Raw genomic sequence first — 72,089 nt, 5'->3', positions numbered from 1 at the left:
ATACTCTACAGTTTTGTCTTTTATGAAAGGAACTTGGTTTCCAGGTCTAGAAAAGTTGAGATCATGAACTTCCTGATTCTGTCACTTCCAGAGCCAATAGCAGGTAATCATGAATAGATCCAACCATTTAAAATGCTGACTATTTCCCAGTTTATTACTTATGTTAAAAGCTAACCATGTCTCCATGCATAGTGAAGAATGGAGCTATCAAACTCGGATGTATGATTTTGGTCTATGTCTTAGATGTGCTTGGACAATCACGCAATACATGAAGAATTGTCTCTTTCACTTGTGAGCATTTGTGACAAAACTCAGAAGAGCCCAACATATTTGCTTTCTTCTATGTTGTCATCAGCCTACCATGGATTGTGAGCCATATGAAGGTACACACCACCTCTGGACTTTTTCACTTCTATATAATATTCTACATTTTGTTATTTATTGTCTATTGATTTGTGAGTTTCTTGTATGCTAAGGCAATAGAGAACTCTTTGTTCGATGTTAACTTCTAACTTATAGTATCCTTTTTCCTGCTCAACCTTGGTGGTTTTGTCCTATTTAATTCCTCTATAATATCTTGGTCGAGATATGGTTCCAGCACCCTAGTATTCCGCGCCCTTTGTCATTGACAAAATCCTTAGCCATCCTCCACTCCCACTCTCTTGGGAGTCAGTCATAACTTCCTGAATAAGGTATTTTCACTTTTTAGCGAACGATCTCTCTAGAAGTGTATACTTTTCTCATCACCTAAGATCCAATGATAATAATCTTTCATTCTCATCCACATCCTCTGTAATTTCTTCCAAATAGGTGAGTGTTTAGTGGTGTTGTTCATGGTCTCTAGCTTCTCGATCAGAGCTAGCTTGTCATGGGTAACTATTTGAGTCCACAATATTCTCTTTTCTGTAAATAATCGCCAGAAAATCTTCATCAGGAAGGCTTCATTCATCTCTTGCAGCCTACGGAATCCCAATCCACCTTATTGGTTAGGTTGGCACAACATACTCTACTTAATCAGGTGTACCCTCTTTTGCAATTGTTGTCTCCCTAAACAAAGTTTCTAATTACCTTCTCCACTTCATTGCAAATTCCTTCGGGTATTTTAGTATGTTGTATATCATAATAGGCTAGAGGATTCAACACAGCTTTTGCTAGTATAACTCTCCCTGTAAGCGATAAATATTGGGTTTTTTCAGCCTTCTAATTTTTCTTGCACCTGTTGCAGCACATGCTCAAATTTCTCCTTGCCTCTTTTTTCTCATTGGTAATCGTAGATCCCAAATATTTGTCCAGACTCTGATTCTGCTGAAACTGGCATACTCTTTTTATGGCTTCTCTATCTTCCTCCCTTACATTATTGGAAAAAACTATGATTGTCTTTAAGGTATTTACTTTCAACAAGAGACTACACAAAATTCTTTCATAACTTCCATGACAAGCTGGATCTGCTCCATACTCACTTTTACAAACACTAATAAGTTGTCCAATAAAAAGAGGTGTGAGATGGTTGGTCCCTTTCTTCCCACCTAGATAGTTTATCCATCACAATTACAAAGAGGTATGGTGATGCCGAGTCTCTTTGCCTTAACCCCCATGATGGGGTGAAACTTTCCGTTTTTCCTCCATTCTAAAGTAACTTATAACACAATTAATAATAACTTCTCTTAGCTTATTAGTTACTCAAAATTTCACCACGCATTCATTAAGGAAGAATCATTTTACTTTATCATAAACTTTTTAAAAATCAAATTTGATTACCATGAATCCTTTTTCTCCCTTTCATCTTCCTCATAATGTGCATTATCCTTTTTGCAGTTAATATATTATCATGTATTTTTCTCCTTAGTACGAAACTTGACTACTACAGAGCAATTCTATCTTTAAGGCTTGACTTAATTCTATCCACCACTACCTTAGACAACCCTTTATAGCTCACATTGCAAAGGGATATAGGCATGAATTGGGTGATAAACTTAGGGGTAGGCTGTTTGGGAATAAGGGTGTTATTCATCTTCTTAATATAGCTTGGTTCTTTCTAACATATATCAATCATAGAGGACACATTGGGACATACACAACTTCAACGGTCTTTATAAAAACTCGTTGGGAACCCATCCTCCCCAGGGCTTTAAGCGATCCTATACGAAAACATTCTTGATCTCTTCTCAGCTCGGGGGTAAATCCATACTACTTCTAATCTCTTTGGCCATGGGAGGATAAGGATGAGAGATATTCAAGGAATGTAGGCATACCTCCTCTTCCTTATACAACCTTTTGAAGAAGTTTATGGCATGAAGAGCTATAACCTCCTCTTTTTCCATCCACTCGCCATTGTCATCTTGAAATTTCAAAATTTTGTTCTTCCTCCTTTTTATGATGGTTTTAGTGTGGTAATACCTTGTGTTTTGGTAGCCTTCTACCACCTATCTTTCTCTTAAGTTTTGCATCCATATAACCTTTTCTCTTTCTAGTATGTTCTCCAATTCCTCTTGAAGTTATTTATCCAATCTTTTTGGAAGGGGGTTATGTCCATAAGCCTTCACTTTTTAAATGATCCCTATCCAATTGATAAGCTTACGCTTCTACCTATCAACGTGTTCAAAGAAATCTCTATTCCACTCCTTCAGTCCCTTGGTTAGATTTCTCAGATCTATATTCAAAGGTTCGTCTTTCTTCCAGTTACTCTCTATACACTCTTTAAACTCTGGGTAGAGGTTCCACATTACTTCAAAATAGAAAGATATGTCTCTTCTCTATATAAAATGAGGTTCAAAGGTGATCAGTAAAGGGTGATAGTTTGAATCAGTTCTCATAAGGACATCAACTCTAGCCTCTTCATATCTAGTCATCCACATCATATTAGCCAATGTTCTATCTAGATGTTTAAACACTCTATCCAGCCCCTGCCACTAGGGGTATCTCCAGGTAAATTTACTTCCTACATACCCAAGGTCTGCTAGTCTACATGCATAGATCCACTATTTGAACTTTATACAAGCTCTAGAATCTATCATCCCTCATATTTTCTTTTTAGACATACAAGAAATATTGTTAAAATCTCCTACCACAAGCCATTCTTTGTTCACAGTCGTCACGACCTCAATCATCTCATTCCTAAAACTTCTTCGAAGTCTCTCCTAAGGCTTGCATACATTGCAGTTAGTAACCAGTTACCCTGATTATTGCTCTAAACCTCTAACTGGACAAACTGGGTTTTCAATTGAATGATTCTCATAGTTAAATTAGGATCCTTCTAAAGAATTCATGTGCTCCACTAAAACCAATGACATTCCCTATGTGAAAAAAATCAAAACCAAATCTCCTAATGACATTCAATGCATGTTCACCATTACACCTAGTTTCTTAAAGAATAACAAAATCAGGCTTATAAACTTTGCAAAATTCCTTCAAAGAGCGAGTGAAAGCTTGACTCATTGGTCCCCTACAATTCCAAGAAAATACTATCATAAGGTTAGCATTAGACAAAATAGACCCAAAATTACCACTCCATTACCATCTTATCCCCCTCTAAGGATGTTTTCTCCATTCCTTTCGTAGTTATAGGGTTTTTGTCCAAACCTACCCCATAATCTTCCTTACCTCTTCCTTCGGCCATCGCCTTTTCTATCTCCACTGTCTTTCTTCGCACTTCTTCCTCAAATATTAATGCTGCTTCTAGCATGATCTCTGAGTCTATAGAATGTGGATCCGATGGTTCTGGATCCATCGCAACGGCTAGGGCTGCACATGGATTGGATAATATCCGCGGTATTTATCCACATTTGATCCGCATTTTACGGATATTATCCGATCCGCAGAGTCATTGGATCGGGTCAGATCTAATCCGCACACTGATAGGATTCGATAGCGGATATTGCATTGATATCCGGAGATTCACGGATCCATATAAATAGCATAGTTTCATATTTCAAAAAACCTAACCCAGAAGCCCTTACCCCCCTTAAATGGCACTGCTCTCTCCTCTCTCACATCCCATACTCGTCTCTCTACTTCTTTCAGAGCTCACTACCGACCTCATCAATCACTGTCGTTCACTTCAGTCACCGGCGTCTCCTCTATCGTCGCGTCCCCTCCATCCTATCCTCAGACCACGTCTACTTCCTCGTCTCCTTCATCATGTCGTCATCTTTGTTCTTGTCATTCCTCTTTTCTTCCTTGCCGCCTTGCCTCTTTTTTCGGTCGTTACTCGCTTCTCCTCATCTGTTTGTTAGTGCTGTTAATCACTTAATCATCACTGTTGTTATGCTTCTGTCTCTGTTTGGTCGCTATTCTACTTCTGATCACTGTTCCAGTGCGGATCTGCTTCACTTTTTGCAATTCTACTTCTACTTTGCTTCTGTAGTTCTAGATCTGCTTCTGGTTATTTTTTGTGATTTAAATTCTATTATGGTCTGATTCTGGTTTAATTAGAAACTGTTAACCTTATGGTTCATGTTGTAGTGAAATTATTTTGATTTTTGTTTTGAATTTTTAATTTTTAAGAAAATTTTTTGAGTGGGTATATCCGATATCCGATCCTATCCTATCCACAAATGTGTGGAGCAGATTGGATCGAATCCAAGCCTAAAAAATTTGGATATTGTATCTAGTCTGATCTTATGGGATTAGTGTGGATCGGATCGAGATTTTGCTCATATTCGATCTGATCTGTGTGCAACCCTAGCAACGGCTTGGTCTTCCTCCATAAGGACAGTTTTAGGCACTACTATATCTTTTTTCGTGCTTTGTGGAAAGTTTGGTTGAGGAACATGGCTCATACCTGGGGTGTGGTGGAAGCTATTTATGATATTATTGTTTGTTAAAGGTTTTGAATTTCTAGATTTTGGACTTTGTGGATCATTTTGTTGGGATGGTGTAAGGGTCACGTGTTGTGTTGTGTTCTGGATTGGTCATTATTAGGTTCATTATGGGTCTTAAGAGTATTCTGGATAGGAGCTGATGGATTTGCCAAACTTATTGGGCTTATTGGTCTCACTTGTGGGTTTTTCGATGATTAGGCTGTGATATTGTTATGGCCTGGAAAGTTGCTAGGTGGGGTCGCATTAGTAGGCTTAGTAGGATTTTCTTGGGGTTTTCTTTCTTGATCCTTTTGATTTGCCTTTGGCGGGCAACCTCTGCATCCTTATGATTGGATTCATTAGCATTTACGTCCTTCACAGATAAAACTGTAAACCTCGTATCATCCACGTTCTCTGTATTCTTTTTCCAACTCTTTCCATTCATGCCGTTCACCCCATTACTCCCTGCCGCATCACCTCCTTTTGTTCTCTTGCCACATGACCGTCATTGTATCACCATTCACAATCTAAAGTGATCTTGTGAATTTTCTTTTCCTGATTTACACTCCTTATTTCCATTAATGGCCTCTTTGTCCTTTTGCGCACTTCGTCTTTACTGTTCATCTTCTCCTCCTCTCCCTTGACTGTCCGAGCCCCCTACCGCTGCTTCACCCCCTTTCTCCTTTTCCACCATTGTCTTTGTTAGGAACTTATCCTTCTCATGGCCAACTTGCCACTCTCAAAACAGATGTCATATAACCCTTCATACTCCACTAGGTATTTTACTCCATTGATAGAGTATTTAGAAATAAGAAGTTCTATAAGATCTAGCTCTACACAACCGTGCAAACTTTTCTCTGCATTTATCAACTGTATTAGAGTCTACCTTGAGCGTTCTTCCTACAACATTCCAATCCTTTCCAGCATCTCCTTCTCATAGTACTCAATTGCTAATATGGGGAAGCTTACCCAAGCCGCCACCATATCTATAGTTGCCTCCATGGGATTGAATTTTGGCTTTCAGAACCGGATTGAGAGATAATGGTAAAAAATCTTTCATGGCCCCTCTGCCAGAACGTAATCAAGGTTTTTTTAGGAATAGAACTTGACCATGAAATGCTTTCTTGTTTCCCCCACGTGCTCTCTAGCCTTCTAGTTAGAATTGGTAGAAAAATATTCCTTCCCACCAGCTTAACGATTAAAGCGTGTCTCACCATGGATGTCTAAGGTTCTTCATGGCAGCCTCATTTATCTCTTGTTGTTGCTCTTCCATCCTCCTCCATCTTTTCACTAAAAGTTCTTCTGGTTACTCTTTCATTCACAGCTCCTCCTTCTTCTTCCACCATCTAATCTTCCTTTCCAGCTTTGAGGGATATTATTAGAATATATTAGGATCAATTAATATTTATTAGAATTATTTAATATATCTAAATATTTATTATAAGATATTACATATTTATTATTTTGATTCTCTTAACACATATAAATACCTCTCTATATTGTACCATTCTAACAACTTGAATACACTCAAAACTTTTTTCTATTGTTCTTTCTTACCTTTCTAACAGTTACATTTTCTGAGAAGCCTTGCCCCTCCCCTGCTTTCCTTACCTTCTTAGCTATCTTCATGGGTCCTCTCCAAGCTCACCTTGTGGTTCATGAGAACGGGAGTGTCCTCCACAGACATAGCCACCCCTTGTAACGGTTGATTCGAACTCCCGATACTTGTTTAAGCGGATTAGTGAGTTAACCATTAGACCAATCTAACTTGGTTACCTGGATTTTCTTTTTTTTTTTTTTGGTATAAACCTGGATTTTCTTTTTTAATCATGGAAAGTGCTTCAGTGTTTTTTTGTCTTTTTTGTTCATACATACACACTCACACACTAACCTAGCTACTACTTGTTTCATATTTTTACAAAACATTTTGTTGGAAGCCCAATAAGAAGTTTGGGCTTGTCCCACAATGTTGATCGGCTTCGCTAGAATGGGATGAGGTTCGATGAGGCAGCTGCAGCAGCACCAGATAACGATGAAACGGCATTGAAGGAGCACAACGACGTAAGTTACCAAAACCGTTTTGAAGAAACTATAATCGGGAAGTCAATGCCATAACCGTACTATCTGTAATGGCGACGACGACGACGCTGTTCACCCTCCATCTCTGTCGTTTTGGCCAAAGCTTCTCCAAAAAACTATTCTCTACGTCCCCTTCTTCTGACACTCTTCTGAACCCTCACCACGTCACGTTCCACCACAAATTACGCCGCCCGAACTCCTCCTCCGCCCCCGCTTTCTTCCGGCGCTTCTCAACTGTCGCAGCTGCTTCCACTTCCGGAGGTACATACCACTGTTTCTTCTTCTTTTCCCCCAAATTTCGTGCTTCTTTGGTGTCAGTGTTTTTGAAAATTCGGTGTGTTTGGTTGTTTGAGGAATTTGCAGAGGTGAATTACGATGGAATTGGAACAGCTGATGAAAAATATGATGTGATTGTGGTTGGAGGAGGGCACGCAGGTTGTGAAGCCGCACTTGCCTCTGCGCGTTTGGGTGCAAGAACTCTTCTTCTTACTCTCAACATTGACCGTATTGCCTGGCAGGTTTACTTTCCACTATTAGTATTGTCTTAGCTTCAATCATTAATTAATCTGTAATCAATGTTATAGTTGTTAACATATTCATGTTGCAATGTACTTAATTCAACTGGTACAACTTCGCCTTTTGACTTGCTGTACCTTATGCGTATTGTGTGTATTTGGTTAAGCGCATGGTGTATGATGTGTGCTTCTGTCTCTATGCCAAGATTTGACGAGTTGCTAACTGAGCTGAGTTTGGTGCAGCCTTGCAATCCAGCTGTTGGTGGACCTGCGAAGTCTCAATTGGTTCACGAAGTGGATGCGCTAGGTGGTGAAATAGGGAAGATTGCTGACAGGTAAAGTGTGAGACTTGTGAAAGTTCATTTCTAGTTCTTTACCATACTTTAATTCCCTCGATTTTGTGAATGTAGATTGTCATGATCATTAGATGGTAACTGGCTTTACTTGCCTCATTTCCTTTCTGGGATTCCTTTAGACATTAGCTGCCATTTTTCTTTTGGTTATTTCAGTGAGGGTTGGTCCATTAAGTATTATTATTTATACTGGACAAAGATTAGGTAAAGATTTCCCAACTGTATTGCTATAATATTTACTTATTTAGCATATGATATGATAAGAACCCAATTTTCCAAATCCAAAATCCTGATCTTTTAATAAGATTGTTAAAGTTCTGCATTCCACCATTGTAGGTCATAATGAAAGGATGATAGGACATAATAAAGATAATGAATGGCAATTATAAGTTGCCGAGTCTGCTGGGAAGTTGCAAAATTCTCTTACCTATCTGATTTTGAAGTTATATGAGCTTAGAGGTAAGAGTGTTGACATCTTCATTGCTTTAAATAGGGTGGAGTAGTTTGGGTCCATAAGGAGAGCATTACTCAGTTTGAATCTTGTATTATCTTTGTGCTTTACTTGTAGATCCTTGTGTCATTCTAATAATCTGCTGAAAATTCACAAGATTTTACTTCTTTCTTCAGTGATCACTATTTATAAGATTAGAAGTTAGTAGATATAGTTTGTTTCTTTCACTTCTAGTTGATGCTTCCTTTTTCTGTTTTTTATATATTAGTATATAAGATATTTACTTTTGCTTTATGAGTAACTCTGCTATCTTTTATCTCTCAGTGATGGTTTTATAGTAAATTTCATTTGCATATATTCTAGTTTGAAGAGTTGGCGTTTTCTTCGCTCATACACATATTTGCTTGTGTTCAGATGTTACTTGCAGAAGCGGGTGCTTAATGTATCCAGAGGACCTGCAGTTCGTGCATTACGTGCTCAAACTGATAAAAGGGAATATGCCATGCAAATGAAAAGTGTAGTGGAAAGGTAAGTTCACATCCATATATTTTATTTTCTGTGTAGTGTGTCATTTCCTGTATCCATTTTTCTACACAGCTTTTGCCTGTGTTTAATGACAGTCAATCAGTGGTAGAGCATGAACCAAAGTTTCAAAGGGTTAAAAATTTTAAGTAAAGTTCTAACGTTGGATTTTCCTTTTTCAAAAAATATAATTATCTTAGTTATAATGCTTTAAAAATAAATCTATGCATAGCCAGTTACATATCATTTGAAAATTATAATTATTAGTAGCAACATTTCTCTAGCTCTATCAATCGTCCGTTTTTATAATTTTTATAATCAAGTATGAAGATAACAACAATAATAAGGACAAGACATGTAAGGGTTCTACATGGTGATGCTTTCCAACTCCAGTAGCCAGTTGTGTTTTCTTTTACATGCTCTATGCAAATGCTATTTTTAAGTTACTTCCTAGCTGATTTGTCTTTACTGTATCTTTTGCAGCACACCAAACCTTTCAATCAGAGAGGCTATGGTCACAGATATATTACTTGGGAAAAATGATAATGTGGAAGGTGTTTGTACATTTTTTGGGATGAAATTCTATGCTCCATCTGTTGTTCTCACAACAGGAACTTTTATGAGTGGCAAAATCTGGGTTGGTAGAACTTCCATGCCTGCAGGAAGAGCTGGCGAGTCTGCTTCTCATGGATTAACTGAGAACTTACAGCGTCTTGGTTTTGAAACTGATCGGCTGAAAACCGGAACCCCTGCCCGAGTGGACATTCGTACTGTAGATTTCTCAGGTTTAGAGCCTCAGCATGGAGACAAAGAGGTTTATCCATTTAATCCTATATTTATGTTCATTAGATTGAAGTTTTGGGTCAAATCAAGTGTTTCCTCTGCAATTAAAAAGAAAAAGAAAACCTCAGTTTATGTTCATAATTGGCAGGTCAGCTGGTTTAGTTTTGATCCTGATGTCCATATTGAAAGAGAACAGATGTGCTGCTACCTAACCCGTACTACAGGTAGAACTCACCAGATAATAAGAGATAACTTACATGAAACACCAACTTATGGAGGATGGGTTGAAGCTAAAGGACCAAGATATTGTCCTTCCATTGAAGATAAGGTATGTTTCAACAATACTAGTTGCTAAAAAACAGTTATTAACTTGTTTTCCTTAACCAGTATTATATTTACAGAGTTAGCGATGTTTAAATATGCGTTCCATATTATATTCTGATTTAATATATCGTTCACCTCTAGATTGTAAGGTTCCAAGATAAAGAGTCTCATCAAATATTTCTTGAACCAGAGGGTCGCAGTGTGCCTGAGCTCTATGTGCAGGTAAGATGGATATTTATTTTCTTATTTGTATTCTGAAAGATATTTGAGTAAAATAGTGTGTGGCAAAGATTAATGAATTAAATATTAAACTGATGTAGTTTTGGCAATGGAACAAAAATAAGTTGCAAAAGTAATTATAACAAATGTATTTACCTGGTTTACCACTGTAGGGGATAGTGATGCTTTTGTGTTGTAGTATTCTGGACTGGTGGAAGCATCCCTCTAATGTGTGGGCGTGATCTGAATTTTCTGGTATCCTTGTTTATAATAAATACGACTATTACATGTTTTGAAGCCTTACCAACTGTATAAAACCAACATATGAAAAAGGATGAATATGGGATTCTATTGTCTTGTCTAATAAAACAAGGATGTGTTATGGATTTGAGTTGCAGATTGATGGAAGAACTTTTTCTTTTAACAAAGGATAATGTCTGAAGTTGGATGAGTTGGAAATTACAATTATGTGATTTAGTATATGGTCTTTTGTTGCTTTTTTCTGGTTAGGGAAGTTTTTTGGTGAGGGAGATGATCTTGGTTTATATCCTTTTATTTTGCTGGCATTTCTATTTATAGCAGGGATATTTAGTGCACTGTTTGTCTTTGGAATCTTGGATAAGGCTTTGTTGCTAATGTTGGTTTGTGATTTTTAATTTGCTCTTTTTGAGCATAATGTCTACATGATCGTTATGTTTAAAGCTTTTAGCTTTTTTCATGAGTTGGGCTTTCTAAATTGTGAACTTATAGTAGTCAACTAAACCGTAAAACTTACTTACAATGTTGATATTCATGCAATTAACCTTTCTGTTCTCTTTTATAATAAATCTTTTAGGGGTTCTCAACAGGTTTGCCAGAGAGATTACAACTACCTTTGCTCAGAACTTTGCCTGGACTTGAGAACTGTTCAATGTTGAGGCCTGCATATGCTGTAGAGTATGATTATTTACCTGCTCATCAATGTGCTAGGTCTCTTATGACAAAGAAAATACAAGGATTATTCTTCTCTGGTCAGATAAATGGAACTACTGGCTATGAGGAAGCTGCAGCACAGGTATTCCCTTAAAGTTTACCTGTGCATATATATCTAATGTTTTGTCTTTGTGCTTATTGCAAATTAGGCAAGAGGATTTCGTTAGAATCTTCTTGGCTATTTAGGTTTTTTATGCTAACAATTTACCATCTTCTCACTTTAGGGCATAATTTCTGGCATCAATGCGGCTAGATATGCAGATGGTAAGCAACTCATTGTCCTTGAAAGAGAGAGCAGCTATATAGGAACATTAATTGATGACCTAGTTACCAAGGATCTGCGAGAACCTTATCGCATGTTAACAAGGTACATTAAACATTTCAGCTCATGTACACAAGCATGCTGTTTCATTCAGTCTCTCATTTTTCAACAATTACATTTTATCCCCTTTTATTTTTTTAACAATTACACCTTATTTATTTCATGTTAGCCGCTCAGAGCATCGGTTACTCTTGAGATCTGATAATGCTGATAGCCGTCTCACCCCCTTGGCTCATGAAATTGGGTTGATAGATGATAGACGGTGGAAACTGTACCAGGAGAAACAGGCTCGAATTTCTGAGGAAAAGAAGCGATTGAGAAGTGTCAGAATTTCAGGTTTGTTTCTGCACTCTGTTTCATGGAAATTCACTCTCTGGAAAGCCCTTTCTATATATGGGATTGGCCGAATCTCTTCCCTTGGCAAAAAAACCCGGTGATATTTTCATATAAATAATCAATTCTAATGTTAGTACAAATTTTAGCTCTTCTTTTATTATCAATTCTAATGGCAGTCCCTTACAATCATCATGTCATCAGGGGGAGACTTGGCTGCTGAAGTTTCTCGAGTCTCTGGTCAGCCAGTGAGGGACTCTTCAACATTGGAAAGTCTTCTTAAGAAACCACACATACATTATGGAATTCTTGATGAGCATGGCTTTGGTAACATAGAGTTATCTAGAATAGAGAAAGAATGTGTTGAGATCGATATTAAGTACGAAGGTTTCATCTTGCGTCAGCAAAGCCAGCTTCAACAGGTCTGTGTTTTATCCATATCAATAAGAAAAGTCAGGGCTTCTTTGCTTGTGGTCCTTCACTACGGGAATCATTTGATGCTTGTACATAATGTCAATCTCATGTTGTGTGGATTTACCTGCAGATGGTTACTCAACAACATAGACAACTTCCCGAAGACTTGGATTACCATATGATTACAACGTTATCTATTGAAGCACGTGAAAAGCTTTCCAAGGTTTGTGGCACATATATTTGGACAATATAGCAGTTTGGATAGAACAGAGCAGACTGAAATGCATCTTTGAATCCACAAGTGCAATCCACAAATTTTTCATAATTAAACCAGATATTCATGGGATTATCCGGAAACCGGAAACAAACAATCCATACAGTACTAGTTAATTTGCTATCAAAGATAGTCTGATATTCATCCTACATTGAGAGTTTGACATTATGTATAAGTTATCATTTTTCCCCCATGGTCTCAATAAGTTCTTTCAATGATTTCAGGTTAGGCCGCAAACCATTGGTCAGGCAAGCAGAGTTGGTGGAGTGAGCCCTGCTGACATTACTGCTCTACTAATTGTGCTTGAAGCTAATCGGAGGAAAGCTCAGGAACAAAGCAGGTACAAAATAATGAATGCTATGCGAGCAAAAGCCCTAGAGGAGGAGGTGCCTGAAGTTTCTTGCACCGAAACAGTCAGCTCTTGATCAGTTACCTACCATTCTATCGATTTTAAAATCCTAGATGAATACACAAGGAAAGGAGAAAAAGTAAAAAGAAATTTATTGTTATAAATAAATTTTTGTTGCCTATTTGACAATTTCTCTCCCCCAGTTGATGTAAAATTAAAAATTGTAAGTGCAGAAATAAAGTTATTTATCGTGGGCATAAATCTCTCTTGTTAATAAAATATGATCTTAAAGTAGCCATAAATTGTGGTAAGAAAATTTATAGTAAATTAATAATGCAGAAGAAATATTTGATCTTTATATATCTTAAAACCCCAACAAAAAGATAATATCTTCAAACAAATTAATGATAATTTTGTAATTACTGAGAAATAGTATATTTTTATAGATTAATCTTAGCATACAAGCATTTATCATTTACAAGTGTTACAAGTGCTGAACCTTATTAATACCCTAAACGCGCTCTAATTGTTACGTACAAGTCACGCGTTATATAACAGAATTTAGTTTCAATCAAAATCAATTAACGTGCGAATATTTCTCTTCCAATCTTCAAAAGATTTCGTTACCTTCTTCGAAACTCTTGCCAAGTTTTTTCGTTCTCCTTCTCGTGTTCTCCCCTGGTCTTTTGGATCTTTCTTTCTTCTGCGTTTATCACTTCTTTGTTCTTTGTCATTCACCTGAGTTTTGCGAACTGTAACACTAGCTTCGTTTTATTTCAAATTTCTGGTTTCTGAAATCAAATTTTGAAGTCCTTTTGAAGTTAATGGATGATTCAACCTCAGATTGTCAGCTCAATCACGTTGAAGTGGATTCAATCTCAGATTGTCAGCTCAATCATGGCGAAGTGAATTTTGAATTTGAATCGAACGAAGTTCCTGAGGTTTGATTTAGTTTCAGCTAATTATGATTGTCTAGCTGAATAATTCGTGAACATAGATTGTGAAATTAATGCGTGAACATAATCTGTGAATTGAATCTAATGTATTAGTCTTGATTAATTATCTGTAATTTATAGCAGACGCTCAGGTGTATATCAGAACTTTTTGGGTGTATTTTTAGGGAGGTTTGGGTGTATTCACAGTTTATGGTTTTTCTTATTATTTTTAATTAACTTGTTGTCGTTCGGGTGTATATCAGGAGTCCTTGGGTGTATGTTACTTTGATTGTTATTTTTTTATGAGGTGCAGAAATTCTATAGTATTTTCTTATTTTTAACATGTTGTATTTTGCAGCCCCTCTTTGTTGTTGATGAGCAGCTTGTTCCCAAGGTTGGAATGACTTTTAAAAACCTTGAAGATGCTGCAAAATTTTAACAAGGACTATGCCAAGGCTGTAGGTTTTTCTACAAGAGTTCGGAGCACAAATAAAAAGGGAAACGAAATTAAGAATCAATTGATTACATGTAGCAGAGAGGGAAAATGGAAATTTAAAATATCTCCGACCGAGAAGACAAATCCCACCGCTGGTGTTAATTGTCCTGCAAGAATTTATAAACACACATTAAAGGATGTTAGTGCTTGGATCATTTCGAAGGTCGTGCTGTATCATTCACACCCATGCTGTCCAACTCAAGCAGAGATGCTCAAACAGCACAGGGAACTAAGCATGTCCATTCGTCATACAATAGAGAATAACGAGGAGGCCGATATCAGACCAAGCAAAACATTTCAATCATTCGTTGCCGCAGCTGGGGGTCACCGCGAGTTAAATTTTATTGAAAAGGATGTGAGGAATTACATCACAAGAGAAGTGTGGAATGTTTCGGAACAAGAAGATGCAAAGGAATTCGGAAAATATTTATTGAGAATGAAAGAGAAGAATCATAATTTCTTTTTTGAGCTCGAACTCGAGAACGATCAATCGATTAAGCTTGCTTTTTGGGCCGATGCAAGGAGCAGAGTTGCCTTTGAGTATTTCGGAGATGTTATTTCATTTGACACTACCTCCAATACAAACAGGTAATATGCTGTTATTGTTTATGCTGCTACATTAATTTTGTTCTATGAATCTGCTGCAGAGGTGTATATTGGATGTTACTTGGGTGTATAAATTCATTATATGGGTGTACGTAATGATTTTCATTCTGCAATGTCGTAATTTGTTTCAAGTATAATCTGGTTTGTGGTTCTTTTGTTGGGGTGAATCACCATGGTCAGTCAATACTTCTCGGATGCGCTTTGATGAAAAACGAAGAAATTGAGTCGTTCAAATGGTTATTTCAATGTTGGCTTCGTTGCATGGGGGAAAATGCTCCAAAAGGGTTTCTCACCGATCAATGCGCATCAATGAAAAGGGCTATAGAGGCTTGTATGCCAACAACAATTCACCGTTGGTGTATTTGGCACATCACGAAGAAGATTCTAAGCAAATTAAATGGGTACAAGGGACATGCTGAAATTGAACAAGAATTGAGCCAAGTTGTTTGAAACTCTCATAGTAAAGACTCATTTGATAGGAATTGGAATGATTTTCTGTTGAATTTTGGTCTTGTGGACAACAAGTAGCTGTCAGGTAATGTTGTTTAAAATCTGCAGCAGAGGTGTAAATTGCATGTTTTGTCGGGTGTATTTATAGTCTGTTTTTGGGTATATTATGCAGATCTTTATGAAGACCGTCATATATGGGTTTCAATCTATCTGGATCACCACTTCTGGGCAGGGATGAAAAGCACACAAAGGAGCAAGAGCATGCATTCATTTTTTAACAATTTTATTACCCGAAACAGCTCGCTTATTCAATTTGTCAAACAATACGATAATTGTCTCGGAAGCAGGGAGCAAGCAGAGAGAGAATCAGATGCTGCAGATTGTCATACGGTCATACCGTGTGCAACCAAATCCTCCATTGAAGCTCAGTTTCAAGATGTGTACACTCATCAAAAGTTTAGGGAAGTCCAAGCACAATTTAGAGGAAAGGCAAATTGCATCACTAGATTAACGAATTCCGCTCTAGGCTATTCAGTATACAAAGTTGGAGAACAAGTTTCCAGCTCAATATTCAACAAGTTTTTTGTTACTTACGACTCAGTAGCAGCTGAGGTAAAATGTCAATGCTTATTATTTGGGTCAAGAGGAATATTGTTCCGTCACGCACTAAGTGTGTTAAGCTTTGAACGAGTAAGCCAAGTGTCATCGAGATATATATTGGACCGATGGAGCAAGAAGGTAAAGAGGCGACACACACACATCAAGAGCAGCCACGATGAGCCATTGTTGGAGCCAAGAAGCAAGAGGTTTGACAAATTGGTTTTTTGTTCGCAAAATATTTACAAATTTGCATCAGAATCGGAGGAATTGACTGCCATTCTGCACCGTGCATACGATAAGGTCATGGTTGAGATGGAAGAATTGAAAGCCAAAAAGAAGGGGACATGTTCGTTATCTCACGAAGACGCCAACTTGGAATCCGTTAACGAGCTTCAAAGCCCTCCAAGGATTCGAACAAGGGGACGTCCAAAAAATAGGTTAGGTTCAAAGTTGGACAAACAGATTGCAAATGCCTCAAAGAAGAAGAAAACAAAAGATCTAAACGAGGTAAAAGTGATGTTCTTTAAACTTGTGGTGATTAATTTTAATTTCCTTGTTAATATATTTTGCTAATATTTGAGTTTATTATATCCAGTTAAACCTCTTTCATGCTGCATCAGTGGTGCATCCAAATTCCAGCCAATATCAAGGACGTGTTATGAATTATCAGTTCAGGGAACCAGCAATAGTGGATAGTTTTTTGGGTGTATAGTTACAGAATATGGGTGTAAACCATAGTTTTTCTTGGGTGTATTTCTGAACTTTCTTGTGTTTGACATTTTACATACATATATATATATATAGATTATTGTTTATATATATATATATTTCAAAATCTGCTGTTTATGTTATAAATTATTGTTTGTTTTTTTTATTATGGTATAGGGTTTAGGGTTTAGAGTTTAGGGTTTAAGGGTTTAAGGGTTTATGGGTTTAAGGGTTTAGGGGCTTAGGGTTTAGGGTTTAGGATTTAGGATTTTAGGGGTTTAGGGATAAAGCATTAGGGGATAGAAGTCTGGTGTATATTTAACTTTCCTTGGGTGTAAGATGAGATCTTATGGGTGTAAAAATCAATAATTTGGGTGGTTTAGGGTTTAGGGTTTAGGATTTAGGGTTTAGGATTTAGGGTTTTAGGGTTTAGGATTTTATGGTTTTAGGGTTTAAGGTTTGTGGTTTAGGATTTTAGGGGTTTAGGAATAAAGCATCATGGGATAGAAGTCTGGTGTATATTTAACTTTTTTTGGGTGTAAAATGAGATCTTATGGGTGTAAAAATCAATGATTTGGGTATAGTAGGTTGGGTAGTTTAGGGTTTAGGTTTTAGGGTTTAGTGTTTAGGGTTTAGGGTTTATGTTTTAGGGTTTATGGTTTATGGTTTAGGATTTAGGGATTATGGTTTTAGGGTTTAGGGTTTATGGTTTTAGGGTTTATGGTTTAGGGTTTTAGGTTTTAGGGTTTAGGGTTTAAGGTTTTAGCATTTTAGGGTTTAGGGTTTAGAAGTTTAAGGTTTAGGGGTTTAGGGTTTAGAGTTTTAGGGTTTAGGGTTTAGGGTTTAGGTTTAGTGTTTAGGGTTTATGGTTTAGGGTTTAGGTTTTTTGGGTTTGGGGTTTAGGGTTTTAGGGATAAATCATTAGGGGGATAGATGTTTGGGTGTATAATCAACATTCTTTTGGTGTAAAATGCCAGGTTATGGGTGTATATTTGGTTTGATGTTTTCCTTCAGATTATAGTACCTGTAAATCAGACATTTTGAATACACCAGAAAGAGTTTAATTATGGAAAAAATTTACTTATAATTGGATCAAATTTATTTACAGCATGTGTTCAATTTCTTACAAGAGTATATAACAGTTACATTAATCAGTGTCAATATCATTAGAATTTATCTGACAAAATGGACTCAATAACAATGAGGATGGCCTGGACAGTCTTATTGCATCACTTCTCCTAATGGCTTCAGCTTTGTCTTGATTCATTTCATAGAATAGAATCCGGGAAGCATATTCTACTCTATAGTGGTCCACCTCGTCCTGAAGTTTAAAAGAATTTTTGTTTTAATCAACTATGTTAACTTAGTAAGGTAATATAGAGTTATTTAGTTTTTAAACACAATTACCTGGGTCCAGTTGTCTCACTCATACTTCCCCCTTTTAATGTTTTCGGGTTGAATTATCTCAAGCCACTTCATTACATATATAACACAGTCATAGTTGAAAAACAAGAAATAAATTAGCAAATTACATCTAGAAAATTTTAATTTTCAGATTAAAAGATTTATACCTTATCTTTTGGCCTGAGATGTTAATGTATAGTGAATGAATTGTTTTATCGTCTTTCTTCAAAGGTGCCCCACCACCATATACTCTCATTCTTGAAATTATATGTCCTTTAAAACACAAAACAAATTAGTAATATATGAATAAATTTAATAAAGGAATATAAATAGATGAGCACAAATCTACACCTTATATTGAACAAAAATACACCCAAATATTAAAATACAGAACACAGAATCAACTTACAGCCAATAAATTTATGTTCTTTCTTTCACCGGCTGGACAAGTCGTGTGAAATGGGTCCAGTACAAAAGATTTTTTTTTCTTGTATCAGCCACCCATAACCACCAATGTTGTGAATGGCAAATAGGCGCAAAAATCTGAAGTATGTCCAAATTGATCAGTGTTTAATTTATTTGGCACATAAGTAAAGAATGGTAATAAGAAGTTTAGAAATGAAAACTTACATAAGGATGCGATACTAATTTTTTAAGGTCCAAGAAGGGTATAAACATTGGGTAGTCCTCCACCCCTTCTAGATGATTTGCAATGGCCATATTCTGCAACAATTGTGAAATACCAAATGAATACACCCAAACGTATATAGAAAATACACCGAAATGAATTCAAAAAATACACCCAAATGAATGTAGAAAATACACCCAAACGAATGCAAAAAAAACCCCAAATGAATTCAGAAAATACACCCAAACGAATGTATAAAATACCCCGAAATGAATTCAGAAAATACACCCAAGATTTGTTGAAGTAGAACTTACCACAATATCAGGGGGGAGACAGATATTTCTTCCTGAAACCTTTTAATCTTTTGCTGGTTAAGGATGAGGCACATGGCAGAGACAATCTAGAAATAAAAGCCCAAATCAGTTTTACCTAAATCGAAATTGAAGTTACTTTTCATGATAAAATCATTAATGTTATTCTAATATTACCTCAGCTTCTATATGTGTTTTAGCTTTGAGAGATGTGAAGTGGAGTTTTGACAAAATATATTTATCTTGGGCAATGAGTGTGCACACGTTGTCAAACTCATTAATACTTCCATCTGCGTATGTTTTGACACGTGTGGCCTAGATGTAGCATTTCTCTTTCATATCAGCAGTCATTTCATTTGTCCTCGCAGGAGTTTCAAAATTTTCAAAACTTTGTTCACCACTTTGCTTATGAATAGGTGGAGTTTTACCTTCTGTTTTCACCCCACTGCCTGCAATTTTTTCCACCAGCTCCCGTAACTGCTTTATTAGTTTTGGCGTTTCAGGAGTTTTCGCCCTCTCCCCCTCTTACGTTGTTGTACCCTCTTGCGTTGCCGCCTCTTCTTGGCTTGAATCAGTCAAGCCGAGGATGAATGATGGCATCAAACCTTCTTTAGGAATGTACGATGCTGTTCGTGCCATCATCATAAGTGCAGCAACATCATCTTCTGGGGCTGAATTACTGCGTGATGAGATATAACATACTGTAAGAGTAAGAATAGATGAATGATATTGAAAACAAAATTTTAATCTGCTGAATTTACACTTTAAATGGAGCTGGTGGAAGCGGGGGTGTGCTTTCTTCAGTTGTTGTCGGTGGTTCTGGAGTGCTGCAGGGTTATAGAACAAATACAACCCTAGATTACAGAAAATACAAAAAATACACCCAAACGAATACAGACAACACACCCAAGTGAATACAGAAAATACAGAAAATACAGACAATACACCCAAATAAATACAAAAAATACACCCAAACGAAAACAAAAAATACACCCAAATGAAAACAGAATATACATCCAAACAAAAAATAAATACACCCCAAGATTATTCCTTACTTTTTTGTAGTTTCTTCATTAATTTCTAGCACAAGGGTTGGCTCAATTTCTGGCACAGTGGTTGTTTAGGACAGTGGTAAATAAATTTGAATCGGAACTCTAAACAAGAAGAAAAACAAAAGGTTAACAAAGCTCGCGAAAGTAAAATGGTTATAAGGTTGAAATTTTCTTGAGAAACTCACATTGAAAGCGCTTCGGTTTGTGACTGTGTCTCCACCCGCACAACCATCATGTTCTCTTCAGCTGGCTCGTTGGCTGACTCTTCAGCTAGACTCATCCTGAAATACACCCGAAGCATTCAAAAGAAAGACAGGCTTTGTTTTCTTTTTTTTTTTTTTTGAGAACTTACATAGTTCCAGTTTTGGCTTTTTTTTCTGCCTTTTTTTTCTTGAATAAAACATTAAAGAGCTTTTTTTCTAAAAAAATATGTACAGAATTAGAAGCAGAAGTTAATAAAAGATAAAAGCAACAGGTATTAGAAACAGATATTACATGCTCTCTGCCGGTTTGTTTACACTACTTTGATATGTGTGTCCTTGAGACAAAGGATCATCACTTCCTAAGTTTACATCCAATATTCTAAACATAGAGTAGATATTATTCAGTAAAAAGATCATACTGTTAAAGCAGGATCACAAGATTTTAACAAATAAAGGTTCTTACGTTTCAGACGAGATATAGTGACCTTCTGTCGATCGTAGGTCAGCTTCTTTCTCCCTGGCAAACCAGAAACAATTATTAGCAAAGGAAACACCTTAAAATTGGAAAAATACACCCCAATAAGACATGCCCCTGTGTAGTAAATTTTTTATTGTTTAAGATTTCTTCTAATTCTTGAGTTCCAATTTCAGATCTGACAGTACATGCATAAAAGAACATGTTAACAAATATAATTTTGATGATAAACGGTAATATAGGTTACAAAGTACTCTACCCATGATAGTATTCAGCTTGTTCAGGAGATGAATCCTCAACAACGACCTTTTTCTTTTTTGATTGTGTCCTGGGGGAAAAAACAAGTATGAATCAGAAACAAAAAATAAGATTGATCAGAAAATACTATCTAAAGAATTGCTTACTTTTGGGGTGTTCTCTTAGTCTTTTTCTTTGTTTTTTGCTTCTCTACCGGTGATGATTCTTCGCTTCTGAAAGTTAATAACAGATGCTCTGTTAATACATGAAATTTTGATAATAAACCAAAACGAAAGCAATAATAATTTCAGAACATTACTCATCATTCGATTCAGATTCTGAATAAGAATCCTCTTGAATTGTTGATAAACCACTATTTTATGGTTTAAATTGTGTTTAATTGTGTGATTTTATCATGATCCTTACCCACTTATTCATTAATTTAGCATGCATTTATATTTCCTTCCTGAAATTATTACATGGTTGAAAACTGCTTCCTAGAGACTTTTTAATTATGCATTTTAGTTCTCCTTTATCCCATTCGATGCCGTAATCTGTGTGTTAAGTGTTTCAGGCTTTATAGGGCATGGATGAGTTGGAGAGTGGAAAGGAAGCTAGCAAAAAATGGAAGAAACACAAGAAATTGAGGAGACAACCAGCGAGAAGTGACGCAGCCGCATGGCTCACGCGTTCGCGCGAAAGAGGAGAAATCGCAGTGACGCGGCCGCGTGGCTTATGCGACCGCGCGGAATGGAAAAGCACAAGTGACGCGGAGGCGTGGACGACGCGAACGCATGGCAAGGAAAAACGCGAATGACGCGTCCGCATGGATGACGCGATCGCGTGACGTGCGCGATCTGCATAATCTGCAGAATTCGCTGGTGGCAATTCCGGGCCCTATTTTGACCCAGTTTTCGGCCCAGAACAGTAGATTAGAGCTAGAGAACATGCAGAAACCGGGGATAACAATTCATTCTACACAGTTTTAGTTTTAGATCTAGTTTTTACTCCTCCTCTAGGTTTTTCTCTCTAGATATTGATAGTTCTTAGGATTTTATTTTTCTACCACTTTTTGCATTGAGATATTGAGAAGAGTTATTACCTCATCAAGACTTCATCATTCTAGTTCGTTTTCTTTACTTGGCTTTACTCTTTCATGTCCTTTGCTTTGTTAATTTTACCATTGGAATATTTTTAGGATTATTTAATACAAGGATTACTTTTATTTTTAATTGATTATTTTTTATTTTTATTTACAATGTCTTTCCTTAATTCCTTTTCATATGTTATGAATTTTACATTCACAATGAGCGAGTAGTTCCCTAACTTGATGGGGAGTTGATTGAAAGGAACCCTTGAGTTGGAAGGCTTGAAAGAAAGATTATAATTGGGTTATTGTTGGCTTGCCCTCTAGTCACTAACACCAACCCCTTTTAATTAAGTGGGTTGCAACTTGTGAACGGGCATAGCATCCCAACTTGTTTGACTTTCCCTTACCTAGTAAGAGATAACTAAACAGGATAACCTTCAATTATCAATTAATCTAGAGAGTAATCCAACAACAGCGGGGCTTCCAACTAACCAACTCCCAGTCAAGGCTTTTATTTACATTATTCAAATTCTCCAATTTTATTTCCTGTTTACTCAACTCAAACCTTTTTGAAAACATCTGATTAATAAAATAGCACGCTTTTCTGCAACTCGTTGGGAGACGACCTGGGATTCATACTCCCAGTATTTTAATTTTAAATTCCTGTGACACCTTTCTAAGTGGACTTCTGGTGAGTTAAGAACTATACTTGCAACGTATATATTTTAATAATTTTTAATTCACCAATTTCTGCCGCATCAATTGTCTTTCTTTTTTTGCACTCCATTCTGGAAGGCAAACAATCATTATTTAAAAATATACTAAAAGGGACAAAATACACCCAAATGAAGACACAAAATACACCCAAATGAATGCACAAAATACACCCAGCTGAATAAACAAAATATACCCAACTATGTTACTTACTTTTTGGCTTTTCAGGTGGGTTGTTTCCTTGTTTGATCCTCTGAGTCTTCTTCAGTCTCAGACTCAGAGGTAGAATGGTCTTCACTTTCAGTTGTTTCACTCTCAGATGATGATGATGAACTTGCCTTCCCTTTTTTGTTTTTTTGGTTTTTTCTTTTTTTTTCTTCTTTCTTTATTTGTTTTATTTTCTCCTTTGTTTCCGCCATCTTTATAATTCCCTAAAATATTAGAAATGTTAGTCAACAGCATTCAGGTAAATAAAATACACCCAAGATATTTTGTTCACTTACCATATGTTCCTCCATTTCTGCCCTCATTCTTTCAACCAACTGCTCTCTAGTCCAGTTGGCAATCCAGGGTTCTGGAGGTCTTTCTTCCCCCTTCTTGTCTTTATTTTTTGATAGATGGAAGTAAGCTATCATAAGGGAAAACATGCAGTCGTCAATTGTCTTTTTCTTTTTCAGATTGTAATCTGATATTCCCTTGATGATAAAATTCAGAACATGTGCCCCCCAGTTCCGCTCTGTTGTTGTGTCCATCTTAAAAATTAGTGTCAGGTGCACAGGGGAGATTTTGTTTATTGTGGTTGGTAACAGGAACGCCATTTGTATATAGAGGATGGAAATCCTCTTGAACATGAGGTGATCCTGTTCATTATCAACACCAATAGCCATCATCTCATCTGTCAAATTTTTGAAGGTCTTCCCCTAGAATCTTCTAAAAATTTGTTTGTTGTCTTCAGAAAGATTCTTATAATTGACTTTCTGAGGAAGTAGATCTCCTACAAAAAGGGAAACAACATTGTATGAAAATTACTTGAAATACACCCAAACATCATTTAAAATACATCTCAATATGGCTCATATACACCTATGTTTGTAACAAGTTACCTGACGCGTTGATGCCAAGCGCAGCCCCTATTGTTTTTGGTCTTACTTTAAACGAACCGTAGCCGGTTTCGAGTCTGTTTTCTCCTAATTTAAACGAGTTAGCCAACTCCTTTAATATTTGGTGATGCACCCTTAGCGGCGGGATGTGCATCAAGCCACCAAATCCTAAATCCCTAACAATTTCTTTCTTCTCCTCACTCATATTTCTGAATTTCTCACTCAACAGGTGGGTTGCACACTGATGAGCAGATATTTTATACGCTTTTTGGGGGTAATTTCATGTAGATTTTAGTATGTTTTAATTAGTTTTTAGTAGAATATTATTAGTTTTTAGGAAAAAATCATATTTCTGGACTTTACTATGAGTTTGTGTGTTTTTCTGTGATTTCAGGTATTTTCTGGCTGAAATTGAGGGAGCTGAGCAAAAATCTGAGTTAGGCTGAAAAAGGACTGCTGATGCTGTTGGATCCTAACCTCCCTGCACTCAGAATGGATTTTTTGGAGCTACAGAAATCCAATTGACGCGCTCTCAATTGGGTTGGAAAATAGACATCCAGGACTTTCCAGCAATATATAATAGTCCATACTTTGCGCGAAGATAGACGACGTAAACTGGCGTTCAACGCCAATTCCATGTTGCAGTCAGGCGTCCAGCGCCAGAAACAGGTTACAAGTTGGAGTTCAACGCTCAAAACATGTTACAACCTGGCGTTCAACTCCAGAAACAGCCCAAGCACGTGAGAGGCTTAAGTCTCAGCCCCAGTACCCACCAAGTGGGCCCCAGAAGTGGATTTTTTCACCAATTATCTTAGTTTACTCATTTTTTGTAAACCTAGGTTACTAGTTTAGTATTTAAACAACTTTTAGAGACTTATTTTGCATCTCATGACATTTTCAGATCTGAATTATATACTCTTTGACGGCATGAGTCTCTAAAGTCCATTGTTGGGGGTGAGGAGCTCTACAGCGTCTCGATGAATTAATGCAATTACTTCTGTTTTCCATTCAAACACGCTTGTTCTTATCTAAGATGTTCATTCGCGCTTAACTATGAAGAAGGTGATGATCCGTGACACTCATCACCTTCCTCAATCCATGAACGTGTGCTTGACAACCACCTCCATTCTACATCAGATTGAATGAGTATCTCTTAGATTCCTTAATCAGAATCTTCGTGGTATAAGCTGGAATTGATGGTGGCATTCATGAGAATCCGGAAAGTCTAAACCTTGTCTGTGGTATTCCGAGTAGGATTCTGGGATTGGATGACTGTGACGAGCTTCAAACTCGCGAGTGTTGGGCGTGATGACAAACGCAAAAGAATCAATGGATTCTATTCCGACATGATCGAGAACCAACAGCTGATTAGTCGTGCTGTGACAGAGCATTTGGACCATTTTCACTGAGAGGATGGGAAGTAGCCATTGACAACGGTGACACCCTACATATAGCTTGCCATGGAAGGAGCCTTGCGTGTGGGAAGAGGAATACAAGAGGAAAGCTTAAATGAGAAAGACAAAGCATCTCCAAAACTCCAACATATTCTCCATTATTAAAGTAACAATTATTTATTTTATGCTCTTTTTACTTAATACGAAACTAAAGAACCCTATTGGTATCCTGACTAAGAATAATAAAATAACCATAGCTTGCTTCAAGCCAACAATCTCCGTGGGATTCGACCCTTACTCACGTAAGGTATTACTTGGACGACCCAGTGCACTTGCTGGTTAGTTGTGCGAATTTGTGTTAAATAGTCCATTAATATTGGCATACACAATTTCGTGTACCACACACTTTAGGTCCTTGGTTTGCTGTAAACAAAGCAAAATTAGAGTTAGATATATTTCTATTATGAAAAACTGATTTGATCGAAGACATATATTTGTTCTTACATTTTTTTCAGCTTGGTTTTTGCCTTCCATTTTTACTGCAATAAAAAATACACCTATAGATATCAGTCAGATACACCCATAGATCAACCACATACACGCAAACTGATTTCATAAGTATTTAATGAGATCAGTTCATAATGATGTTCAATTGACTCAAACATCGATAAATATACAAGCTCAAGTAATATTACAATGTCAAGCAATATACACCCAAGGACAAGCAGTATTAGAACATTTGCAACAGTTGACTATATTAAATTATATGAGTTCAGAAATATACACCCAACAAATTATGTCATATACACCCAACACATTACGCCATATACACCCAACAAATTACTCAATATACACACAAAAATCAGTTAGGAGAAAAACTAGAATAAGAAGAACAGTAAAAGCTAGAACAAGATGAACGGTAAAAACTTAGATGAGGCACATACACCCAAACCGATTTCATAAGTATTTAATTAGATCAGTTCAAAATTATGTTCAATTCACTGAAACATGGATAAATATACAAGGTCTAGCAATATTACAATGTCAAGCAATATACACCCAAGGACAAGCAATATTAGAACAGTTACAACAGTTGATTATATTACATGATATGGGTTCAGGAATATACACCCAACAATCAACCATATACACCCAACACATTATGCCATATACACCCAACAATCAACCATATACGCCCATACAAATTACTCCATATACACCCAAGAAATTAAGCAATATACAACGAAAAATTAGTTATGAGAAGAACTAGAACAAGAAGAACAGTAAAACCTAGAACCACTTTGAAGAACAGTAAAACCTAGAGGAACTTACAAGAAGAGTAAAACCTAGAATAAGAAGAACAGTAAAAAAGTGATATGAGATTTAGAACAAGAAGATCAGTAAAACCTAGAAGAACATAGAAGAACAGTAAAACCTAGTTCTTCGATTTCGAAATCAGAAACAAAAATGTGAAAAATGTACAAGATGAGTAAAACAGTAACGTACCTTGAATAATATTTTGTTGATGGTTTCTGCTAATATTCGCGATGAGTTCGAATGTCTCTTCAGTTTAGAATGTTGCTCGAAACTTGAAGATTTGTGTTATCTTTGAAGGAGAAGAGGAAGAGTGAGCCATAACGAGCGGCTTTTTCGAAGCGTAACCATTTGAGTGACGTGCCTGGAATTGACGCTCCATTCAAAGGGAGGGAGTGCGCGTGGATTAAACCTGGGTTGGGCCAACTTGTAAGGGTTGTATGCGTTATTTGCATGTATGTATAGCATGGCCCTATTTTTATTATCTAATAGAATGAATACAACCTCAATCATTTTAAATTGATTCCTTCGAAGTGAGGTAAATTTAGTGTGTGTTTGGATTACAATTTACAAATGGGAGTTTGTATAAAATTAATTTTGATGAAAAGTAAGTTTGGGTTAACGTGATTTATGTTTGGCAATTTTTATATCAAAATTGATTGTAGTAAAATAAATATTGTTTGGATTATACTACTCAAAATCACTTTTAGATAAAAATTACTAAAAGAGATATTAATTTAAATAATTTTTTTATATATATGCAAAATCAGAACACTAATAAAAATAATATTAAAAATATTTATCATATAAATAAAATAAATACAATAAAAAATAAAAATATGAAAGCGAGTACTATAAATTGTATAATGTCAAACAAAAAAAATATTTTATAATTTTTCTAGTACTGTTAGTATTCTTTAATTTAGTATTATTTTGGACTATAAATTTTTATTATTTATGACTTTATTGTTACATATAGTTAATTTTTTATTTATTTTATCTTTTTTTTATAGGATCATAATTTATATTATACAAAATTTTGATAATAAACATAGTATATAATAATTACAATTACAAATTTTACAAAGTCAAGAATAAAAAATAAAAAAATTAATATAAAAAAATAGAGTACATCAAAGAATAGAAAAAAATCATACAGATAAAAAATAATAAAAATTCCATAAAATCAACAACAAATATCATATGAACAAAAAAAATACAATAAAAAGTAAATAAAATTCGTATGAATAAAATCAAATAAAAAAATAAAAAATTTTCTTATACAACATAAATACAATGCAATGCAATACAGTAAAGGATAAAAAAAATTCATATGAACAAAAAATAATAAAAATACCATAAAAAAAGTCAACAACATTTGTTATATGAATAAAAGAAATACGATAAAATAAATAAAAAATTATATGAACAAAGCCAAACAAAAATAAAAAAGATTTCATAAAAAATATACATATAAAAAATAGTATAATAAATGATAAAAAACTCATAAAAACATAACATGAGAAATTAAAATATTACACAAATAATATAAAAACATTTATCATATTAATAAAAATATAATAAAAAAATATAAATACAATACAAAATATAAAAATTAAAATATGAAAATGAATAAAAAAATAATAATAAAAATAGAATATTTAATTTGTTAGTGATTAAAACAAATCTGAACTATTTTAATAAAAAAAATTAGAACGAATAACTATAAAAAAATAAGAAGAACTACAAAAAATTATTGTAAAGATAATAGTTACTTTTAAAAAGCTCAAATGTGCTTCTTTCCTCCCAATACATTTGTCAAACACACCCCTAATAACATGAACATTTCATTAAGCTGCCTTGTTTTCCTGTTGAATACGGTGCAATGCTTGTTGTTCAGTTATCTTGACTAAACTTTGGACATATCGGCATACCATGACTCCATGAGTACACTGCCCTCAACACGATCCATCTCCATTTCAAATTAAGAAGTCCAAAGAGAAGTGTTCATAATTGATATTTTTGTGTTGAGTTTCAATAGTTACTCTCTAATTTATGGTTGTTGAAGGAGCTTAAGAATAGGATGCATTAAATATTAAAAATATTATGTGCACACAAAAAATTAATTATTATATATTTGTATATAAATATATATGTAATTTAATTTATTATTAATATATAATTTATACGAATAATTAATTTAATGGTTGGTTTTGAGTATATATTTAGTATAATTGTTAAATATTAACACAATTATTTAGAATGCTTAATATATTTTGAAGAGGTATACAATTACAAGGCACTAAAAAATTGGTAATTTATACTTGGGAACGAGAGGAGATATTAAGATCTTCTTAAGAAAGCATACATATTATCTTCTTCTATGAAGTGCAGATGTTTAAATATATTTTTTTTTTTCAAAGGTAAGTTAACTTTTATTTTTTCAGAAAAAAAAACAATATTGTTTAAAAAGGGACATACACATAGCAATTGGGAATTCCCACTAAAGATAACATAGCAAAAACAGATGGCTATTGCGAAGAGGAACGAAACATTAGGAAATGTATTGAACCCTTAGTAACAACTCAACGGTACCGAGCTACTACCTCAGTTATCTCCTCCACCGTCATCTTCTTCCCTTCAAACACTTCTCTATTCCGAGCTTTCCAGAGTTCCCAGCAGATAATCGCAATTCGAACAAGTGTCTCGGTGCCCTGGCTTTTGCTGATGACCCGCATCCACCACGTCGCGAAATCAGGAGACCCATTTTGAGCAACAGTCTCAGCAGGGAAGAGGGCGTTCCAGGTTGCTGCTACAGGGCCACAGCGATGGAGGCAGTGGGTGATTGTTTCATCTTCCACTCTGCATCTTAGGCACAGGGGCAAGGTGTTTTCAAATCTGCGGTGGATGACATGCATCACAGGTAACCTTTCATGAATAGCCCTCCATAGAAATATCTGTAGCTTAGTTTGAATCTTTAATCCCCAAATCTGCTTCCAAATTAATTGATTTTGCATCAAAGGGGAAAGTTGTGCTATCGGAACATGATAGAAATTGTAGGCGATTGTATACCCAGTAGAGACATCATATTGCTATCTTTTGTTCCAGATCCACTGTAGCTTGTCTACACCATCAGCATTCACCGGAATAGAGAGGATACGAGTTGCTGTCTCCGGAGAAAAAATTTCTTCTATCTGCTCTTTCTTCCATTGCCGATCCACCGTAAGTAAATCCTTGACCCAGTAGACTTCTGTACCTATGTTGTTGCTGAAGCTAGGAATAAATGGGTATGGGGGAGGTAACCAAGGGTCTGTCCATATACGAACATTAGAACCCAATCCTATGCTCCAGGTAATGCCTTTTTCCACAACTTTTCTTCCTTCTAAAAGACTTTGCCAACCCCAAGAAGGTTGTGATCCTTTATCCGCTGAGAGTGTGTTTGCATAACAAAAATATTTTCCTTTTAGCATTCTGGACAGTAGAGAATTTGGATTGATGGTAACCCTCCAAAATTGCTTTCTGAGCAGTGCCAAATTATGTGCTCTTAGGTCTTTAAAACCCAGTCCTCCTTCTTTCTTAGGCCTCGACATCATATCCCAGCTAACCCAAGCCATCTTGCGCTCTGAACCCTTTTGACCCCACCAGAATTGCATCAGGATCCGATGAATCTCCTCCAATAATGAATCTGGTAATCGGAAGCAAGAAAGAGTATACACCGGAATCGCTTCACCAACTGCTTTAATGAGAACATGCCTTCCACCTGCTGATAGGAGATTTCTTTTCCACGCTTGAGCTCGCTTCTGAACTTTATCTTTAATGGCTCCAAAAGTCGCTCTCTTTGAACGTTGGACCACTGATGGCAATCCTAGGTATTTATCCTGGGCACCCACATGTCTAATATTAAGAGAACTTGCCAATTCTTGACGCGTATTAGTAGAAGTGTTATGACTGAAGAAAATAGCAGATTTATCGAGATTGACTTTCTGACCACTGGTTATTTCATAGTCATGGAGAAGAGTCAAAATGTTAGAACATGTCTCCTCTGAAGCTTTACAAAAAAGGATAGAATCGTCAGCCAACAATAGATGATTAAGACTTGGGCTCCTCCTGTGAATCTGAATCCCCTGAATAGTCCTGTTTTGCTCTGCCTTGTGTAGCAGATAGGAAAAACCTTCTGCGCAAAGAAGAAAAAGATACGATGACAAGGGATCTCCTTGACGAATACCCCTTGTTGGTCTAAAGAAGCCAAATGGTTGACCTTCCACCAGAACAGAGTAAGAAACAGTGGTGATTAACTCTTGAATCCAAGAAATCCACCTAGCGGCAAATCCTATCTTTTCCATGATAAACCATAAAAATTTCCATTCTATTCTATCATAAGCTTTACTCATATCCAATTTGAGCGCCATTTCACATTCCAATCCTGTCTTCTTAGTTTTCAGATAGTGCATACATTCATGAGCAATGAGAATATTATCAGAAATAAGCCTCCCCTTCAAAAAAGTACTCTGATTTGAGCTCACTATTTTATTCATGAGGTTTTGAAGTCTATGAACCAGAATTTTTGAGAGAATCTTGTAGAAAACTGAAGACAGGCTTATAGGTCTAACCTGTGTCATTTCTCTAGCATCTGGTATCTTGGGAACCAAGCATATTTGAGTATGATGGAATCCTTTAAGCATCCGTCCACCACTAAAGAAACTACCCACTGCTTTGAACACATCTCCACCGATAATATCCCAGTAGCATTGGAAAAATTTTGCTATAAAACCATCATCTCCAGGAGCACTTTGAGCACAAACAGAGAAGGTTGCTCTCTTTGTTTCCCCAATAGTAACTGGCCTTACCAATCTTCGGTTCATGGAAGCTGTAATCGAAGGTGTGAACTCATCAAACAAGTAACTCGGTTCTTCAAGATTCGAAGTTGAAAAAATATCTTTAAAATAACATTCGGCTACCTTGGCTATGCCCTCAGGGTCCGAAGCCATCTCACCATTACTGGAGGTCAATCCCCAGATTTTGTTTTTCCGATTCCTGCCTTGACACTTTTGGTGAAAATACCTCGTATTTTTATCCCCTTCTTTCAACCATTTACATCTGGACTTCTCCCTCCAATAGCTCTCCTCCTTATTAAGTTCATCCTCCAATTTTGTTTCTAACTCACTCAGCTCTATACCCCCATGAATGCCATCCTCCCGAAGCTGATCTAGTTTGGCCGAAATTTTCGCAATTTCTTTTCTTGAATTGTTTCTAGCTTGCTGCTGCCATAATACTAATCGGTGGCGACATATCTTCAATTTCTGAGCAAAAGAAAACATAGGAGAGCCATGAATTTCTGTTTTCCAGGCTTCGGTAATAATCTGTCGAACCTCCTCCATTTCGCACCACCGAGCTTAGAATTTGAATCTCCTCTTAGTGGACCAGATTAGGGGGTCAGATTCCAGCAATAATGGGGCATGGTCAGAGCCATTTTCAGTCAACCTTCTTACCACTGCCGAAGTATAAGCACTTATCCACCCTTGTCCTGTCAAGAAGCGGTCAATTCTCTCCCTGATTAGATGCTCTCCACGCCTCCTATTGGACCAGGTAAACGGCAGACCCATCATCCCAAGATCCATCAATCTATTATTATTAATGAAACCATTGAAGTTATCCATGGAACCCGACGTGCGAAGATTGCCGCCTTCCTTCTCATGTTGATTACGTATTGCGTTGAAATCACCCATAATAACGAGGTTATCCTCAAATTGTGAAAGTTGGCCTGATAGCTCCTCATATTGTCGGACACGGATTTGTTCGTTAGTGCTGAGATACACCCCGACTAGCCCCCAAACCAGATTCTTACACTCATCCTTTACTGTAGCAACAATAGAGTAAGAAGTTGTTGAGAGTATTCTCACCTCCACATAATCCTTCCATGCTAATGCAACGCCCCCTGCTAAACCACTGGGATCTACAATGGTGAAACTTGAATATCCACAAGATCTGATTTTCCGTTCGACATTTCGAGACTGGTTTTTAGTTTCACAGAGAAAAACCAACTCGGGGGAGTGGGATTGGCACATCCTTTTGAGATTGTGGATTGTCAGGGGTCTCCCCAAACCCCGACAATTCCACATGAGGATTCTCATGGCAATGTGGGTGCCATTGGTCGGCTGGCACCCTCCACCATCTCCAAGTTAAGCGTCTTCTGGTTTCCGGTTTCCTCCCTATCCCCACTCATTTCAACATCGTCCTCTGCCCTTTTTTTGCTACCAGCAACCTGCTGTAAGCCTCCATGCCCGATTCTGGTCATTTGCTTAAGTTTCTTAAACTTTCTTGCACAGTCTAAACGTGTAGAACTATCAGGAAGATTTTCAGCACTTGCTTCATCTGTGATGGTCATTAAAGTTCTATCTAACTCACTTGACAGCCCCTTGTTGCCTTTAAACAAATCTAAATTTTCACTCTGCAGCCAATTACCTCATTTATTGTTCTCCTTCTTCTTCGTATCTATAGTCTTTTTATTCAAAGACCTTGGCTTATCCTTAGCTTTTAACTTTAGTCCCATCAGCCCTTCAATGAGGCAGTCTGGTACTGGTTTCTTACGACGTTGCATCCGAGAGTTGGCATCATCTTGCTTCCCTGTTTGTTGGTGACTCTCCTTTATCTCCACCTTTGTCCCTATTTGGTCAGCCCTTACCCAATCTCCAATTTTATCTTCCTGCAGCCGGTTATCCTTCATATCCTCCATAGCTCCTATACAATTTCTGAATTCGTGTCCAATTGTAGCACAATAAGAGCATACTGTCCCCATCCGCTCATACCGAACAATTATTGTAATTGGGTTTTTATCAGGGCCTGCCACCCTAAGGGAGTCTTTTATTGAACTGTTCCCCTCTATCTCCACCCTTGCCTTGATAATTCTAGACTCCCTTCCTTTCATATCAAATAAACCCACCTCCATTACCTTACCAATTCCAGCACCTAACTTACGTGCAACCTCCAAAGTTTTGAATGACTCTGGCACTCCCCAGAACTGTGTCCATATAGGCAGAGTTTTAATTAATTGATCTTCCATACGCACTCCTTCTTTCCATTGTTGGACATACAAAGCATACTCCTTTAATAACCATGGTGCACCCTGTTCAATCTTTATCACATCCCATTCCCTGTCAAAGAAGAATTGAAAATTATTTCCTCCAATTTCGGTGACACGAAGTCCCTCCGGACGTCCCCAAATTGCTTTCAATGCCCCTTCCATTGTTCCTACTGAAAACTGTTTATCCGCAAACAGCTTTCCGATCAAGCTATTTATGCAAGAGCTAACACCGCCCCTTATGTCCTCCTCTTCCAATTGGATCAGGTTATCAGTCTCCTCATCACCTCTTTGTGTCCTTGTGTCAGCCATTCTCTTATTAAAGTAATGAAGAATCTCACGTAGTCGATTGCCTTCTGTGCTTGTTTTGCGTTGATCAATGAAAAGACTTTGACTTTGACGGCACTGAAATTCTGTTTAGAATAAACCCTAACAGAAACATGTTAACCCTAGCAGGGCATGTACACCTTGACGGCACATGTTTAAATATATTTAAATATTATTACGTATCAGTATATTTATTTTTATTTTTAATATATATTTTTAAAATAAATTTAGAAATAATATATATATTATTATTTATTAAAATAAAAATATTTTAAATACTTTATATAATTAAAATAAGACATTAACAATAATTAAAAAATTAATTTATATTTTAATATTAATAAAATATCAAAATATTATTATAATTTATCTAAAAAATATTTTATATTTTATATATGTGTATTCCTATATCTTATAAAATTTTAAAATTTGTATAACAGCGTGTCTCGTGTTATATTGTGTCTCGTTTCTATGTCTATGCATCGTAGATCTCTACGAAATTTCATGTGAATGGTCACCAAACATGTATGTTGTATATACAAAAAATATTATATGTATTTGTATATAAATATATATATTTTACATACTTTTAAAATATATTTTATATAAGTAATTGATTTGGTAGTTAATTTTTAAGATATAACAAGTGTATTAACTCATGCCATGCATGTGATAAAATTAAAATTATGATTTTAAATTATTTTGTTAAGATTAATTTTAATTATAATAATTTGATTAATAAAAATATAATATGTTATATATTATTTGTTTTTTCTTAATCTAGTATTAAATATATTAACTCTAAAATAGTTATTAATTAGTTTTAGTAATCTACTTTCTTCAATAAATCAAATATATATACTCAATGTGACCATAAAATAACTTAATAATACTTAGACCTACCAACAAATTTTTATATGTTATTTTACTGTCAAGTAATAACATATCAAAATTAGCTGAAAATAAATAATAAATTATTAGAGAATTCTAATGCACAAAATTCTCTAATAAATAATAAATAATTTAAATCTACTAAAAAACAACTCAACACTTTTCTTTGATGCCTGCAAAATATATACCTGAAATAATATTATATCAATGTTAGTATACAGTTTTACAATCATCGACCGTATTTATTATACATGACTCATTCTTAAAAGTTATTCTACACATGTGTGCAGTCGGAAGATAAATTACTGGACTTTATTTTATTTTTCTAAATTATTATAATTATGCTTTATTCATTAAATGCTAATTGTAATATTGTAATATAATTATTAATAAAGATATTTTTCTAAAATAAATTTAGAAGAGAGAATAGTGCTTTCATTTTGGAGAAAAAATAAATTCACGAGGAATTGACACCTCATTTTTATTAGTTGATAATGTATTAAATATTGATTTTATATAATTAAAATAAAAATATTTCTCTAAATTAGTATAATCATGCATTATTCGTTAAATGTTAATTGTAATATAATTATAATAAATATATTTTTCTAAGATAAATTTAGAAAAAAATAATGATTTCATTTTAGAGAAAAAATGAATTCACGAGGAATTAACACCTCACTTTTATTAGTTGGAGAAAAAAATTCGGTTTTAGTATATTTTGTCATTATTATACATTTTTCTCTAATTATATATCCACTGTTTTCTTTTCTTTGTTTCAGCATTTTGAACCTGGGTTTAACTTCTCGTAGTTCTCACTTCTCAGTCATTCTATTAGATGTAGTTGATAACTATTGAAATTCTTCGATTAATATAGGAGAAAATATATTATTATATGATAGAATTAACATGAGTATATTTTATTATTAAATAAACAAAGTTAATATAAAATAAAATTATACATAAAAAAGCAAAGAAAATAAAATTAAAATAACAAAAGTGATAAAAAGATTATTTTTATAATTTTGTTTTGTCATTTTTATGTATAGAAGATTAGAAAATAGTAAATTTTTAACTAAATTAATTTATATTTGTTGTATTCAATTTAAATAAGTAATAAATTATCTTATTTTAATTTATTCCTTAAATTTATATATCATAAAAATTAAATCAAATAATTAATATACATAATTTTAAATTGTGTGATACTTAAATATCTATTTAAATCAATTAGTTGATATAATTAATTCATCATAATGAATTGTCTTTAATGAGTTAAACAAAATAAAGCAGAAGCATACTACGTTGATTCTATTATTAAAGGTAAAAAATCGATTTTTATATAATAGAATAGATAGAACAGATAATATAATAGACGGCGAGAAAGAGAAAGATAAATATTTTAGATCCTAAGTTGTTTTATTTGGATGTTGTAATGTGGGTATCACATTATTTTACTTATTCTACCCTATGAACCCTTTTGTAACTTTATTTTAGTATCAATGGACTACCTTTGGGTATTAAATTAAAATTCAAAATGAAACTGAAAAAAAGTAAAGAGTATAAAATTATTGATTGAAAAACACTCTAAATAATAAAAAGCCAAATTAATTTTAATATTAAATTCATTAATACGATTTTAATTATATATAAGAGTTAGATAATAGATTAGTAAAAGCAAATGGAAGAATGACTTTAATTAGTATTTGATAAAATATTCATTTAGAATAATTAAAAAATATAAAATTATGATATTATTAAAAATAATACATTTTATGTTAAAAAAAATTATATTTAAATAAAATATTTATAAAATATAAAATTTAAAATTTAAAATAACATAGCTTCATGAACATTAATCATTAATTAATTATGAACTAACATAAAATTATAATATAATTTATTTATGAAAAATAATCAATAATTAATATTAATAAATATAAAAATCATCCAAACACTTTGATTAAAAGTATGAGTGGTTAATTATTATTCATTATTAATAATATTTTGTTCATAACAAAAACTGAAAATATAATTATTCAGATTTAGATTTTGGAAAAATAAACGTATAAGTAACAAATTATCTATTTTATCATGTAAATTATAAATTAATGAATTAAACTAACTGATATAATGAATTATGATTAATTAATTGGTATAAATTATAATAAATTATATGATATTTAAAAAGAAAATAAAATGAATAAAAAATAAAAAGAAATAGAAGAATAGAAGACTATAATAAAATAAATTGAATTTGAGTTTTTTTTTTACAAATTTTATATCACATCCGCTTCAATAATAATAAATAAAAATACATCAACTTAATATTTAAGAAAAAATGATGAGATAAAATCATAACACAATTCTAAAATAAAAGCTTAAATTAAACCATAATATCATTGCACAACACAAATTAAAAATAATTTCACACTACAATATACCACACAAATAGGCAAATAACTTAAGTTTAATTAAGGATTTTTTTTTATTTATGCATACATGATAACACCATGGTTTATAAATGCTTAATGGATAACATATCATATATTGCTCTGAATGATGAGCACGGGAGTTGAAGAGTGTGTGCTGATTTGTGTTCATGATAGTTGCCTTCTTGTGACAACGCCTCATAGGAAGAAAAAGAATTGTTGTAAAAGCTACTCTATGAAAGAGTAATTGGTAAATGAATGATATTTTCTTCTAGCATATATGATCTTTTATAGTGGTAAAATAAAAAATAGAAGGAATAAAATTTTATATTAGAAATAGAATTTGATATTTATCCTAATAAAATTAAATAACTAATTAGTTATATTTAAATAAATAAAATAAATTAAATAAAAATATTTTTAAGAATTAATCAAATCAATTAGTCAATACAAATAATTAGTATAATTAATTTTATTTGATTTATTGAATTCAAAAAAAATAAATTAGAAAATAATTGATTGAATTAATTAGTTGCTATAATTAACTTATTATAATTGATTAGATTTAATGAATTAAAAAAAATAAATAGGAAAACATAAGAGACAATGATTTTTTTTACTAAATTAATATGTATTTATTGTATTTAATCAGTATAAGTAACAAATAATCTATGTTATTATGTACCTTATAAATTAATGAATTAAAATAATTGATATAATAAATTATAATTATTTGATTGATATAAATTATAATAAATCATGTGATATTTAAATACCTAATCAAATCAATTAGTTGATATAATTAATTTATTGTAATAAATTGTATTCAATGAGTTATAAAAAATAAATTAAGAAATACGCTAAGAAATATGCCACGCCCATCATGAAGTGCAGAAATTTAATTTTTATATAATAAAAATATACATTCTTATATATGTTATAGAAATATGATTTGATTCCATTAACTTGCTTATTTTTTTTTAACTTGACACCTATATTCAACATGGAATTTTAATTTTTCTAAAATAAATTTAGGAGAATAGTACTTTCATTTTGGAGAGAAAATAAATTCATGAAGAATAGACACCTCCCTTTCATTAGTTGATAATGCATTAAATATTAATTTTATATAATTATAATAAATATATTTTCCTAAATTAGTATAATCATACATTATTTATTAAATGTTAATTGTAATATAAATATAATAAAGATATTTTTCTAAAATAAATTTAGAAGAAAGAATAGTGATTTCATTTTAGAAGAAAAATGAATTTATGAAAAATTAACACCTCACTTCAATTAGTTTGGGAAAAATACAATTTTAGTATATTAAGTAGAAGTATATTATTATTATTATTATTATTATTATTATTATTATTATATTATTATTATTATTATTATTATTATTATTATTATTAAAATGATTAAAAATATTTTTGATTGATAATTGATAAGTAGTTTAATAATGTATTAAATATAGATTTTATATAATTATAATAAAGATATTTTTCTAAATTAGTATAATTATGCATTATTCATTAAATGCATTCATTTTGGAGGAAAAATGAATTCACGAGGAATTCACACCTCACTCTCATTAGTTGAGAAAAAACTCAATTTTAATATATTAAGTAAATTATATAAATAGAAATACTTGCTAATTATATATAAAAGAGGAGATATATAATTATATATAATATAATTGCTATATATGTAACAGATATAAATTGTTATAATTATAAAGACTTATTATAATTATATTAAATTTAATTATGAATGTAAATAAATAAAAGTGATAATAATTAATATTATTATTTTTTACATTTAATATTTACCGTAAATATAAAAAATATTGAGAAAAAAGTAGATACTGACTTTATTTTATTTTATTTTACGTCATGGATTTTCTTACTAAAATTAATGGAGGAAAAAAAAATCTTTATGATTATATATCAATCTCAATCACAATAAATAAAATGAATCGGTTGAGCAACTAATAAATTTAACAGATAAATATTATTTTCTATTTATACAGAAAATGAAGTAACATGCATGCGTATATTAATATAGGAAGAATATAAACTCACGGCCTTAAGATTTTCAAGAATATTTGATTGTATTATTCTTTAAGTAAAAAAATCCATCCTTTATTTTTTATTAAATATTTATATTAATTCAATTAAATGAGTGTTTTAATAAAAGAAATTATTATTATTATTATTATTATTATTATTGAATAATAACGATAATTATCGTTATTAATATTAAATTGGTTATTAAGATATATATTAAATTATCATTAATATTAAATTAGTTATATATATATATATATATATATATATATATATATATATATATATATTTTTGCTTCTACAATCGTGCAATAATTTTTCTTTTATTTGTTAACTAATTAAACTTGGTTATTTATATTAAATATATTTAATGATTACTAAAAATTAATCATATAATTATCATTATTAATAACCAATTTATATTTATCTAAAATCTAATTTTTTATCTTTTTATTATTATTATTATTATTATTATTATTATTATTATTGTTATTATTATTATTATTATTATTATTATATAGGTCACCATTAAGATAATAACTTGTCATTAATAAAATTTTAGGATAATGAATAAAAATAGAATTATATCAATATAATTAAAATTAATATAATTAAAATAGTTAAAAATATTTTTGATTAATAATTAGGTTAATAATGCATTAATTATTAATTTTATATAATTATAATAGAGATATTTTTAAATTAGTATAATTATGAATTATTCATTAAATGCTAAGTATAATATTGTTATATAATTATAATTAAGATAATTTTCTGAAATAAATTTAAAAGAGATTAGTATAATTATAATAAAGAGATTACCTTAAATTAGTATAATTATGTATCATTCATGAAATACTAATTATAATATAATTATATCAATTAAAGATAATTTTTAAAAATAAATTTAAAAGAGAGAAATAGTACAATCATTTTGGAGGAAAAATAGATTCATGAGAAAATGATACCTCACCATCATAAATTGGAGAAAAACCCTGTTTAGTATATTAAGTAAATTTGTATAAATTATAATAAATTATATAACATTTAAAAAGAAAATAAAATGAATAATAAGAAAATAAAAATAAATAGAATAGATAGAAGACTACAATAAAATAAATTGAACGTGAGAGTTTTTTTTGTACATTTCATATCACATCCGTTTCAATAATAATAAAAAATAAAAATACGTCAACTTGATATCTAAAAAAAATGATGAGAGAAAATCATAATACAGTTATAAAGTAAAAGCTTAAATTAGAAAATATCATTACACAACACATATTGAAAGTAATTTCACACTACAATATACCACAAACAGGTAAATGACTTAAATTTAAATACGAAATATTTTTTATTTATGCATACATGATAACACCATGGTCTATAAATACTTCATAGATAACATATCTTATATAGCTCCGAATGATGAGCACGAAAGTTGGAGAGTGTGGTAGTTTGTGTGCACGATAGTTGCATTCTTGCAATGATGCTTTATAGGAAGAAAAAAAATTGTTGTAAAAGCTATCAAATGAAAGAGTAATTGCTAAATGAATGATATTTTCTTTTAGCATACATGGTCATTTATAGTGGTAAAATAAAAATGAAAGGAATTAAATTTTATATTTTTATATTAGGAATAGAATTTGATATTTATCCTAATAAAATTATTATTATTATCAATATAAATGGGTTAACAACTTGCCACTAATAAAATTATTGGATAATGAATAAAAATTAGAAGGATATCAATATAATTAAAATGTTTAAAAATATTTTCGATTGATAATTAATTTAATAATGCATTAAATATTGATTTTATATAATTATAATAAAGATATTTTCCTAAATTAGTATAATTATGTATTATTCATTAAAATAATTAAAAATATTTTTGATTAATAATTGATAAGTAGTATAATAATGCATTAAATATTGATTTTATATAATTATAATAAAGATATTTTTTTAAATTAGTATAATTATGTATTATTCATTAAATACATTTATTTCGGAAGGAAAATGAATTCACGAAAAAGTGACACCTCACTTTCCAATTTTAGTATATTAAGTAGATTAGTATGATTATATTTATTAACGTGAATCACTTTGAGATTAGTTTTTATTTTATTAATTCTTTAAAATTTAAATTAAAAATAATAACGAACTTATAATACACTTAAAAGCAATTAATGAATTAGAATATATTTTCTAAGCAGGAGCAAGAGTCGTACAAACGAGGGGCCATCAATGGAATGAGTAGCATAGATGTGGCAAACCAACCCCAACTTGGATAACCATAAATGGAATCCCTCTCTCCCTTTCTTTGTAGGCATATCTGTTCCAACTTCTTCATCCTCGTTTTAGGTTAACGAAATTCGGAATATGTCTACCAAATGAGAAAGACAACCCCCATTTTCAGCCTTCATTGCAAGATGTGGCAAACCAACCCCAACTTGGATAACCATAAATGGAATCCCTCTCTCCCTTTCTTTGTAGGCATATCTGTTCCAACTTCTTCATCCTCGTTTTAGGTTAACGAAATTCGGAATATGTCTACCAAATGAGAAAGACAACCCCCATTTTCAGCCTTCATTGCAACTGCATCTATCCCAACAAACCAAAACCGGTGGGAAGAAAAAATAAAGATCGAAACCATCTCCAAAAAACATTGAAACTTGATTCTTAATTCTTAATTATTCCGACATTCCCATGATGATGTCGGGGCAATATTCTTTCTCCCTCAAACAATAACCCCTCCATCTAAGATGGATGATGATAAAGAAAAAAGATTCATAATAGCGTCACATATCATTTGATAGCTAGATCTGTTCTTCACGTTCTTGCATGACACAAATGCCTGGAGATTCTGATCCTGATTCCGGGCGCGCATTCATATGGCTCATCACTTGCATTTTGTTCATCTCAATATTGGCAGGAGGAGGATGCCTTTTGGCCTACATAGTCCTTCCTGAGTCGCAAACATCGCCGTTGATTCCCATACTTGGGGTGACATTGGTGTGTCTACCATGGGCCTTTTGGTTCTTGACATGTTTATACAGAATCTTCTCAAGGTGGTGTTGTGGAGATAGAGATGTCCCTGCTAATTATAATTATGGCGGACGAGGATTCGCTGCTTCTGCCTCAAATACGCGTAGGAATGCAGACTTGGAGGTTGCATCTCAATCAGGCAAAGGTAGCCACTTGAATAGGGCATCCTCTGTTGCTTCAAATGAGAGTGAAGCTGCACTTGCAAGTTCAATGGCCTCTTGATTGTTACCCTTGGAACCATTCCCTCTTGTGAATACTGGTTTGTTAGAATATGGACGAAGGATATATGTGAAATGATGTCATATATATACATATTCCGTGACCATGATAGAATATAGACATTCATACCTTTCTCTGTAACTCATATTTTCTGATCAGCTTTTTTAGGATACATTTGATGTGGGTTTGTAAACTATAGACCTTGAAATATACCTTTTTCTCTGTATTACATGTCTTATTGGCTTCGCATTTTGTAGTTTTTCTTTTCTTATTTGGACTCTGTATATTAATCTGTACAACATCTTGCCACAAGTAGTTAAGATTGTTTCCTTTATTTATTTATTTATTTTTCTTACTTCTTTCTCGTTGAATTGAGAAGGAAGGAAAAGCGGCCCCGAGGGGGATTGAACTACGGGCTAATATAAATTTCAAAAAATAAATAATCGTATTTATTTTTTAAATTAATATTTTAGCAAGTTTAATGGATGATTTATTTATTTGAGGGCAAGTATTTAGAAAATGCTTCTCTAGTTCTCTTTTAATTGTTTATTTATTATTTTTACAGTATAGACTAAATTTTTAGTGGGTTTTCTTATTCACAATTTTTACTATTTTAGTTTCTTAGATTTAAAATTTTATATTGATTCTCAAGATCCAATTCCAAACACTGTATTGGTCACTGAACGCTGAGCTTAATTCGAACTTGTTTAGCTTTTATAACTAAACATCGTTTTTTGTTTTAGCTCTTAAATAAAGAAAAAAGGTTGTTTTAGAAAATGAAGAGAAATATAATAATTTGTACATCATATAAATTCTTCTTAAAATGCTAAAACTAAACGACGTTGTTTAACAATATGTGATAGCTAATTCAGTACTTAGTTCGTTGATTTGGTACTAGAAAGTATTCATGGACTAATATAGAATCTCGAGAACTAGTATAGGTAATTTTAAATTTGAAAGACTGAAATAGTAAAAATTGTAAATCTAAGGAATCACTTTGAGGATTTAGTCTATTAATTTCGTAAAGAAAAAGTATAGAAAAAAATAAGAATAGTAAACAAAATGAATAATAGAGTAAAAAAGGAAAAATAGAATTAAAATAATAAATCAGATGATTAATTAATTATTAATAATTTCATATTTTAAAATTTAAAAAATAAGGACTTTAAATTAAACAAAATCACAAACGGTGCCGTTACACCCAATATCACGCTAACCTCCCTTCTTTATTGTGAAGTCTGGTCTGCAGAGTAACCTAGCCGCCACTTTTCTTTCCGCTCTCCAGTCCAATGCTGCCCAGACTCCAGCCGCCGCTGCAAAGCCTTTAGCCGACGCCGCCCAGCTTCTCCGTGAACATCTGATCGCGTCACACCAGCTATGGATAGCCTTCTTTGTGCTTCCCACCCGCCGCCGTGCAGCCTTCAGCCGACGTCAGTCACGTCACCCAGCCTCTCCGCGAACGTCCAATCGCGCCGTACCACCCCGGACAGCCTCTTTCACGCTGTCCACCCACCGTCCGCCGTGCAACCTCCCCTGCAGCCCACTGCGTTTACCATCCCAACGTCACCATTCGTAACAGATCCGATCAACATAAAAGGACAGATGCCGCTGCATTTTTATATGTGCATCACCGCTCACATGCATGTAAATGGAGTCTGATTTGGTTGAACCGTTTTGTAATGTCCCATCTTCACCCACGTAAATGTGTTGGATATTCGATTCACTAGATATGTAGATGGTTATTTTAATTCTTAATTGGATGGTATTTTGTTCGATTTATTTTAAGTATATACAATTAACAAATGTTGAATGGTCATTTTACTAAATGGTCGGATAATTATTTTAATAATTACGTAAATAGTTTGTCTGATGATGATCCTACGACGGTGATGGAGGAGGAGACTAAAGAGTGGACGATGATGACCGATAAGAGAGCTTCTAACGTCGAAAAAGTGGGATGATTGATAAGGATAAACGGTTTGGAAAAAAGAGGATGTTTGATTGAATTCTATTGATAAATTAAGATTAAAATGTTTAATTTTTTAAAATAATTGTTTGAATTTTTTATTTAAATAACTTAAAAAAAATTTCTTCTTTATATTAAGTCAAATTTAAAATCTATTGTGCACGTCCTTTATATTCCTCGCTAGCGGAATTGGTATGTAAATAAGCATTGGATATGGATTCCGAACGTTAATGACAAATTCAAAATAAACGAAACACAGCGGGAAAGAAGGGAATGACACTGGCATTGATGGTATATAAGCACACAAGAGTTGAAAGCAAGAGCCTTCAGTTTTGAAAGAAGACTAGAACTCTAGAAGAGAGAAATGGAAAGGAGCGTTAGCAGAACCCACAAGAAGCCAATGAGCCTTAACGACTCTCATTATCGCTTCCTTCAAGACCTCTCCGCTCATCCTAAATCCAAACCCTCTCCCTCTCCCTCTCCCTCTGCCTCCGGTACTCTCTCTTTCTCTCTCTCTCTCTCTCTCTCTCTCTCTCTCTCTCTGTTGCCTCTCACCATTTTCCATTTCCCGCAGAGGAGAAGGAGCACGATGAAACTCCCATTCAATCAGATGATCATACTATTCCCCGATTCTCTGCTATCACCGACTTCGATTCTCCTATCGGTATCTTCTATTTCTCTCTCTCTCTCTCTCTCTCTCTCTCTCTCTCGATACACCAGCTTGACCTAACTTCCATTATTAGGGCCTGACTCGGAGGAGAAACCCTCTTCCATCGAGGTCAAACCTCCGCGCTCTTCTCCGAAGGAAATTTCACAGGCTTCATTGGGGACAACGCGTAGTAAGTGCTCTACAATAACCACAATCATTTTCATCAAAGTTCCTCATCATTTTCATATGTTCGTTCTTTTTTATGCGGAGTTCCAGATGACGAGAAGAAGACCAAGCTGAAGTTGCAGGGTCGTCGCCGCCTCTGCAAAGTTGCGACTTCAGACGATTGTGATAAGGAGGCAGCGGTTGATGAATCCAGGTTCGATGAGCTCATCGAGCTTGATTCGCCACTTCCGGCACCCAAAAACGTGATCCAGATTGACGAGAGTGTCGGTAAGAACGACATTAGGGATATTTTGAATGAGTTGAATTCAAAGTTCGAGTTGCTGTCAGTTGAGAGGAAGCGAGAGACGAAGCAGGTGAAACCGATTGAGGGTTCTTCAGCTTTGTTTAGAGGAAAGGAAACTTATGAGGATGATGAGGTCGTAGAGTTCGGGAGTGCGGGGTCTTCATTCTCTCCACAGCAGGATCCGAGTAACGACCAGTCACAGGGTGCCAAGTATGCTGTTGGTGATGCCGGAATTGAGTATGTGGAAGATGATGAGTCTCCTGCCAAGTTTGCTGGTGGTGATGGTGGAATTGAGTATGTGCAAGATGATGACTCAGATGATTCTGTTGAAGAATTGGTTAATTTTGAGCCAAAGGGTGATGGCTCCATCACTCTGCCAGGCCCCAAATATACTTTTAAGTTGCCCTCTAAAATTGCGAAAATGTTGTATCCACATCAGAGGGATGGATTGAAGTGGCTCTGGTCTTTGCATTGTTTGGGTAAAGGTGGAATCTTGGGAGATGACATGGGTTTGGGGAAAACAATGCAGGTAAGGAAATTAAGAGCATGATGATGCATACCTTTTATATTTTGCTATAGCTGGTACTCTGGCATGTAATTTACCAACGTTTGCTTCTTACAGATGTGTGGCTATCTTGCTGGACTCTTTCATTCTCGAATTATTAAAAGGGCATTGATTGTGGCCCCAAAAACCTTGTTGCCCCATTGGATCAAGGAATTATCCGCTGTTGGTCTTTCTGAAAAGACGAGAGAGTGAGGCTTCCTGACTTATTTGGTTGAATAATTTATCTAATATTATAAGTTAAACCCTTTTTCCATACAAAGAACCATCATGACCTTGTGCTTTTCTGCAGATATTTTGGAACTAATACAAAAGCCAGAGAATATGAACTTCAGTACATACTTCAGGTTCTAATTCTTTTTTGTGTTATTCTTAATTTAAATTAAAGTGAGAAATGAAATATCTTGATGTTGTGTTCTCGCTTAACCCTTAAAAAAGATAGGAGGTTATACAAGTCAGCTGAAGACTTGGAATGGAGGCTTTTTGTGGTCAGCTGGTAGCTGGCGGCGGTTGCCAATTTATTTCAGAATGTACTTGTATAAATTTAGTTCAGTGTTGAATCTCAATCCTTTCTCCTTTCAGGATAAAGGTGTTCTTCTAACAACGTATGATATTGTCCGCAACAATTCTAAGTCCTTGCGAGGGAGTTATCATTTTGATGATGAGGACAATGAAGATGGTGCCACATGGGATTATATGATCCTTGATGAGGTGCTTGTGGCATTATTATTATTATTATTATTATTATTATTATTATTATTATTATTATTATTATTATTATTGTAAAACCCAGTTTATGTTTCCATTTAGTGTGATATTTATGTTGCACACAGATTATGAAAATGGTTTATTTATCCTTTTTGTCAAACATCCTTAAATCTTAACTTCAGGGGCACCTTATAAAGAACCCAAGCACACAGAGAGCTAAAAGTTTGCTTGAGATACCATGTAGCCACCGCATTATCATTAGTGGCACACCATTGCAAAATAATCTTAAGGTATCTTGATGAAAATTACTTTGTTTTATTCATAATTAGTTCTCTGTTTGTGTATATGATATGAATATGGAATCCAGATTATGCTATGATGTTAAACGATTTTCTTCTTAAAAAACTTCCCAACAGGAGTTGTGGGCTTTGTTCAATTTCTGCTGCCCTGAGTTACTTGGTGACAATAAATGGTAATAACCATTCTCAGTTATGTTCTTCATTTAGTTGACCTTTCTCATAGTACTAGTTTTAAGCTAAATAAAATTTCGCAGGTTCAAAGAAAAATTTGAAGTACCCATACTTCGTGGAAATGACAAACATGCTACGGACAGAGATAAGCGTGTGGGATCTGCTATAGCAAAGGTAATGCGTTTTTGTATGTTGTAGCCCATATTCTAATTTACATGACCTGGAATATGGGTTTGCAAATTTAAAGCTGCGAAAAGCATGCAAAAACATATTTTTCTATGCGCTGCTGGCGGTGCTGTCTACATTTCCAAAATCTAATTTAGGTGACCTTGAATATTGTTTGCAAGTTTATTGCAGCTGAAAGTATGTAAAATATGCACTGCTGGTGATTTCTACAGTTATGACACAATGGTCAACTTGAGCTTGTAGCATTTCTTTAGTTTTAGTTGTTTTTAAGTCATTTTTTCTGATGGAAGGAAATATAGACCATTCTGTGTTGAGTTCCCTGCTAGACAATTCACCTTGTTGCATGCAGTCTCCTATCCTCTTATCATCAATGAATGACAAATTTTATGCTCCTTTATCAATAGGACTTAAGAGATCGTATTCAACCTTACTTTTTGCGACGTTTGAAGAGTGAGGTTTTCAATCAAGATGATGACAAAACAACTGCAAAACTTTCCAAGAAAGAAGAGATTATTGTTTGGCTTCGATTGACTAGTATTCAGGTTAGATATATAATTCTTTGTTCTTCGTTTTATTGCTCTTAACTTGTTTAATAACCTTGTTTGATTTTTATCACATCAGCGACATCTTTATGAAGCATTTTTGAAGAGTGAGATTGTTCTCTCAGCATTTGATGGCTCGCCACTTGCTGCCCTTACGGTAAATTATTTTGTTATAATATTTATACGATTGCCTTTCTTGGCCGTGTTCTTCTACTTTAAAGCCATTTAATCTTATGTGGCTATGGCTTTCTAGTTATCTTTTGAATTCTTGAAATGGAACAGATTTTGAAGAAAATATGTGATCATCCACTTCTGTTGACAAAGCGGGCAGCTGAGGATGTATTGGAAGGGATGGACTCAATGCTAAAGCCAGAAGAAGTTAATGTTGCTGAAAAATTGGCGATGCACATAGCAGATGTTACAGACACAGATAGGTTCAAAAATGAGCATGGTCATGATGTATCATGCAAAATTTCTTTCATCATGTCATTATTGGTAAGTGGTGATGTCATTCAATTTAAATGCTAATTGTCTACCTAAGTGAGTTTGTGTTGTATTCAAGTTCTTGTTCTCTGCTGTAGGATAATCTGATCCCAGAAGGGCATAGTGTCCTTATCTTTTCTCAGACTCGCAAAATGCTTAACATTATTCAGGTTGGTTCAGACTTATTTCCTCTATTGGTGGTTATTACCATTTTTGTTTTTGAACTATTGCAAAGCCCACATTCGCTCGAACCTTTCTTGCATGTCAGTGAATTGTCACTACTTGAAATGTGTACATTGTCTTTCCAATGGACTTTCAAAGTTTTGCAAGTTGCAACAACTCTGGGGTCATTTGTAGTGGGATGTTGGAAGTTTCTTGTTGAATTGCTTGCATTGCCATTATAATTCTCTGCTTGTTTGTAAAACACTTGATTTAAATGTTTCTACTTGTTATATAGGAATGCCTAGCATCCAAAGGTTATGACTTTCTACGGATTGATGGAACAACAAAAGCCTGTGACAGATTAAGGATTGTTAATGTAAGTGCTTTTTGAATGGTTAAATTGATATTCTATCACTCGAGTTCTAACTGTTGTGATTTCAGGAATTCCAAGCAGGTGCAAGTGCCCCTATATTTCTGTTGACATCTCAAGTAGGTGGTTTAGGACTCACACTCACAAGAGCAGATCGTGTTATTGTTGTTGATCCTGCTTGGAACCCAAGGTAGGGTCTTGAGAGACTTCCTTCCCCTTGATACCTACAATAGTTTTTTCCATGCTGATCAGAAATGCTGTTTTCTTTTAATTTGCTACTTGGCCATCCTTAAGTGACCCAGCAAGGTACTCAGAAGTCTGATTATTATGTGTTTCTAACAGTACGGATAACCAAAGTGTTGACCGTGCATATCGTATTGGTCAAAAGAAAGATGTTCTTGTTTATAGACTGATGACATGTGGAACTGTTGAAGAAAAGATCTATAGGAAGCAGGTAATTTTTCCCCTTTCTGTTATTTTTGTATATTTTCAATGTAATGATTCTGAAAAAAGAAAGTATTCAGTTTCTACTGAACTATATTGTCAGAAACATGTTATTATTTAACACATTGACGGTCTTCTGAGACTTAATTTGCATGACTTTAGGTATATAAAGGAGGATTATTCAGAACTGCTACTGAACAAAAAGAACAAACTCGCTACTTTAGTCAGCAGGTACACCTTTTGTGGAAAATGTTACTTTCAGTGAGAGATACTTTTTTTTTCTCTCTTTGAAAGTTGTGATTTGTTTTAGTAATCTTCCATTCATCCCATACAGGATCTTAGGGAGCTTTTCAGCCTTCCAAAAGAGGGGTTTGATGTATCTGTTACCCAACGACAATTGGATGAGGAGCATGATGGTCAACATACAGTGTAATGACTCTATATATCTTTGAAATGTTTGTTTCAATTAGTGTTCCTTTGGATCTTTGCACAATGCATACACACTGCCTTGTTCAATAAGGTTTCCCATTTGTGCCATATTTTTGGTGCTTTAACAATTTGAGTTCTTTTTATTTTAACCGGCCTGATTTGCCGTTAAAAGGGTATTGGCTCTTTTTGTGTAGGAATGACACTTTTAAAGCACATATAGAATTCCTGAGAAGTCAAGGTATAGCAGGAGTTAGCCACCATAGTTTACTCTTTTCCAAAACAGGACCAGTTCAAGCTGCTCCTGAAGATGATGATATGACGAGGTAATGCTTTTGGGGATATGATTATACATGACGTGCATGCTTGCAAATGTAACATTTTAATAGTTTGTTATTACTTATTACAAAGGTTTTGGGCTTTACCTTATTATATTTTGTTTATCAATTATATCCTCAAACCTAAAATTGCGTTGATACAATGGTTGTAGGAGGAATCAAGGGACTAGATATATTGGTACTTCAGTATCGTCTTCTTCAAATGACCGAATGGCTGATGGGTAATGATTTGTCATTTTAGATGTTAAAACTTAAAAGCATGTTTTCAGGGTATAACCGTATAACTGATATGACCTACACAACCTTTTTCCTCCTTAACCAGAGCTGAGTTTGCCTTTAAACCCAAGGATTTAGATCGAAGCAAAAAGGGTTTTTCCCCTAGCAGCGATGGTAAAATGACAGAGTCGGAAATCAAAGATAGAATTAAGCGGCTCTCTCAAACTCTGTCAAATACGGTATGCTTTTCTCTTATTTCTTAATGGATTGGCTACTATCTTGCTTTCCCAGGAAAACTGATTTTATTCTTAACGAATAAACCATGCAGGCGATGATTTCTAGATTACCGGATAAGGGGGCGAAACTACAGAAAAGGTTGACGGAGCTGAATTCGGAGCTTGCCAGATTAGGGATGGAAGAAAGAACTGGTGCTGATCTGGATGATTTCACCAGTGAGTTTCAAAGAGTGTTGAATGTATAGGATTTGCTTTATTGTAAACAGATGGTGTTTTTAATATTTCATAGAAACCTACTACTTGAAGGTTTCCTCGACTAAGATTGATGCTTTGTTCAATGTCATTTTGAAAAAGATTTCTAGAATGAAGGTTTTCTTTCCTTGTCCTTTACTTACAGTAGACTGAAGGGAGAAAACTTGGTGGAAAAATTTAGATATGGTTTTAATTTTGGTGGAATACTCCAAAATAGGGACTGGGGATGAAACAGAGAATGTACAAAGCTCATTTTGTAGGTCATTGTACCAATTTCACTTCCATTTATAATTAGAGTAAATTACTATTTTTATTTAACAAAAGTTTTAAATGTCGACAAATTTATTTATGAAAAAGAAAATTAAAATAGATTCCGTATAACAAAATTATTCAAACATTAAAAAATTATTTAAAAATCTCAAATTACCTTTTTCTTTATCATTACTACCATCATTCCTTATCTTTAAATCTTCAACATCAATCTATCTCCTTTTTCAGCAACTACTAGTCCATCACCCTAATCTTCATAGACATGGCCAATTCTAATTACTACTTATAGCTCACATATTTTGAAGTATCACTACTGCATTACTGTCTCTTTCTCTTTACCACCACCATCGTTGCATTATCTCATCTTTTTTTAATCTTTTCCAACGAGCTTGTCACGACAAAAAATGAGTCATGATTGGCTAGAAAAATTATCCCCTAGCAAGCCTACAAATTCGAATATAATTTGAATAAAAAAATTACAAACATTTTTAATAAATTTACAAATACTAAACCAACTTGGGTTGGTCGAGTAGTCAGCTCACTCATCCGCTTAAGCAAGTGTTGGGGGTTCGAATTCCGCCTTGTGCATGCAGCAACCCATTGGCCAGCTGCAAACTCTTAAATGGAGCTCCGATCCGCGACGGATTAGTCCTTGGCCTGTCGGATTGGGGGATACTAGAATGAATAGTTACACGTTATTTTAACAAAAACATAGAATAAATCAATATGATTGGATCCGGCCGGTAACATATGGAACATATAACGCCTAGGAACTCGACAAGGACTAAGTACTCATTACAGGTAATTATTCTTGAATAGAAGTCTCCTATTAGAGTAATCATTCTTGAAAATATCTCTTTTTATAACGGAATAAGTTTTGCAATTCAGTGACCGGACAATACATCTATAATCCACATGAGACCATATAAACCATATTATCCAAAATATATTTTATTTAGAAAATAGTAATTTATACAAATAAGTGAATTAATAAGGGAGTTCTCATACAGAAATCAAATCAAAAGTCCACACTTGGGTGGCTCCACATCTATGGGTAGCCATTTCCTCTTGAATGTTTGTATAGAATAACAGATCCAACGTGTGGTCTACACGTTAGGCTAGCAGCACTCCCTATTAGCTAAGGTCTGAGCCAGATGTATCTAGGTTAATGTCATAACCGTCGTTAACTATAATTTTCTAATACGAACCTCCCAAACCCATTCAAAACATATAATTTCAAATATAACAAATTCTTCAATTTTTCAAACATGTAAGGTATCAAATGAAATCAAATAATATTTTCTCATCCAAATCCTTTTCAATCATATTTTCTCAATCTTAAAGCAATTCAAACAGATTTTCCAATTTCAAAAGAAGTGAGTACCAACAAATACTTCAATGTTTTAAAAATACATATTAAGTAAAATCAAATATTTTAAAATAATATAAAGCTTTATCAAACATGCATATAGTCTCATAAAAATATATAGTCTCATGTGCTCATTAAAATGAGCTTAACAAGGATAAATATTTACTTCTAATAAATCGATTATTCAAGCTAATTTAAAATCCTTTGATAATAATATTTGTAATTATAATTCTAAATTCAAAGCACCGTATATCAAAATAATTATAGATGTAAAGCCAAACAATTATAAATGTAAAGTCTACTCACAACTTAGTCCTAAGGGACCGAAGAGACTAAACTCGAAGCAATTATAAATGCGGCACGCTGCTCGATGGTGACCTTCTCCAGTAACGGCAGCAGCAGCGACAGTACACACCATCGTTACCTCTTCCCGATGACGAGCTCTGTCATGTTCTCCTTCCCCTTTCATGAAGTCTCTCTCTCTTTCTCTCTCTCAGGCTCTCCGACGGCACAGTAGTTTGATGATGGCAAGGCTACCTTTGACGGCTCTGACTCTGGCTTCGGCAATGATGACGACGGAATCTCCCTCCTCTATTCATCGCACCTCTCTGCTCGGGCTTCCCTCAACAACGGCGACGGTTCTCCACGCGCAGCCATGATGACGACAGCAACGGCTGCGTAGCCCTCACTAGCGTCATCCTCCTTCTCATCTCTTCTTCCTTTCTTTTCCTTCTCCATTTTTCCTCTCCCTTTTTCTTTCTTTTATTCTCAACCATGTGTGTGTGTTAGGAGAGGGTTAGTATGGATATAATTAGGGTTAGGTTTGGGAAAGGGAACAAGGGTAATGTAAAAATTTTTGATAAAATTAGAGAGTAGGGTAATAATAAAAGAAATCAAATGTAAAATGTTATAAAAAAAAAAGCTCAGGACGTTACATTCTACTCCCCTTACAAAAATTTTCAGCCTCGAAAAATTGATATAATTTGTAAAAAGGTTACATAATTTTAGTCTTTTACTAAACATGAGAAAGAAGTATAATGTGATGCAAAGGTTACAAGATAGGTTTATGTTAAAAAGATGTGGTTAACATTTACACTCTCTTGTTCCCTTGATAAGACTAACACATATAGCGCTTTTCACTTCGTTCATCACTCCCAAAGAGCATCTGAACGTCAAACATCAGGACTAACCTTTCAACTTGTATCAAAATCTCCTTAACATCTTCCTCAGAACACTCCTACTTCGTAATCTTCTTTTGACGTCGCACACTTACAAGCTTCACCTTCCGGATCCATGAACCGCGTCTTAAAAACTAACGTATCGCTTGCTATATCTAGGAATTACATGTTAACCAATACAATCTCGAGTTTACTCAAAAGAATACAAAGCTTAGGAAGAGAAGAAAAAGTCACAGATGAGGTTCACAAGAATTCAGAAGAATGTGTAGGATCGCAATTAAATAAGGATGTATAAAAACTACGAAATATGCCAAAAAGAAAGTCAAATCACATTTTAACAAAAAAATCTGAATAAAAAAAACTTCAATAGAAGCAATAAAAGAAAAGATGGAGTATTAGGTCGAAACAAGTTCAAAATGAATAAAAGAAGTACAAAACTCACAAGAGATGGCCACTAAAGTCAACGACAATGTTCACAAAGATTTAAAAAATAATTAAAAATAAAATTAAATAGGACATCCATCAACAATGGATAAAACTAAGAGAATCATTTCACATTCCCAAGGAAAAAGATATGAGACGAACATTTTAAAAGAAATAATAAAAGCATAAATGTTATCACGTCACACAAATTCAAGTTGAATCAAAAGATGCAAGATTGATGAATTGGAGATTAATAACGATTAGGGACAAAGGTTTTTCCTCAATAACTTTGGAGAATACCTAGGTGCATAATCAAGCAAGGATATGTATAAGAAAAAAGACAATCAACAACGAAAAAAGCAAAGCAAAACATAAATTAAAAATACAACAACACATTTTGAAATAGACAACTTAACAATCATGAAAATAAAAAATAACAACTGTCACAAAAATTAGTATGCTTCCTTTCTCTTTTTATAGAAATCTTTAACTAAGTACCTTTGATATTATTATCATGACTTTGGACATTAAATAATTATGTTAATATAAAATTTGATATCTCCTAACTCAAAATAGTAGATAGATTATGTAAAACATGACAAGAAATGTAATTAATCTCTTTGTTATCCTTTAAGTCAAAATTTATATATACATTTAACTCATTCTTATCATTATAGTAAAATACAATCAAATGATTTTCTATAATAATGCAGTTAGACTTAGTATAAAGTTACAAATAATTTCACATATAAAACAATGATAACAATAAAACTAAAATTTGAAGTACTGACAATTAACAAACTAAGATCAGTTATAATAATTATTTTTATTTTTTATTTTATTTTATTTAATTATTTTTTTGGATCTAAATCTCCAATTGTGAATTTGCTTCTAACATATTTCAAGCGCGTAGTAAAAGAATTTCAAAAAATTAGTATGAAATTATATTTTTTTGTAAAGATAAAACATAAAAAAAATTCATCTTCATAATTAATTAACTGAACTTAAAGTTCGTGATCTAAAAACAAACTCAAATTATATATTTATATATATCTATGTGTGTACTGAATCTAAATTTTAAAAATATTTCTCTAAAATCCTTGTCTTTTTTAAAAAACATAATATCATTATATATATATATATATATATATATATATATATATATATAATTTTTTTTTTAATCAAAAGTACTTTAAACATCATGCAGGATTCATTTCAATCCTACTGAATTGAAAAGGCATACCAATTATGAAAGAGACAAAATAATAATAACAATAAGACAAAAAAAAAAAAACTAAAAAACTTGACAAAACACTACTGAGTAACTATCAACTAGAAAATTGAATTTTAACTATATCAATGAGTAAGAATTCTCTTATTACAAACAATAATGATATCAATCAGCATGCAAGACTCGAACAACAACAACAACAACTCATAAGCAACAACCTATTCCAATGGCTAGAGATAAATGATTCAGCAACAATATCAAGTATCATAAGAGAAAATAGAAAATTGTATTTATAAAAAAGTTGTAATATATAAATACTGAATAATACTGATAATAAAATAGCAACAACTTTGTTACAAAAGCATAGACATTTTAAACAACCAATCTTCTAATAATGAAATCCTAACTTACTTAAAAACTTACCATAATAGTCTTTATATATTGTGATTATTCTAATAAAATCTCAAGTTATTTTAATATTAGTTCCCGTTCATAAATAAGAAGCAACAAAGTTCACAAAAATCCTATATTATCATATTAAAATAAATAATATCTTTTTAATCCTAGTAAAAAATTTAATTCAAGGTATAAGCTCAAATAAGTACATAATTTCACTTATACTATTTTATTCTATGAATCCAATCAAATGTAAATCATGAAACATTAGGTCTCATTGAAAAATTAAATAATTTTAAAACTAGAGTTATTAAGGGTATATAATAGGAAAATGTGATTTATAATAATTAGTTGAATGTATAAGAAAAAAAACTCATAAGAAATTTATTTAGCTTTAAGAAATTAGATATTTAGTCTTTTTTTATCAGAAATTGCTAGCAATTATTTCCAATCTTTAAGATTTATAATTCTAATATCATAAAGGCACTACAAATCAAGAAAATCAATCTCTCTAAATCTCCGGGAATAAGAATAATAGTTGAGAATAGAAAAGTTTTCAGAAAAGTAAGAGTTAAGAAAATTCTTAGGTTTCAGATCTTAGTTAAAAGCAAAATTTATCCTCTAATCACCAACAAAAAACAAGCATTCACAATCTAAATCTCACCTGAATAATCAGAATAATTTCACTAAAGAAAAGCCATGTTCAACAAACAAAACCAAAACAGGACAGATTATTAAACTAGAAAAACTCAACCAAACTTTTAAATCGGAAAAGATATTCAATTCAACTAATAGATCATTCAAAAAAATTTGCCACACTTAAACAGAAAAAATCATAATTCCAATCCAGCAAACAAGAATAACACTTCATTCATATGTTCATCACATAGTTCTCCTTGAACAATTGAATAACAGTTTTCAAAATTATTAATTTGAAAGAATCAAAAGCAAATTAAAATTAGAGTAAAGTATCATTTTTGTTTCCAACGTTTGAGGTAAGTCCCAAAGTTGTCCCTAATATTTAAATCATCCTATTTCAGTCCCTAACGTTTTAAAATTGACTCAATGTTGTTTTGCCATTAGGGATCTGTTAACAGAATTGACGGCGGACAAAATTGAGACGATTTTAAAATGTAACGGACTTAAATAAGACGAAAACGTTGGGGACAAAAATAATACATAGAAATAAATTTTAATTTTATCCTTCACTAATATCAATCTTTTACTATAGTTATTCAATTATTTCTTAATCACATCTAAGTAAATTATACATAATCACATTACTTTGATTCTAAATAAATTTATTTTTTTATAATTTTACTCTTAAAATTTTTTATAATTTATTTTTTTAAGTGTAAAATTAAAAAAAATAAATTTATTTAGAAAAAAGCAATGTGATTAAGTAAAATTTACTTAGAGGCGATTAAAAAATAATTAAATAACTATGTACCGTAAAAAATTGATATTATTGAAGGATAAAATTAAAATTTATTTTTATGTATCGTTTTTATCCCCAACATTTTCGTCCTATTTAAGTCCCTAACGTTTCAAAATCGTTTCAATTTTATCCCGCCGTCAATTCTGTTAACAGATCCCTAACGGCAGGACAACATTGAGTCAATTTTGAAATGTTAGGGACTTAAATAGGACGATTTAAATGTTTGGGACAACTTTGAGACTTACCCCAAACGTTGGGGATAAAAACGATACTTTACTCTTAAAATTATGTTATAACTTCAAAGATTATCAACATAAGAAGAAAAATTTCAATATCGCTTATCAAATTCAGAACAAAGCATCTCGATCAGCAGCTAAGAAAATCCATGTAATTTCTAAATTCAAATGCAATTCTATAAAGAAATTAGATAGTAATTGATGAGTCGATATTTGATGATAATTTTTATCTTGAATTTAGTGGATTTCATCACAAAAATTTATATTTATACACTTGAATAGCATACTTTTGTGTTTTTCTCTTTAAATTGCACATAAGTGTGAAAACATGCTATTTTGTGCTTAATTTAATCAATTTAATTCTACTTTTATTCCATTCAATGTCGTGATATATTTTGTTAAATGATTTCAGGTCAATTAGGCAAAAATGACTTGAAAAAAGTGGAAGGAAAGTATGCAAAATGGGAGAACACAAGAAGAAACAAAGAAGAGACACACACTGAAGTGTGCATACGGACAACCTTCTATGCGTACGCACAAGACAAAATTCAGCAAGTATGCATACGTACACAATCCTGTGCGTAAGCACAAGTTTGGGCGCGTGACTTCATTAAAAAGTCACGTGACCCGCGATTTGGGGGCCTTTTGGCCCAATTTTGGATGCTCATAAGCTGAATAGAAGCTCTTTCAAGGGGAAAATCTTCCAAGAACACACACAATCAATTTTAGTTAGTTTTTAGCATGTTTTGAGTGAAATTTCTATAGAGAGAGGCTCTCTCCTTTCTCTCTAGGAATTAGGATTTTAGATTTAGATTTCTTCTTACTTTAGAATTCGATTCTTGCTTTAGTTTAGTTTCATGTACAATTCCTTGTTCTAGCCTCATAGTTCTTATAGTTTTCTTTTATTGTTACTCTATTTTGATACTCTTTATGTTAATGAACCTTTGTTAATTTGGAATTTCTTTAATGCAATTTTGATATTTTATATTCCTTGATGTTTATTTGAGTGATTGTTATTATTTCCTTGCAATTGATAGTTATAGATTTTTATCATTATTGCAATTTATATTATTTTTCTTTTATGTATATTAAGTATTTGATAAAATGTCTCTTTTAATTTTAGAGTAAAATTTTGTATTCTTTGCTTGGGTTGGTAACTTGAAGACTCTTGAATTATCAAAATCTAGTGTTGATTGGTAATTGAAGGTTGCTAGTTAGTTTGTTACTAGGAATTGACTAGGACTTGAATTAGAGTTAATTGTACTCACTTGACTTTCCTTCAATTGTTAGAGGATAACTAAGTGAGAGCAATAGACACTTACCATCACATTTGAGGATGATAATGAGGATAGGAATTTCAACTCTCAACCCTTGCCAAGACTTTTCTTAGTTGGTGTCTTTAATTGCCTTAGTTTAATTGCTTTTGGTATTTATTTATTATTTGCTTCTTTATTTTCTTGAAATTTAAATTTCTTGTTCATCATATTAAAAACCCCAAAAATTCTCATAACCAATAGCATGCATACTTCCCTGCAATTTCTTTGAGAGACGACCCAAGGTTTAAATACTCTCAGTTATTATTGGTTTGCATTGTGATAAATAAAATTAAACTTTGATTGAGGATTAATTATTGGTTTGGAACTATACTTCAACGGAATTATTTTGTGAAAATTTCTAACCGACGATTTCTCTCCGTCAGTAATTTATAGCAAACACCGTTTGAATCTTTTAAATAATACATGAAATCTTGACATCAGGAATCATAGAGAATACAACGACGAAAAAGATTAAAGCATATATTCACAAAAGCAAGGAAGATTAGAATTGGTTATAAGATAAATTGCGAACCAGAGCCTAAACTGAAGTTATTGCAAAAATACGTTCAAGAAAATCTACCAAAGAATAACCGAAGATTGGGTAGAAAAAAATGATAGGAGTAGCAAGAAGCGACAGAGGACGCATGATCATAATAATCATAAGACAACAATAACATAGAGGACAAGGATGACATTCCTATAGGCCTCTGATAGTACCATAATTTGTACAAATAGACGCACTTCTATTTATACAATTATGATCTTACCATAAGATATTTGCTCCATATTACACAAATTAAACCTAAGCTCTGATATCACTCTATTACGGCCCAAAATAAGGCATGACTGGCCAGAAAAATTATCCCTAGCAAGCCTAACAAATTCAAATATAAGTTGAATAAGAATGTTACAAATATTTTAAATAAATTTACAAATACTGGAATGAAAAGCTACACATTATTTTAACAAAAACATAGAATAAATCAATATGATTAGATCCTACCTGTGACATATGGAGCATATAAGTCTCCTATTCGAGTATTTGTTCCTGAAAATATTTTTTTGGAAAACGGAATGAGTTTTGTAACTCAGTGATCAGACAATACATCTATAATCCACATGAGACCATATAAACCATATTATCCAAAATATATTTTATTCAGAAAATAGTAATTTATACAAATAAGTGAATCAATAAGGGAGTTCTCATACAAAAATCAAATCAAAAGTCTACACTTGAGCGACTCCACCTCTATGGGTAGCCATTTCTTCTCGTGTGTCCGTACGGAGTAACAGATCCAATGTGTAGCCTACACGTTCGGCTAGCAACGCCCCTGCTAGTTGAGGACTGAGCCAGATGCATCTAGGTTAACGTCATAACTGCCGATTGTAAAACCCGGTTAATTAACGGTTAATTAACCCATAAATTAGAATTTATTCTAGAAAGCCTAAAATGTAATTTTTATGGCTAAATGTGATAGAGGAGATTGAGACGAGAATTTTGGTACCAATTTCATAGAATTCGGACCAAGATTGGACCGAACGGGCCAAACCGGACCCAAAGTGGGCCCTTGGCCCAACATAACTAAACCAAAATCCTAGTTTTCATCACTCTCTCTCCTCACAACACTCAAAAAACACGCTGAAATTGAAGAAAGGGGAGGAAGAACACTCTCTCAAGTTCTTTCTCTCACTTGATCTTCAAACCACCATAACTTTTGATCTAGAGCTCCGATTGCCGCTCCGTTTGCGGCCACGCGTTCACCGCGGAGAGCTCTACAAAACCCATACAATTAATCTTGAGGTAAGCTACGTTTTTCTCTTCGAAATTCCAGCCTTATTTTCGAGTTTTATGAGCAAAAATATTGAGATTTTGGGCTCTTTGATGTTATAGGACCCAACACTCTTGAAGGAGAAGGTTAATCTTGTCTCCTTGGACCTTGGGTGTGGTAAGATTCTCAACCCTAGTGTGATTTGTTGTTCTATGATGTTTGGGTATTGAAATATTGTGTATAGGTATGATGATTGTGGCTTAGGTTGTGTATGTGTGAATATTGGAGCTTGATTGGTGATTTTGAAAAGCTTGGAGAGGGTTTGGTGGTGAAAAATCTTTTCTTGGAGGTTTTGAGGCCTTGAGAGCTTGTGGATAAGTGGTTTGGAAGTGCTCCGATTGAGCTTGGGAAATCGGCTAAGGTATGGTTTCGGTTTTCCGTATCTAATATGTAATGTGGTAGGAAATACTTAGGCTAGAGGCCCTAAGATAGGCATTGAATTGTTGGTGTTGTTGAATAGTTGATATATATGATGTGGTCATATATGTGATGATGATTAATGATGCCTTGATGGTATGATGTATGAGAAATATGCATGTTGTAATATATGCTTGTTGATTGGTTATGGTTGAATTGTGGGTTGAACCATGTTGATGGTGAGTATGATATTAATTGTGTACAATGATGATTTATTGGAATTGGTGTTGTTGAGAATTGGCATGAGGAAGAGTATATGATATGTCAATGTGTTTGGGTTTGAGCCACTTGGGTGAAGTGGGTTAAAATGATGAGATAGTGATTTTGGTAATTTGTGGTAAAGTGTCAATGTGTAAGTTGAGGAGGCTTGATGTTGAATTTGATATATTTTGATGGATTTCAAAGAAAAGGGATGAAATTGGCATGTTTTGATTGATTTTGAAATGAGTTGGAAATGGCTTGTTTTGAAAATGACACTTTGTGGTTTTGTATGAAAAATATGATTTTTGGGCATACTTTGACGGGACATAACTTGGACTACGGATCTCTATTTTGTGACAAATCTGTTTAAAAATGAAATTGAATCCGGGATGTCCATGCCGTTCGAAGAACGGGTGAAAAACGATTTAAAATGAGGAAGTTATGTCCGTTGGAAGATTGGGGTTTAAATCTGTGAATTCTGCAGCTTTTAACTTAGAAAAATTTTAGCAGAATAACCCCTTGCGCGTAGGCGCACTTGGCGCGTACGCGCCGATCTTCCAGAAAGCGCCATCCACGCGTGCGCGTGGTGTGCGCGGGCGCGCCGATTGTGCTGCACCCAATGCCCAGCCATTTTCCAGAGAGTTATGCCAGAACTGTGCCAGTGTTGTGCCTGGGGCACGAGAACACCCACGCGTACGCGTGGTTGACGCGTGCGCGTCGATTTGCTAGTTTTCAATCCACGCGTTAGCGTGCATGACGTTTACGCGTCGATGAGTTTTTGAGGCCATCCACGCGTGCGCGTGGAGTGCGCGTACGCGTGGCCCTGTTTTCATCCCAAAGTTGATTTTTGAGTTTTAAAAGCCAAATCTCATACTTCTAAGCCTCTGATCTCACCATTTATGTCTTAAATCATTATGACATGCCTACCTGTTAAAAAGGGGCTAGTGAATGAGGTAACTTGCGAGTGAAGCAAGGGAAAAATGAATGATCAATGAGGATCAAAGATGATTATGTGAGATGCGGAGGATGGTGGTGGAAGTGCTTGTTATGCCATGGGCCGAAAGGCTGTAATTGTTAATGAAACGGCTGGTTATGGATTTAACTGTGAGCCGGGTGGCTGGTTATGGATTTAACCGTGAGTCGGAATGGCTGTGTATGATATGAATATTGGCTGGTTCTGGACTGAACCGTGAGCCGGATGGCTGATATGGATGTTGATCCATGGATGAGAATTCATGCATGTATATGCTGAATTATTGATAATTGAGATTTGCACTTCCACTATCTGAGATACGAGTTTCCCTGGGTAGTAGCAGTGGCTAGCCACCACGTGCTCCAGGTTGAGACTTGATACTCTGTTGACCCTATGTCGTAAGTGTGGCCGGGCACTGTGAAAGACCCGGATGAGCTCGCCCCCGTAAATATTCACCAGTGAGGGTGATGGATATAGATCATGATTATGATCAAGTTTATAACGAGTATAACTCGAGTTGGGGATGCGTGACAGAGGGACAGTCCAATGGTTAGCGACCAGGACTTGTCGGGTTGGCTCTATAACCGACAAGATGATATCATCAGCCACTAGGGACAGGCATTCATCATATGCATACTATATGAATTGTTTGAGATTGCCTATTTGACTGTATATTACTTGTTAATTGTCTAAATGCCTTAACTGCTCCTATTTGTATATTCCTTGTTTGATATAACTGTGTTTGCTATATTATACTCCACTGGTGGTTGGGAGGTTTGAAGGAACTGGAAAGGGAAGTATTAGCTAGACTGAAGAATCTTTAGTTAGATGTCATTATATGGTTTAGCTTGTTTATAAGCTTTGATATTATCTGGAGGAAGTTCTAGGATTGCCTTCGGCTTTCCTCTATTATTATGTATTATATATGTGGAAGCTGTTACCATGCTTGGGACCTCTGGTTCTCACCCATGCGGATTTTGTGGTTTTCAGATGCAGGACGTGAGGTTTCCCGCTGAGGCATGCTGGAGACTTCTAGACTTTGCAAAGATCCTTTGTTCTCGGGACTATGTTTTGGTTTATATATTTTGCTTAGATATTTTTATCTCCATTAAATAATACAAACTGTGATGACTCCTCTTATGGGAGATTTTGGAGAATAGGTTTCTGTATTTGTGTCCCTTTGGGTTTCCTTTGGGGTTTTCCTTATTTTTATCATATGTATATATTGCTATGCTTGGACCGGTTATCTTCGCAGCCGGATCTTGAGTCTTGGTATTCCTGTTTTTGACACTCCTTTGTATATATATAATCTCGTGTTGGTTTATCCTTGTTCGTTACATTATCGATCGGAGTGTTGCGCTTTTGAGTTGCGATTTTTGTTTACCCCTTTTTCTACAAAGGCTCCTAGTTATAATCAATCATTCATACTACTATACGTACTAAATTTTTATTTTAGATGTCGTAATACCTTGCCATCTCTGAATTATGACTTAAGCATAAGACTCTGTATGGTAGGGTCTTACACCGATAACTACGGTTTTCTAATACGAGCATCCCAAACTAATTCAAAACATATCATTTCAAATATAACTAATTCTTGGTCTTTCAAACATATAGGATGTCAAATCAAATCAAATAATAATTTCTTATCTAAATTCTTTTCGATCGTATTTTTTCAATCTTAAGGCAATTCAAACATATTTCACAATTTCAAAATAATTAAATACCAACAAATACTTCAATGCTTCAAAAATACATATTCGAGTAAAATCAAATATTTTAAAATAATATAAAGCTTTATCAAACATGCATATAGTCTCATAAAAGTATACAATCTCGTGCAGATTAAAACGAGCTTAACAAGGATAATATTTAGTTCTAATAAATTGATTATTCAAGCTAATTTAAAATCCTTTGATAGTAATCTTTGTAAGTATAATTATAAGTTCAAAGTACCATATATAAAAATAATTATATATGCATAGTCAAACAATTATAAATATAAAACCTACTCACAACTTGGTCCCAAGAGACTGAACTCGGAGTACCAAATTAAAAGTGAGAAAGGTTGGAACAGAATAGATCGAAAGAGCGCAAAATTTAGATCGAGGTAGTGGCAACAACTCCGACTAATACCATAGCAACAGCATTGAAATAATCACAGTTGTGGCGGTTGAAACAGAACAGAACGAAAACAAAGTTGCATAAATGAAATAGTAGCAGAGAAAAAGCGGAAATGAGGCAAGTTAAAGGAAAGGACCTAGACTAGAACAAAGGCACTTCGGCGGCAATTTTCCAAAAACTACAACGGTAACGGCGACAAGCTCCAGCAGGGTGCTTAAGCCGGAACCAAAAGCGGTGCCAGCAAGGAACGACTCTGACGGCAGCGTGCTGCTCGACGATGACCTTCCCCAGCATTACCCCTCTTCCCGATGACGAGCTCTGTTGTGCGCTCTCTCTCTCTCTCTCTCTCTCTCTCTCTCTCTCTCTCTCTCTCTCTCTCTCTCTCTCTCTCTCTCTCTCTCTCTCTCTCTCTCTCTCTCTCTCTCTCTCTCTCTCTCTCTCTCTCTCTCTCTCTCTCTCCAGCTCCCCGGTAGCACAGTAGTTTGACGATGGCGAGGCTGGCTTCGACAGCGGCAACTAGGGCTCGCTGAAAATATTGAGAGAGAGAGAGAGAGAGAGAGAGAAAGAGAAAGAGAGAAGAGATGATGATAATAGTGGTGGAGATAAGGTAATTTGGAGTTTTTAGTTGATTTTTTAGTGTTTGGATAATTTCGTTATACGGAACCTATGTTTCATGGGTATAATTGTAATTTTCTTTTTTTTTCATGAGTAGATTTGTCATCATTTAGGACTTTCATGGGTAGAAATGATAGTTTACTCTTATAATTTAAAGATTTAATTATTCTGTTGGTCCTTATAGTTTCACCAAATTTTCAATTAGGTCTTTATATTTTTTTCTTTTATTTTGTAATTAAATCTTTCTTAGTGTAAAAAATGTTAGAATTAACTAAATATTTCTCTACAAATTAAAAATATTTATAATTAAAAATCTAATTAGATCTTTGATCACATGTTTTTTGGAAAAATATTCTGTCAATTTTAAAAATAATCTAAAGACCCAACTGAAAAGAAAAAAAAATATAAAAACCTAATTACAAATTTGGTAAAATTATAGAAACTAACAGAATAATTAAACCTAATTTAAATTATAGAAAAACATGCTATAAATGTACTTTAAATTAAAATTACTCTGTATCTTTATTTTGACTTTTGACAACTAACATTCTCGTCTACAAATATAAATCAATTTATATGGATTAAAAATAAAGATTACTATAATATTATCAGAATTTATTATTTTTGTTATTAATTAGCCAATAATATTTAAGAATATGAGATAAAATATATTATTGAATTACTAAACTAAAATGATTAGACTAAGAGTCCATTTAAAAAGTAACAAAAGCTATTTTTTTCTTTTAAATTATGAAATGTTATAGAAAAAATTATTATAAAGAACTGTTAGAAATATTTAATTATTAAAAAAGATCTTTGATATTAAAATTATTTAATAAAACTAATTTTATAATATTTAAAAAAAAGACCAAATCTTTTTTGTGAAAAGACAAATATATCTTTAGATTATTTATTTATTTATTTATTTATTTGTAAACATATTTTTTTTTAATTATCTATCATACTCAAATTTTTATTCTTCATCTATAATTCATAGAATATTTGTTACTGCCAATCACAAAATGTAAGACCTGGAAGTAGCTGGTAGTATACTAATGTCTTACTATTGTCATATATAAAGTAGTCAACAATGAAGATCAAGAGTTAGCCCTTGAATCAAATACAATAATCGGTGTTGATCTAATTGGTCTCGTAAAATATTTCTATACCTTTGTCATAGACACCTGACATGTAAGTTGATTTTCTAATGACCTTGCAGAAATATTGCTATCGAGTAAACCTCTATTACCTCTCAGGACTTGCTTGCTTTCGAGGAATCTAAAAACAAATTTGAAAAAAACATATTACTCAATAGCAATGTTTCTACAAGGATATACCAAATACAGTATTGAAAAATCAACTTACCTGTTAGCAGTCGGGTGTCTACCACAAAGGTATACAAATATTTCATGTCAGAGACCAATTAGATCAGCACCTATTAGTGCATTTGATTCAAAGGCTAAGTTTTGAATAATTGGAAAAAGAGATCTCGAAACAAATTCCACAAGTTTTGAATGAATTATTTGATGCTCATTGTTGACTACTCTATATATAATAATAGTAAGACATTAGTAAGGACTTATATTTTGTGATTGGCAGTAACAAATGTCTTTATGAGTTATAGATGAAGAATAAGAATTTGAGTATGATAGATAATTAGAAAAAAATATGTTTAAAAAAAAATAAATAAATAAATAATCTAAGGATATATTTGTCTCTTCACAAAAAAGATTTGGTCCTTTTTTTAAATATTATAAAATTAGTCCTTCTAAATAATTTTAACATTAAAGGTCTTTTTCAATAATTAAATCTTCCTAACGACCCTTTGTAATAATTTTTCCAAAGTTACATTATGCGTGTTTGGTACCATTTTTAAAAAACGCTTTTAATTTTTCGAGAAGTTAATTGAGAGCTTTTGAAGAAGTAAAAAAATATGACTTCTTCCTTCTCAGGAGTTATTTTATCACTCCTACTAAAAGAAAATTTTGGATTTCAAAATAAATTAGACTATTACGCTGCTATTTTCTGTTTCCGCTGGAAATATTGGCCCTCCACCATTATTTTCACGCAATGTTCTATCTGCTAGAAGTACTGGCCTTCCACCATTTTAAACAATGTTCTATCTGCTAAAAGTACTGACCTTCCACCATTTTTTTTCTCAATAAGGTCATTTTCTTATTTGCAATATCTCTCCACTTTTTTATATATCTCTTCATGTACGAAATGTTTGTTTAATTTTTTTTACGTTCTTCCTCAACAAATTCATGAAAGTGGCAAGTCCGAAAAAAAAATTGATTGGAATGAACAAAATATATTATATCCATAAAAATATATAAAGAAGAGATGGTGACTGGAAATAAATCTAGAACACATTTTAACAAAACTGGTTGGATAAATTTAAAAATAAAGTTCTTGAAAGAGACCGGTTTGAATTATGAGTATAAACAATTTAAAAACAAGTAGGATTAGGTTATATAAAATCAACATTCAATATTAAAAGGTATTTGTTATCGTCGTTATTTTAATATCTATTTTCTTTGTATAAAAAAAAATTGTATTGTTTGAGTCATTTATCCAAACGCTACGAGTTTTAAATAAGTATTTCTATAACAAAATCTAAATAGAAAATAACTTATTCATAAATTGCTATTAATAAAAGTCATTATATTTTATTTTTTTTCAAAAGAATTTATTTAAAAAGTTTATCCAAATTGAGAGAAATTGAATTGATGGCTAAATAATAATAAAAAATAATAAATTCCAATAACTGCCTAATATTTCTCTTAAAAAATTAATTTTGGATATTTGAGATATATTAGATAGTTATTTATTTATATTTGTATTATATTTGAATGAATACTAATTATTTTTTATTAAAAGTTAGTCTTAATATTTTTATTTGTAATTAAAAGTAGTAAATTAAAAAATTAAAAATAAATTTTAAACCATTAATTAAATCAATTTACCAGTATCTTTGGTAAAAACACCCTAACAAATTAAATAGTCAAATACCTAATTAGAATTGTGAATAAGCTAATGATTTTGATTTTATTTTTTCATTTGATAGGAGCTGCACGTGAGACGTGACGACAATCAGGTGGACCACGAATATCAGAGGCTCAGAGCATTAGAGCAAAAAGATATAGAATCTTTAAGAAGTACTTACGGTTGGTGGTTCGAGTCAAATCTATACACTTGAATACTTGATGCTGAAAAAAGCTCAAATGACATTAAGTGCGAGGAAGCTGACTACAACCATATCGTGGAAAATATGAACAGAGACCTAAACCCCAAAACTTTTGGGATTACTCTTCCTAAGAGCCAACCTGCATTATTGCTGCAGAATTTGGAAAGCTAACCTAAGAAAACACATAATATAGACATCTGTCAGTACTGCGACGACATTCTAGGCAAAACTTGACGAGCGACTACATCTTCTCCTAAAATAGTCTTCAGTTGATATAAACTGCTCAGTGCTACTAATTGAATCTGTATCATCCTCTATGTCCAGCAAAGCAAGGCTTAGATGCGACTGAATATCAATTGAAACTGGCTCCCCATCTAATCTGTCAAGCTCCTCCGATGCATTAACTTCTTCTTCTGCCCATCTTATCACTTCTTCAACACCTTGTAGGAGCTTCAAGATCTGTAATTAAGGAAACATACATGAAAATATTTAAAACAAAAGGCAGGGTAAGTAGAGAAAACCTGAGCAGGCCAGACTTACAAGGCTGATATGAGGCCGCCATCTAAAAGATCGTCTAATGCAAAGAGTCGCAGCTAGAACCATTCTTTGAATGTGAGAATGGTTGTAATCACTACCTAGACTTGGATCAAGTAACTCAGAAAGCTTTCCTTCCTTCAAAATTGGCGTTGCCTGCATATTGTCATCAACCACAAGGATTTCCAAATATTAGGACCCGTGTCTCATGGGATGCATGGGTAGATGCTGAAAATAGAACATGGAAAAGTGAACGTACCCACGTAACAAGACTCTGTTGGACCTTAGGACATACATTATTAATTGGCTTCTTACTTGAGAGAAGCTCAAGAAGTACAACACCAAAAGCATATACATCAATTTTGTCAGTCACTTTACCATGCATAAAATACTCAGGAGCTAAGTATCTGCCAGATAAAAGTGAAAATATTCAGGGACAGTCAACACTATAGGTAACAAAGCAAAAGAGGAACCAGAGGACTTGTTATGTACCCAAAAGTTCCAGCTACATCAGTACTTGTATGGGATGAAGAAGCACCCCAACTAGCCAGTCCGAAATCTGACAGCTGAACAGATAAACTAGTTGCTTAGGGATGTGGAAAATTGAGACCAAGTGGGAGAAGATTCTGAAAGTAGAAAAAATTAACGAAGCATGGGAACGAAAATAAGTTCAAATACCTGAGGCTCAAAATCATCTGAAAGAAGGATATTAGAAGATTTTACATCCCTATGGATCACAGGATGTGCAGATCGATTATGCAGATGGTTTAATGCCTCAGCTACACCCACAGCTACCTTGTACCTCTCTTGCCAACCAAATGCCCTGCAATCATTCTTGTTGCCTTAAACAGAAAACACAAGGAAGAAATGCAAATTAGAGGGGTGCAAAAAAATAGATTAAGGTAATTGCTAGAGGAAAAAGGCAAACAAGTATTTACCATAAAGGTTTTCTTCTAAGCTTCCCCTTGATAAAAGATCAGAAACCAGTAGTAAATTATTGCTGTGAATACAAAATCCAGATAGAGATATTATGTTCTTATGATGCAAAGTTGTGACGATCTCAATTTCCTTAACAAAATCTTTTATAGCATTTTCAGATGGCTTCAAAATTTTGATTGCCAATTCCTTGCCCTCTGCAAGACATCCTCTGTAAACATGACTACACCCACCTATTCCAACCAAATTTTCTGAAAATGTAATAAAGAGAACATATCAGAAGATATCACAAACAAGCAGCAGCAAGGGGGGGGGGGGGGGGGGGGGAAGGCAAAAGGATATTAGACTGATTAATACAAACCACTCGAGAAGTTTGCTGTTGCGGATACAAGTTCTTGGAAACTATACAATTTGCAGGAAGATGAGTATTTCTCTTGTAAGGCCAACAATTCTTCAGGAGTGACACTGGAATGACAAAAAAGTGGAGAAGGAGTAGCAATATCATCCGATTCATATGGCACAATGGCACCACTCTCTGCATCTAGGTTGCAATCGCCAATAGGATCAATATTCTGTTCCTCATCAACATGGACTACAGCAGAAGGAGAGTTGGGTTGTTCTGATGCCATGTGAAAAGAAGGGGTATTTTTCACCAAAGATTTCTGCTTATTCCTTTTTGGCAGAAACACCTGGCGCAGTAGCAACCAACCATGTTTTAGACGGTCTGGTTTGACCACTGCATTCGAATAGCTACAAGCATCATCAGGCTTCTGAATTGGCACCAAAGCCAGTGAATTTTCCTGACTATCATTCAACCCTTCCTTAGGTAGAGCTGCAGAACTATCTGGTTTTGAACAGTCTGATTTGACCACCGGAATCGAATAATTAGAAGCACCATCAGGCTTTTGAATTGGCACTAAAGCCAGTGAATTTTCCTGTCTATGACTATCAGCCAACCCCTCCTTATGTGTGGTTGTAGAACTATCTGGCAACACTAACAGCCGTACACAGCATTCATTGCTCTTCTGGCTTCTCTTTTTCGTTAAAGATTTGCTTATGAAGGAGGGGCTTGCATTTAGTTTTACTGCCACGAAAGTTAAAAATAAATAAATCTATCAATAAAATTGCAGTCCACGTTGATATCGAACTATTACACATGAAGACAAATACGCAATACAACATAACTAAAGTTAAACTAACAGAAACTGAAATAAAAGTGGCTTTGTACCGAGTGGATATAGAGCAAAGGGTAAGAAAGATAAAAACCTTGATCACTACTCATAACAGTAGCTTCTCTGCGGAATGCAACTTTGCCACTATCAACAGCAAATACAGATACACACTTAGGCAATTTCTTTGCGCAGTATTTGGCAATGGCTGCCGAAGACCGGAGCGCGTAAAAGCTCTGAGAAGTTCCTAAAATAACCGTATCAGCACCAAGAGATTCCGCTTCCTGCACAAGCAGTTTCCGCGCCGATGTGCCTCTACACACTTTAAGCTTCAGCTCAACCTAGTCCCCCAAAAAAAAAATGACAATGAACATAAAAGCGTTATGGACAACCTGAGGTTTTTCTGATTAATAAAAGTAACTAACAGGCATTAGTTTTAACGGCTCATTTTCTTTCCCTCGTATTCTAGGCATTCCAGATAAACCGTTAAGAAAGTGCAAAAAAAATTAATTACTTAATTAAAATATAATATAAATGTTCAAGTGAACCTGCTTCAAGTGGCAGAAGCCTTCGTACACACCAAGAACTGAATCAAAAGCCTTCACAAGAGAGAGCATAGATGCAGCATTCTCTGCACAAAAGGAGAAAAAAATAAGCTACATTCTAGAAAGTTCCAGAAAGAAGAGAAACTAGAGGGAGAGGAGCGAGAGAGGGACCTGAGGAGACGGCGTGAAGCGCAATGACGACGTCGCCGGGCTCGGCGACCTTGAGGAGCGTCCACGTCAGCAGCTCCCGGCTCCAGGGATCCAACTTCACACCAACGAGGAGATTCCGGCCACGGCCTCCGCCTCCGGCTCCGGTTCCTCCGCGCTGGGTGGCGGTGGCATTGTGGCCGGTGAACTTCATCGGCGTGAGAGTCCTCTCTCTCTTCTCTCCCACTCTGTGTCTGAGCACTTTATGTTTGTTGGGCGTTGCGTAAGCGAATCTTTGTGTCTCACTGGCCAACACACTCAGGGTAAATGTTACTCCGCTTCTCTCTTTCGCTCTCCACAGTGCGCCTTTCATCTTGACCGTTGCTTCTGTTGACTCCTATATCTCTCTCTTACTTTTTCTTTCAGATCTTTATCCCTTATAGATCTAGTCTACAGTTCACTTACTAGTGATAGGTTGAACCAAAAGATGATACATTAATACTTAATCCAAGTTCTCAAAAATAAGTTTCCTTTTAATAATAATAATAATCTTGAGATCATGAGCTTTAAAAAA

General features: G+C 33.7%; 4 protein-coding genes and 1 long non-coding RNA gene across 5 annotated transcripts; 4 read left to right on the top strand and 1 right to left on the bottom strand.

The window, feature by feature from the left end:
* Positions 1 to 6,795: 6,795 nt before the first annotated feature.
* LOC130965324 (uncharacterized) lies at positions 6,796 to 12,981 on the top strand. Its single transcript, XM_057890090.1, has 13 exons — positions 6,796 to 7,139; positions 7,242 to 7,396; positions 7,637 to 7,728; positions 8,612 to 8,725; positions 9,203 to 9,533; positions 9,651 to 9,830; positions 9,968 to 10,048; positions 10,881 to 11,099; positions 11,242 to 11,384; positions 11,509 to 11,675; positions 11,877 to 12,094; positions 12,217 to 12,309; positions 12,585 to 12,981. The coding sequence occupies exons 1-13, from the start codon at positions 6,929 to 6,931 to the stop codon at positions 12,783 to 12,785; spliced, it is 2,205 nt and encodes a 734-aa protein (XP_057746073.1). The 5' UTR covers positions 6,796 to 6,928; the 3' UTR covers positions 12,786 to 12,981.
* Positions 12,982 to 42,085: 29,104 nt separating this feature from the next.
* On the top strand, positions 42,086 to 42,551 carry LOC130967912 (uncharacterized). Its single transcript, XM_057892958.1, has one exon. The coding sequence runs from the start codon at positions 42,086 to 42,088 to the stop codon at positions 42,500 to 42,502; it is 417 nt and encodes a 138-aa protein (XP_057748941.1). The 3' UTR covers positions 42,503 to 42,551.
* A 2,169-nt stretch (positions 42,552 to 44,720) lies between these two features.
* Positions 44,721 to 51,090, top strand: LOC130965628 (protein CHROMATIN REMODELING 24). Its single transcript, XM_057890395.1, has 23 exons — positions 44,721 to 44,959; positions 45,040 to 45,129; positions 45,209 to 45,304; positions 45,391 to 46,112; positions 46,206 to 46,336; positions 46,438 to 46,492; positions 46,728 to 46,856; positions 47,036 to 47,143; positions 47,270 to 47,325; positions 47,407 to 47,497; positions 47,914 to 48,051; positions 48,131 to 48,208; positions 48,334 to 48,546; positions 48,633 to 48,704; positions 48,992 to 49,072; positions 49,138 to 49,256; positions 49,409 to 49,520; positions 49,673 to 49,741; positions 49,845 to 49,939; positions 50,134 to 50,262; positions 50,427 to 50,495; positions 50,597 to 50,729; positions 50,819 to 51,090. Exons 1-23 carry the CDS (start codon positions 44,830 to 44,832, stop codon positions 50,969 to 50,971), a joined length of 3,069 nt encoding a protein of 1,022 aa, XP_057746378.1. The 5' UTR covers positions 44,721 to 44,829; the 3' UTR covers positions 50,972 to 51,090.
* A 9,392-nt stretch (positions 51,091 to 60,482) lies between these two features.
* Positions 60,483 to 60,938, top strand: LOC130968284 (uncharacterized). The gene is made up of 3 exons (XR_009081574.1): positions 60,483 to 60,639; positions 60,730 to 60,784; positions 60,852 to 60,938. It is a non-coding gene; the product is annotated as an uncharacterized LOC130968284 (long non-coding RNA).
* A 7,186-nt stretch (positions 60,939 to 68,124) lies between these two features.
* LOC130969344 (putative proline-rich receptor-like protein kinase PERK11) lies at positions 68,125 to 71,777 on the bottom strand. The gene is made up of 10 exons (XM_057895018.1): positions 71,540 to 71,777; positions 71,372 to 71,454; positions 70,921 to 71,164; positions 70,016 to 70,738; positions 69,657 to 69,905; positions 69,397 to 69,560; positions 69,211 to 69,284; positions 68,978 to 69,125; positions 68,725 to 68,874; positions 68,125 to 68,643 (listed from the first exon to the last, which is right to left on the bottom strand). Exons 1-10 carry the CDS (start codon positions 71,727 to 71,729, stop codon positions 68,404 to 68,406), a joined length of 2,265 nt encoding a protein of 754 aa, XP_057751001.1. The 5' UTR covers positions 71,730 to 71,777; the 3' UTR covers positions 68,125 to 68,403.
* Positions 71,778 to 72,089: the final 312 nt, after the last annotated feature.

This window comes from Arachis stenosperma, chromosome 3 (assembly GCF_014773155.1).
Source record: "Arachis stenosperma cultivar V10309 chromosome 3, arast.V10309.gnm1.PFL2, whole genome shotgun sequence".
Lineage (NCBI taxonomy): Eukaryota > Viridiplantae > Streptophyta > Magnoliopsida > Fabales > Fabaceae > Arachis > Arachis stenosperma.
This window is presented reverse-complemented; position numbering and strand designations above follow the sequence as displayed.

What these genes read in the sequence shown, in the direction of transcription:
- LOC130965324 (XM_057890090.1), top strand. Translation starts at nt 6,929, where the DNA reads ATGGCGACGACGACGACGCTGTTCACCCTCCATCTCTGTCGTTTTGGC. An exon ending in GTCCTTCCATTGAAGATAAG is followed by an intron (nt 9,831 to 9,967) that starts GTATGTTTCAAC and finishes GTTCACCTCTAG; the next exon opens with ATTGTAAGGTTCCAAGATAA. An exon ending in CCTTATCGCATGTTAACAAG is followed by an intron (nt 11,385 to 11,508) that starts GTACATTAAACA and finishes ATTTCATGTTAG; the next exon opens with CCGCTCAGAGCATCGGTTAC.
- LOC130967912 (XM_057892958.1), top strand. Translation starts at nt 42,086, where the DNA reads ATGCCTGGAGATTCTGATCCTGATTCCGGGCGCGCATTCATATGGCTC.
- LOC130965628 (XM_057890395.1), top strand. Translation starts at nt 44,830, where the DNA reads ATGGAAAGGAGCGTTAGCAGAACCCACAAGAAGCCAATGAGCCTTAAC. An exon ending in CGACTTCGATTCTCCTATCG is followed by an intron (nt 45,130 to 45,208) that starts GTATCTTCTATT and finishes TTCCATTATTAG; the next exon opens with GGCCTGACTCGGAGGAGAAA. An exon ending in CTTTCATCATGTCATTATTG is followed by an intron (nt 48,547 to 48,632) that starts GTAAGTGGTGAT and finishes TCTCTGCTGTAG; the next exon opens with GATAATCTGATCCCAGAAGG.
- LOC130969344 (XM_057895018.1), bottom strand. Translation starts at nt 71,729, where the DNA reads ATGAAGTTCACCGGCCACAATGCCACCGCCACCCAGCGCGGAGGAACC. An exon ending in GCTTCACGCCGTCTCCTCAG is followed by an intron (nt 71,455 to 71,539) that starts GTCCCTCTCTCG and finishes CCTTTTGTGCAG; the next exon opens with AGAATGCTGCATCTATGCTC. An exon ending in GGCGGCCTCATATCAGCCTT is followed by an intron (nt 68,644 to 68,724) that starts GTAAGTCTGGCC and finishes CCTTAATTACAG; the next exon opens with ATCTTGAAGCTCCTACAAGG.